The following is a 72,089-nucleotide window of genomic DNA, read 5'->3' on the forward strand; positions in this document are numbered from 1 at the left end:
ATGTTGTCACGGATGAAATTCGCAGTGTGATCACACCATGAACGCCTCTCAAAGCCAAATTAATCAGGGCACTTGGAAATAATTCGAACATCTCATAAGGGCATCTATAGTGGGAGGTTTATAATATACAATTTATAGTATAAACCTCTCAATATAAACCTCTCCCCCACTATATAGGTGGGGTTTATAGATTTTTTTATAAACCTGTATCAAAATCTTGGGACCAGGTTTATAAAAAAAAAATAGTGGAGAGAGAATAGAGAGAGGATTTTAAAAGAAGTGGAGTTTTTAAAAAAGAGAGGTTTTATGATAATAGAGAGTGATTTTTAAAAGAAATAAGGTTTTTAACTTTTGATTTGACAATGATGTGACAGAGCATAAACCTCTTTAAAAGGTTTACGATTACGGATGCCCTAAGGAAACTCTAACGGTACCCGCAAACTTAAAAAACAAATAAAAAAAAAATTCTGTCACGGATGAAGTCCGCAGTGTGCGATCACACCGTGAACGCCTCTCATAGCCAAATTAATCAGGGCACTTGGAAATAATTCGGACACCTAATAAGAAAATTCTAAGGGTACATTTAATTCAAGTTATCATGTATAATCTTGATTATGTGATTACTTGGTAATTACATAACTAAGATTATAGGGAATAAAATATAACCAAATGTTGTTTGGTTCAATTTAGATAATGCAACAAAAACTTATTTGTTTGAAGGTTTTAATGAATAATCTAGTGTAATATTTTACTATATTACCCTTAGTTACAAAACAACTATACATAATAATAATAATAATAATAATAATAATAATAATAATAAGTCCCCAGGGCGTAGCACAGATGGGGAGTGCATGGTTCTGTGGCTGAAAGGTCCAGGGGTCGATCCCCGGGGTGTCACTGCCTAGGGTTAACGTCTCCGCCATGCACTTTCCACCTGTGTACCTACATTTACTTCCCTCCATATTCGTGGGACCGGCTCTAGGGGGGCCGCTGATGTGGCGGTTCCACAATAATAATAATAATAATAATAATAATAATAATAATATATTATTATTATTATTATTATTATTATTTAAACTCTACATTTTTTTTACTTTTTTTTTCACGTTTTTCTTTATTTTTATATATTTATATATATATTTTAATTTCTTTGTTTTTTTATTTTTTTAAAATTTTTTAATTTTTATTTTTAAAGTTTTTTTTACATTTTATTATTATTTTAATTATTTTTTTACATTTTTAGAATTTTTTAATGTTTTTTAACATTTTTATATTTTTTATGTTTTTAAACATTTTTTATTATTTTTTATTTTTTTAATTTTTTTTAAAATTTTTCTATTTTTTTCTCATTTTTAAAATTTTTTTTATGTTTTTATATTTTTAATGTTTTTTTTTAATGTTTTTTTTATTTTTTTAAATTTTTTATGTTTTTTTTAAAATTTTTTATTTAGTTTTTTATTTTTTTCTTTATGTTTTCCTTTTTTGTCACATTTTTCTCTTATCCGAGGGTATTTTGGGTAAAAAAAATTCGTTAATCCTGGAATCAAGAAAAACCGAGAAAATTTTTAAAATAAGCATAAATAGTAAAGTTATTACAAAAATAGGTAAAAATAAAACTTTTTACAAATTTAGGTGAGATGAATTCATATCCGGGATTTAAATCTCGGTAATTATTATTTTTTATTTATTTCCTTATATTCCGGGATTTAAATCCCGGTACCTTCTAATTACCTGGATTTAAATCCCCGATTTGTTTTTAATTTTTTTACAAATTGATTCATTTTTAATTTGCTTAAGTTTATTATTTTTAAAAAAAAATCAAATTCTTAATAATTTTTTATAATTTCTTTTAGAAAGCTAAATTGTTTTATTAACATATGTTTAAATAATAATAATAAATTATATTTATTAAATATAATATAAATCATATTAGCAAATAATTTCAATAAACTGAAAATAAAAGAGATTATGAGATTTAGCAAATATATTTAAGGTTATCACATTTAATATAAGAAAAATTGACATTTATATTATTGGTAGAAAGATTGTCACGTCTAAATATAAAAACATTTATCAAATATGCTACAAATTGTTAGGACCTTCGGACGCGGCTAGAGAGGGGGGGTGTGAATAGCCGACCCCAAATTCTCGTTTCTTCCTACAATTTGAGTTAGCGCAGCGGAAATAAAAGATAGAAACGAAAATGGAGAAGATCAAACCTCAAACGCGACGATATAACGAGGTTCGGAGATGATACTCCTACTCCTCGGCGTGTCCGTAAGGTGGACGAATCCTATCAATCCGTCGGTGGATGAGACCCCGGAGAACCGGCTAATAAAAACTCCTTCTGGGTGGAGAAACCTCGCCACAATCTCTCTTGCAACAGCAAGATCAGCGTACAAGAAATACAACAAGAAGCCAAGAACAATATGAATGTAAAAACACTAGTTTGCTTGCCTTCTTGTCGACTGTTGATGAAGCAGCAACTTCACGGAGGCCAACCACAGCAGCAACTATGAGTTGGAGACCCAGCTGAGGGAAGCTCACACGAAGCTTCAGCAGTGGAGAGCTCAACAAAGCTCAGATCGCAAAGAAGAAGAAGTAGTCTACTCTTCCCTGTAGTGGCCCTCTTATATGAACCTGCGAAGAAGAAGACACAGACAGAAATCTAGCCGTTGTGACTCAACGACTAGACCTGGACCGATCAGGCTCCACCTTGATCGGTCCAGGATGGCTCTGATCGGTCAGGGGGCCGATCAGGCCCTAGGCTGATCGGTCCCTAGACCAATCCCAACTCTCACAGAGAGTTGGTTGCGTTCCCTGATCGGTCTGTGGACCGATCAGGCCCTAGGCTGATCGGTCCCCAGACCGATCCCAACTCTCACAGAGAGTTGGTTGCCAGAGCCCTGATTGGTCTGTGGACCGATCAGGCCATTCCTTCTCCCAATCTGTTTGGTTTCTGATCGGTCACCAGATCGATCAGATGACCCAGTGTATCACTGGATCGGTCAGCAGACCGATCCAGATACCCATAGTATCACTGGATCGGTCAGCAGACCGATCCAATTTCCCAGCCTTAAACCTAAAGTCTTCCTGATCTAGAGAACGAGCTACCGAGCCCTCTCTGACCTAGTCCGGAGAACGAGCTACCGAGCCCTCTCCGACTTCCACGTCCGGTCCAGAGAACAAGCTACCGAGCCCTCTCTGACCTAGTCCAGAGAACGAGCTACCGAGCCCTCTCCAACTTCGTCCAGTCCAGAGAACGAGCTACCGAGCCCTCTCTGACCTAGTCCGGAGAACGAGCTACCGAGCCCTCTCCGACTCCATCCAGTCCAGAGAACGAGCTACCGAACCCTCTCTGACCTAGTCCGGAGAACGAGCTACCGAGCCCTCTCTGACCTAGTCCGGAGAACAAGCTACCGAGCCCTCTCCGACTCCATCCAGTCTAGAGAACGAGCTACCGAGCCCTCTCCGACCTCCCATGCCAAGCTTCCATACTTGGACTTTTCCCCGTGCCCAGCTCCCTGCTTGGACTTTTCCCATGCCAAGCTCCCTGCTTGGACTTTTCCGTGCCAAGTCTCCATACTTGGACTTTTCCCGTGTCAGGTCAACACAAGTCGGGTCAACCAGGTCAACCTTGACCAAAGGTTGCACCCACAATCCCCCAAGTTCCTATTCTTGTCAAACATCAAAATACAACTTCTCTATTCTTGTCAAACATCAAAATATACCTCGAGTCAGGTCAACTCGAGTCGGGTCACCGAGGTCAACCTTGACCTAAGGTTGCACCAACACAAATTATATTCAATTGGTACCACATCTCGGGCGTCGACGATTTCGGTGTGGAAGGAATCATCTGAGAAAAGGAATTCTACCACATGTATTCCGCTCATGTGATTGTTGGACTATAACGTCGTTATATGCATCATTTCCAGCCTCTTCGTCATCCCCATGATTGCCCTCTTGTGGATCATCATCATTAGCTTCAGATAAATGGGAACGCATACTAGATATATCTACTGATGGAAGGTTAGACATTGTGGACATGTGTTCCATTTGAAATGGAGCAAAAATATTTGTAGAAGGAGTAAAATAATAAGGTCCCAAACTACCTTGAAAATGAGAGCCTAATTCAAACATTGAAAATTTTAAAGTGGTCGGGTGACCAAAATCTCTATCGGTTGGCAACGATGATGGACCCAGAAATGACTCTGAAGATGATTGGGGATCGGAGTAGTGGCCAAATCCACCTGATGTGGGATAACCACCAAAACTTGTTCGGGCTTGTGTGAATGAAGATGAGCCAGCTTGCATTGATAGATCTCTCCAGACTGGCGGTTCAAAAATAGTATCACAGCTCATGCGAGGAGGATCGACATACCTTTGCCTTGGTTGACGAGTTCTTGGACCTCTACCTGATGGTGCATTAGCGGTAAGAGTGAATCCATAATCAGGAATATGCATATCGTCCTGAATGATATATTCACTTAGGTAGTCCATGTATCTTCGCTGCTCTCCAAAAGCTCCAAGAATAGCCCCAACCATCCGGTTATGTTGTTGTCCGATCGGAGCATTATTTGAGCATGATGAGATCCATGCTCTCTCGTGAGTATCAATTTAGCAGAAGAACAAAAAAATAAATATAATGGTTGTTAAAGTGCAATTAAATATTAATTTGTGAAACAATTAGAGAATTTGGTGATATCTTACACTTCCTACATGAGTGACCCCCTCGATTGTCATAAATCTTCGCGTTACTTACCTGTACCAGTCTCCATATTGACTATGATAGTGTTGGGTTAATAAACTGATATTACTATGAACCACAAATTGTTGGCGGTTATTCCAGATGTTAATCTCTTTTGCCCATTCAACTCTCCAATCAACCTCGTACTTTCCCTTTTGACTGGTTGAATGATAACCGTAATGACAACAAGGCGGAACAAGGATAAACTGGACCCAGCCGAATTGCCGCCGTACCCTATCTGGATAATACCATTCGACGACATTGAAGCATATCAAGGGTACTCGAGTCGTCCAAATGTCCTGCCCGGATAGACAAATCGGATCTAACTGGTGAATAAATTGAGCATATGGCTCCCAAGAGATCTACATAAGGTCATAACAATTAGTCTTTACATTAATATAGCTAACATTGTAAACGACAAAAGTTAAAATAACAAAGATCTTACTTGGTGGTGTATTTGAACGTCGAATTTATATCTCCATCCCTGCAAAGTGAATCACGGTGATTGTCGCGCTTCTTTCTTACCTGCCCACCTGAAATCATAATTTTATCAAGTGAATGAGCATATAATACTTTAATCTGAAGTAGGAGCATATACACTATGCCTACCACTTTGCATAACAGGTTCATGCAAAAGACCCAAACTACGATCACAAAAACTTCGTCTACCACCCAGCTCTGCCTCCTGAGTACATACACTTATCCTACCCTTAACTCGATATTTTCTAGTTTCACATATAGCTGAGGATAACTTGTACTTTCAACAACAGCAATACTATCAACAAGGGCACGTATATCATCATCATTTTTGACCTCCATACAATAATAATGGATGGCTCCATTTGACATACAAGGCAATCTATATATTACATTAGATATAGCATCATTTGATCGGAGCTCCAATTTCTGGCTTATGGACTCAACAAAGTCAATATACTTAAAGCTCTCTTGCAAAAACACTACCGGATGCGACCCTCCTTCATAATCTGCACCGTGCTCACCCTCAACGATCCTACCTCCATAGCTAACAATGACTTTTATTCTTGAAGTCATTCTACAATAAATAAGTAATGGTACACCAAATTTTAAATAAACTATAATTTGTAAACATAAAAAAATTCTCAACAAACAAAATCTTAACACATTTTTTTAATTAAACTAATGAAATAAATTATTTTTTATTTTCACATCTCTTAAATTAATAGTTTTCATTAGTTTAAAATTTAAATTTATTGTCTAGATAAGGTTATTTTAAACACATCAAAATTTTATTTAATAATAAATTAAATGTACTAATTACATTATGCTTAATAATACTTAAAAAAAAAGCAAAAACCTATACAACTAAATTACTAACGAGTTATAATACAAATCTAATATAAAAACTACATAAGATACAAACACTATATATTTTCACATACCTCAAATATAATATTTAATATTACTAAATTAAAAAATCTCTCATGGAAAATCTCAAGTTTAAAATTACATACCAAAATTTTCTTAATTAATATTAAATACTAATAAATTCATTTAACTTACTAGCTGCATAATAATAAAATTAAAAAATTTACTTACTAATTATTTTTTTAAATTAATGTTAATTATACTTTCAAACGGCAAAAATAAGTTGAATATTTAGTTTGTAATCATGTATGAGAAATAATACAGATTGTTTTTTCTAATTACAATATGAAAATATTTTAATTTTTCTAATTACAATAAGAAAAAATTTTGATTTTATATATATACAGAGTAATCATGCCGAGAAAAAAATTTAATTCAAGCTATCACAAAATCAATAATTATAATTACTTATTTTAAAAAAAAATAAAACTAACTTGAAAGAAGCTTGATCATATCTATTTTAATTGTTTAATTCATTTATTCGAAATTTAAGCAATCGATACCGGAAGATAATAAATCTTTAATCTACTTATAGAAATGTTGTTGAGATAAAAAAAAATTACCTGTTTTATCACAATTTTGCTCTTCCTAGCTCGTTCGCAACCTCAATTGCTTTGAAAGCTTTCCCTTCACAATCTCGCTTCTCACAATTAATTCATTACACGTTTATATAGAGAATTGATGTCGCTGCGCATGTTAATTAATGACTGTTGCTCAATTAATGAATCCGACATGTCAACGGGATTCCTGCCCATTATATATCAACAGGATTCCCGTAACATATCTGCATGTAGCTGATTTCTGCTCGCTGCATGTCAGCAAAATTTCCGCTACAATTGATTAAGAATTTTATTTTGTTTTGCATGGAGCCGAGTCGAGAAAATTTTAACTTTGTAATAATAATTAATGGGACCATAGCACATGCGGCTCAATACAAAATCAATAATTATAATTATTTGTTTTAAAAAAATAAAACTTAAGTAAATGAAAAATGAAATAATTTGTAAAAAAATTAAAAAAAAAATCACATCCGGGATTTAAATCCTGGTAATTAGAAGGTACCGTGATTTAAATCCCGGAATATAAGGAAATAAATAAAAAATAATAATTACCGGGATTTAAATCCCGGATATGAATTCTTCTCACCTAAATTTGTAAAAAGTTTTATTTTTACCTATTTTTGTAATAACGTTACTATTTATGCCTATTTTAAAAATTACCCACAAAAACTTTAGGGTGTATTTGGTTTGCACGTTTTTCATTTTCATTTTATGGAAAAAGCGCGTTTTCTAGAAAACAAAAAAATGACTTTTTGTTATTCTCTATTTTTCTAGAAAACGCTATCTATTTTTTTAGAAAACAGACACGAAAAATGCAAACCAAACACGATTTTTCATAAACGCGTATTTTTCAGAAAATGAAAATGAAAAACTGACAAACTAAACACACTCTTAGTTTTCCGAGGTTTTCCGATTCCTGGTTGCATGCTCTTTTTGCTGACGTGTCGGACATGGAACATTACTCGAAAATCATCGATTACCTAAACCAAACAAGATTTAACCAAGATTATCAAGAATAATTCCTAACTAAACGTACCCTAATGGTATACCCGTAAACTTAAAAAACAAATAAAAAATGAAAAAAAAAGCTGTCACAGATGAAGTCCGCAGTGTGCGATCACACCGAGAACGTCTCTCATAGCGAAATTAATCAGAGCACTTGGAAATAATTCGGACACCTAAACTTATGAAGGTCGCCCATGCATGACGCCCTGGGGTGTGCATTCTCTCGCTCGCTGATATATATTACCGAAATGGCGTTTTCGAATTTTAATTTTACTAATAAAATTTGATTTTAGCCCTCATAGTTACATAATTTACTATTTATTTCAGTCGAACAATATTTTACCTTTAATTCCATTTTACATAATTTCATTCTTACATCACCATTTAATATTTTTTTTTTCAAATTTTCATAATCTTTTTATTTCACCTTTAAATAAATTTCGTCCTTCGCCTACCTTAAAATTCAAATACCATTATAATAATTATAATTTAGTCACGGAGGCATCTAGTTTTTTGCCTTTTAAATTTGTTATTTTAACTTACAAGTATATTTAAATGATCATTGATGCAACGATGAGGAGGAGCTCATCTGACATGGGTCAACGGTCATGATAGAAGTTAAAATCAAAATAGTCAGTGATAGGGATTGAAGGCTCAACCGCGTTGCCCGAGCGAGACGGGACTACATAGGTCGATCGGAGAAACCGCTGTCTAGTCGGCCGATTAGAGGAAACAACGTTTGGCGAGCCCGATCGACATAAGAACGGGCTGAGCGAGCCACTCATCCAGCTCGGAGTATGCCATTGACAGTGAAAAATGAACCGGTATAATAAAAGAGAAAAAACGAATACTTTATAAGAGAAAGAGAAAACAAAAGAGAACACTCCATTTATCATTGAATGCGGAGAAGCCAAGATAAAAATGTGTTCTATTTGCAATCAATGTCATTAAATAGGGGCATATTAAGGGTCACTAAAATAAGTATAAAAGAATATGATAGGTATGAAGAAAGGTAACTGGAATCTCTGTCCCTAGTACTTTCACTCTCTTCTTCTTCTATTTCTAACTTGAGCGTAGGAGGGCCAACGTCAGGGACTCTTTCCCTGGTTTTGGTTTTGTTTTGCAGAGAGGAGCGAGGTCTTCATCTAGTCAGCGAAACTGTCACCTCCCCGGCTTTCCAGCTTCGCGCCTTCGGACAGGATCATTTTGGTGTCATCTATGGAAAAGTAGCCTGCATCCGAACGAGAAGATGGAAGACGTTGTACAAATTACAATGGTGACACTGGCTCAAGAGGGACTCGACACGTTGATACAAGCCCGAGCAAAGAAGATAGTGGAACAACATCAACAACAGGTGTTGGTTGAGCGTCAACCGATATTATCAGAGCATCAAGCGCAAGAGCCTGCAAACTCCGCAGCAGGCCACCAGGCTGAGCGAGAGGACTGAGACATTCGGGAACAAAACAAGAGGTCAATCAACACCTATAGGGAAGCCCCTCATGCACCGGACCCATTCCACCAAACACCGTTATGTCCCCCAGCGAAAGAAAGGGGTCGAGCGGAAAGAGATCGGGGATCATCCTCAGATGAGGCACCCACTCGAGACGCAAGGAAAGGGAAGACACCCCGAGAGGATGATTCATTTGAACGAGTCAATCAACAGTTTTCGGAGGGGATGCCAAAGCATTACACTCCACTGACGATCGGGGAACATAATGGAGTGGCCAACCCCGACGACCACTTGGCCAATTTTGATAACGCAATCACACTTCACTAGTACACGGATGGGGTGAAATGCCGAGTCTTCCTCACCACGCTATCTGGATCGGTGCAACGTTGGTTCAAATGGTTGCTGAGCGGCTCAATCCACAACTTCAAGGACTTCTGAGCGGATTTCCTACACCACTTCGCTAGCAGTCGCTGCCACCAGAAGATGAGCGTGAATCTATTCTCATTGAAGTAGGTGCCCCGAGAGCCATTAAGGGCCTATATCCAATACTTCAATCAAATGGCGATGGCAATCCCAGAGATATCCTCAGATGTGTTAGTAAACGCCTTCACCCAAGGGCTCACCGAAGGAGAGTTCTTCCGTTCGCTCATACGGAGACCGCCAAAGGACTTTGGCCAATTACAAAAGAAGGCTAATGAATACATCAACGTGGAAGAAGCTCAGGCGGCAAGGAAGAAGGAGACACATGCCGAACCCATAGGAGTATCTGAACGGTGTCAGCCGAGCAACCATCAACCTCCCAAGGGGCCTCAATCAGGAGCCCGCCACATGAGCCCAGGACACATGTTGTACAGCATGTGGTGATCACTCGTCCAAAGACTGCAAAAGGTAAGGTATGAACGGCGATGTTCTACTCCTTCCACCAGTCAGCGACGCACAACACTCGAGACTGCTATGACCTGGTAGCCAGCAGTCCAGCCCTGCGGGGATATCACCGTCGATCACCATCACCTAATCGGTGACAAAGGCGCTGATCAACCGTTCTAAGGGAGGAAGAAAGGACAACGCCCGAACCACGCCGCCATCAACCTCAGCGTTGGAACGTTCGAAGTCCCGCTCAAGGCTTTGCCGAGCAGAACGAACCATCGACACGGGAAGAAGAGAATCAAAGTAATATTACCCGGGGGGAAATAGGTATGATCGCAGGAGGGCCGACTTGCGGAGATTCTAACCGAGTAAGGAAGTCGCATGCTTGGCGACTCGAGATGCACGCCGTTGGTTGTAGCAAGGAAAAAGTTGAAGGACTCGAAATCAGCTTCAGTCCCAAAGACTTGGAATGAATAGAGATCCCTCACGACGATGCACTGATCATTCGAGCGATAATTGCCAATTATTCAATCCATCGAACTTTTGTTGATCCAGGGAGCTCGGTGAACATCATATACAAAATGACATTCGATCAGTTGCAAATCGACCGGAGCGAACTGCTGCCGATGACAACCCTGCTCTACGATTTCACATGCAACAAAGTGGTTTCCGATCGATCAGACCAGGCTAGCCATTTCACTTGGTGAGGAGCCCCTGAAGAGGACAAAGACCACAAACTTCATTGTGGTAGACACCCCGTCAACATACAATGTTATATTAGGTTGACCGACCCTAAAAGAGTTTCAAGCGATGGTGTCCACCTACTGCTAGAAGATTAAGTTCCCAATGGACGACAAGGTAGGAGAAGTCAAAGGTGACCAATTGGTCGCTCGACGATGTTACATCAAGATTGTCAGATCAGAAGTAAGGGCCGCTCGAAAAAAACCCACACCTGGAGGTAAACGTCATCATTGAGAAGCCCCTTGCGATGGTTTATAAAGAAAAAGAAGAAGTCTAAATTCACCCGAACCGGTCGGATGAGACAACCTTCATTGTCGTCGATCTGGAGAGCAAGAAAAAGGTGGAGCTGTTCGCCTGCCTCAGGCGGAATCATGATGTGTTCGCCTGGTCGACCCACGAGCTTCCTAGAATTTCGTCGAGCGTCACCCAACACGAGCTTCATATTCGACCAAACATCTGACTAGTGAAGCAGAGGAAAAGGGACTTCAGCGCAGAGCAAAACCTGATCATCCGAGCAGAAATAGAAAAATTACTGGAGGTTGGCCATATCCGTGAAGTTCAGTTCCCGAGTTGGCTCGCTAATGTCGTGCTAATCTCCAAGCCAAGCAACAAATGGTGGGTGTGCATCGACTTTCATGACTTGAATAAGGCATGTCTGAAGGATTTCTATCCACTACCCCGGATAGACCAGGTGGTGGACTGTACGGCGGGATGCGAGATGATCTGCATGCACGATGCATATCAAGGCTACCACTAAGTGTCACTGCCCAAAGAAGATCAAGAAAAAGTGAGCTTTATCACGGTTGATGGAACGTTCTATTACAATGTCATATCGTTCGGACTGAAGAACACCGGCGCCACCTACCAAAGGCTCATGAACAAGGTGTTTCGAAAGCAGATCGGTCGCAACTCAGAGGTATACGTCGACGACATATTAATAAAGTATGTCTGAGCTACTAATATGTGTGCAGATATCGAATAGACATGCCGAACCTTAAGGACATGTGGGATGAAGCTAAACTCGAGCAAGTGTCTATTCAGCGCTAAGAGTGGACACTTCCTTGGATATATCATCACCGAACGGGGTATCGAGGCAAATCCGAGCAAGGTAAAGGCGTTGAAAGACATGCCTCCGCCACGTAGCTTAAAGGGAACCCAACGGTTGACCGGGCGGATTATAGCATTGTCTAGATTCATATCAAAGTCATCCGACCGAAGCCTACCGTTCTTCAAGGTACTGCATCGAGCGACAAAATTTCAGTGGAACGTGGAGTGCGACCGAGCGTTGGAAGAGTTCAAGGAGTATCTTAACTCCTTGCCTGTGTTAGCTAAGCCGAGCGCTGGGGAGCTGCTTTGGATCTATTTGTCTTCCATTGAGTATGCGGTCGGTTGGACATTAGTTAAGCAGAATGGCTATGAACAACAACCCGTGTATTTTTAAGCCATATATCGAAGGATGTCGAATCACACTACACTGGTCTAGAAAAATTAGCTTACACTTTGGTACTTGCCGCTTGGAGACTCCGCCCGTACTCCCTCGCTCATCTGATCATCGTCATGACCAACAGTACCTTGGAAAGAGTCCTCCTCAACCCAGAGGCGTCCGAGCGGCTAATCAAATGGACAACTAAACTAATCGAGTTTGATATCCAATATCAACCCTGAATGACAATTAAAGCTCAGGCATTGGCTGATTTTGTTATAGAGGTCCAGAACGCCGAGCCGGCAACAACTTGGAGAATATATGTCGATGGTTCATCCACTCGATAAGGCAGCGGGATCGACATTCTACTTATTTCGCCACGGGAAGACCAGATGCAACTTTCTGTTCGGGTGGATTATCGGGCCACCAACAACGAAGCTGAGTATGAAGCCTTGATAGCTGGCTTATAGACAATGTGGCATGTCGGAGCAACAAAAGTCCTCATTCAGTCGGACTCTCAGCTGGCTTCCCAATAGCTATCAGGGACGTTCGAAATTAGCAACTCCCTACTTAAGTTATATGTAGAAGCTTTCGAGAAACTGAAGGTAAATTTTCAAGAGGTTACTATACAGAAGATCCCTCGATCGAACAATCAAGTAGCGGATGAACTGGCTAAGTTAGCTAGTTCATTATCACCCATTGTGATCAACCAGCTAATTGAACAGGTCTCATTGGTGGTGCACATCGACCAGATGGAGGGAGTGGTCATTCCGATCGACTGGAGAACACTGCTGATTGAGTTCCTCCGATCGAGTAGCACGCCGGGCAACTATGAGGTAGCACAACTATTAAGAAAGAGGGTCGGACAGTTCACATTGATCAAAGATCAGTTGTATAAGAGAGCCTTCTCTAGGCCCCCTGCTCAAATGCATTGGATCAAAGGGCTCAGAGTACATCCTGCATAAAGTGCACCAAGGCTCTTGTGGAAACCATCCGAGCGGCCATTCGCTGGTTCAAAAGATTCTCTTGGCTAGATACTTTTGTCCAACTCTCCAAGAGGATGCCACTCGGATAGTAAACACATGCCTATCTGCCAAAGGTATCACAACATCCCGAACCGATCAACCGAGGAGATGAAGACATCCATAGTGTCTTGCCTGTTCGATCAATGGGACATGGATATCGTGGGACTATTTCCCATGGAGATCGGTCAACGGAGGTTCTTGCTCATCGCAGTGGATTACTTCTCAAAGTGGGTGGAGGTCGAGCCACTAGTAAGGATAAGTGAGAAAATGATCATCAAATTCATCTAGCAAAACATCTTGTGTCAGTTCAGCATCCTCCACCGGTTCATCTCGGATAACGTGAGGAAATTCACGGGTCGGAAGCTTAGGGAGTGGTGCGAAGGCTATGACATCCAGCAGACCTTCACCTCAGTAGTCTACCCCTAGAGCAATGGCTAGGCGAAAGTCGCAAACCGGGAGATCCACAAAGGTTTATGAGCTCGGCTCGACCACGCAGAAGGCAGCTGGGTCGACAAGCTCCCAAGTGTCTTATGGGCACTTCACACGACTCCAAAAGAAGTGACCGACGTAACACCATTCCAGCTGATGTATGGAGGGGAAGCAGTGACCCTCATGGAGGTTGGAGTAAAATCCGACCAGGTGCAACTCTACGACGATAGAAATATCGAGCGGAGGTTAATGGAGCTTGACTTGGTGGATGAATCGCGGGATAAAGCCGTCGTCCAGCTAATGACATACTGACAGTGGATGAGGCAGAACTACAACCGAAGGGTGATCCTGAGGTCTTTCCAGGTCGAAGATCTGGTGTGGAAGAAAATCAAGTCGGTCGGTGATGTCACCAAACTCGAGGCGCCATGGGGAGGACCTTACAAGGTCATACAGAAACTTGGAGGATGAAGACGGAAGGCGGCTCGAACGACCATGGAGCGCAAATCATCTCCAACCCTATAGGGTCGGATGAGAGGCGCATAAGTAAATATAGATGTATTTGTGCATATGCCTTCTAGATTTAGCACAGACATGAATAAAAAACAAATTTTCCAGACTCTTGAGCTGATTGGCCAAGTTAAAAGTCGAGCGGCGACTATAAATATTTGACTCCATCAACAGTCGAGCGACGACCTTAAACCCTTGTCTCCGTCGATGGTCGAGCGGCGACCTTAAACCCTTGTCTCCGTCAATGGTCGAGCGACGACCTTAAACCCCAGCCTTCACCAACGGTCAAGCAACAATCTTAAAACCTTGTCTTCGTTAACAGTCGAGCGTCGACCTTAAACCCCAGCCTTCACCAACGGTCGAGCAGCGACCTTAAACCCTTGTCTCTATCAATGGTCGAGTGGCGACCTTAAATCCTAGTCTTCATCAAATGGTCGAGCGACAACCTTAAACCCTTGTCGCCATCAATGGTCGAGCGGTGACCTTCAACTCGGAACTGATCGATCAGCTAAGCAATTAGATAGCCCGTGGCCGATTAGAAGATCAGTAAACCACACTTGGGGGCATAAGTGACTCAGTTTCGCTCTGGTTTGCATGGCAACACGTGAACAAAATGCAAGTCGAAATTGAGAATGCCGAGCAACAAGAACGGGACAAAAAATAAGGGTTCACCAGACGAACAAATCATTCATTAATATTTCAAAAAAATTTACAGGAGCAAAAATCGCACAAACAGGCTCATTCAAGATAATCCAGAATGTCGTCAGGCAGCGACTCGATCATCTTATCCCGACTGATGACCTTGCTTGTCAGAGCGGTTGGAATGTAGTCACCTTCCTTCAGTTTATCGAGCGTCCCGTTGATTGCAAGGTTGAAGAGACGGAGCGCCCGATCGGTGACCTTGTCATTGAAGGCATCCGAGCGGAGATAAGCCTTCTTCTGGGCCTCAAACTGCGTGGATTTGGCGTCTTGATAAACTTGTTGTGCCACTCGGGAGGCTTCTAGGTCTGCCTTCAACTGCACCAGCTCCTCATCCTTGGCGTCCAGCTGGGCCTTCGTTGTAGTCTGATCGGCCAACCTACCCTCTCGTTCGGAGTCCAGAGACGCCTCCATATCCTTCAGTTTCGGGTGACTGAGCTAACACCCGAAACTCCTTGTTCTTAATCTCCAAGTTCTCGATGGCCCGGAGCTTCTTGGTGTTGGCCAAGTTGAGCTTGGACTCGAAGGAGCTAACCTATTTGTCCAGCCGAGCCAACTGTGCAGCCTGCTCGAACCCTTTGCTCTTCTCCATCTCCAGCTGCTCGGAACTCTTATTTAGATCGGCTCGTAACTGAGTCATCTCAGCATTCATCTGCTCTAGTTGTGCTTGAGAAGCAGATGATTGGCCGCTCGGAGCATGGAGTTTTTGGACTTTATGCTCCAGGTAAGCAAGCCTGTGGCACATGGGCAAACTTTCCACCCAATATTGGAAAGAACACTAAGCATTATGCAAACCGAGCGGACGTGAGAAAAAGGGAAAGGTATACATACCCCAGTAGACATTTGTATGTGACTATTAGCAAGTTCCCCTGGAGCTACAATCGTCACACGGGCTCGGCCATCAGCCTATATCTGTGCCAGCGACCCTTGTATTCTTATTTGATGATCGGGGATGAGGGACACTAGGTCGTCCCAATGGCAGTACTCATCAGTCGTCAAGTGGATTATTGTCGTTATTGATCTCTGACCACTCGGGCCAAAAGGTGCAGAAGTTGCCCGGCCGGTGGGCTATGAAGAGATTAGTCGGATGTAGGACACCTGCACTGCTGGCAGAACAGGGGGCATGAAGACTATCGGCGGTGCACAGATTGTCCCTTGAGGCAGCCCGGACAATGAAGGTGTCCAGTTGAAGGATAGGGACGCAGGGAATTCCCCAAGGCCCTGCTCAAAAGATGGAAGAGAAGTATCACCCTGCTCGGATGGGGTCAAGAGCTGATCGCGGTAGGAGTCTGTAGGGCTGAAGTGGCAGTTCGGGAGGAACTTTCCGCTCGGCGCCTCTTGCGGTGTTGTAGGGGCACGTTGGAAGTGGCCGACTCTAAAGTGACATCGATCGGGACCATGGATGGTCGTTCAGGTAAAAGGTCCTCTGTGGCAGCCGTCGCATCACTCGCGGATGCCCGACTTCCTCCAGCATCGCTCCCCAGTACTTTAGTTCCCTCCTCCTCGCCGAGCAGATCCTCGTGGGAACCGATCGGCTGCAGACAGCGACTCTCTAGCTCAGCCACGACCATGGCGTTGATGTCCGTGTCCGCAAGCTTACACTTGCCGTCTAGACGTGCTCGCAACATGATTCGAGCTGCACAAAAGGAAAAAAAATCAGTTAGATTCAAAGGTTGGGGAAAAGAAAGAGCATACCTAGGTTGGACGGAAGCCTTGTACGGATCGAGCTCAGGCCAAACACATAGAGGACACCCTCCAACAACAACTTGTGGATATGATATATCTGACCGACCAAGCTGGAAGTTGCATGCAGGTAGTCTGATACTCTTATATTTCCTGAGCTCAGGAGGATTTGACACCTCTAACTGCCAGCCGGTCGAAAAATCCGACCGCTCGGGAAAGCGAACAAAGAAGTAGTAGTCCTTCAAATACTTATTGGAGGACGACATCTTATCAAAGAAAACTAGGGGCGCACGGGCTTGGAAGAGAAAAGTCCCCGGCTTGGACAATTTGGGATAATAAAAATTATGGAAGAGCCGAGGAGTAAGAAGAATGTCGTGCAGGCGGAACAGAACGACGACCCCGCATAGTAGCCGAAAGAAGTTCGACACTAGTTGATGAAGAGAAATATGAAAAATATTTACAAACGATAGAGAAAAAAAGGATGGATCGAAAATTGTAGACCGGCAGTAAATTAGTCCATACAGAAGCATAAAAACCCGGAGGCGGCTCATTCGGGCGGTCAAAAGCCAAAGGAAGACCAATTTGATAATTGGAGAGAATTTCAAAGGCAGCTCTCAAACTCTCAGCATCACCTCTGTAAAACCTGGACTCGATGGACGCGTACCAGAGTCTAGGGACGGAGACAGAAGGTTGAGAGGAGCTTGCCATCGGGAATAAATGCCAACAAGAAATAACGAAGAAGTTTGATTGAAAGAAAGGACTCTAAGAACAAAGAACATGGCCGGTTGAAGGGTACAGAAAGCTTACTAGAGAGATCGCTACGATCGCCGGAAAGGAAGAAGAACGTAGTGTCGCTGGAAAGTTCGAAGACGAAGAGATAGAGGGAGGAAGATGACGACATAAGCGAGGTTTATAAACCTCGCGGTCGATCAACCTTAGTTGTCCGATCTAAAGCTACAGAAACCTAGAAGCAAATCCCATCGTCGATTTTGAAACGGTGCACGCCTTGTTACAAGAGAATATCCGCCTGTCACATCGAGCATGCGGTGGTAGTAAGGGACACGCGTCCTTCTATCATCGGATAACATTTAATGAGCTTAATTAAAAAGGTATGGCCACGTGCTCGACCATAACTATCAGAGATTTGTACGGTCTTCAAGAAATTTGGATGATGTCAGCTGAGACCAAGCTCGCCCGAGGACACGTAAGTCAAAGGAAAACATGTGCCTTGTGTTGCTGTTCGTCATCCCGATCGACGCAAAGAACGGGCCACAGGGCTGAACCCAACAACAACAAAATGAAGCTAAGCGGCGTTGGCTTGTAGGTCGATCAGCGATTAAAAACCAAGCATAGTCTGATCGACCCCTAGAACATATGGGTCGAACGAACCTTAAAGTTACCGAAGACACTTCTTGTCCAGTCAATCGGACTTGCAGCCTCATTCAAATAGACTTGAAGGGGAGACTTGTGATACGGTGATGAGGAGGAGCCCACCTGGCACGGGTCAATGGTCATAGTGGAAGTCAAAGTCAAAACGATCAACGATAGGGCTTAGAAGCTCAACCGCATTGCCCGAGCGAGATGGGGCTACATAGGTCGATCGGAGGAACCGCTGTCTAGTCGACCGACTGGAGGAAACAACGTCTGGTCAACCCGATCGGCATAAGAGCGGGCCGAACAGGCCATCCATCCGGCTCGGAGTATGCCATTGACAATGAAAAATGAACCGATATAATAAAAGAGGAAAAAATAGATACTTCATAAGGGGAAGAGAAAACAAAAGAGAACACTTCATCTATCATTGAATGCAGAGAAGCCAAGACAAAAATATCTTCTGTCTACAATCAATATCATTAAACAGGGGTATATTAAGGGTCACTAAAATAGGCAAAAAGAATATGATAGTTATGAAGAAAAGTAATTGGAATCTCTCTCCCTAATATTTCATTATCTTCTTCTTTTATTTCTAACTTGAGCGTTGGAAAATTAACATCAAGGACCCCTTTCTTAATTTTAATTTTATTTTATAAAAAATAAATGAGATATTCATTCAATTAGTGGAACTATCACCTCTTCAACTTTGTAACTTCATGTCTGTCTGCAATCACTTTTTAATTTTATTACTGAATTTTACTTTAGGTCCCATCCTAGTATTCATCTAGAGGACCATAATTATTATTATATTAAGATATGACACCTAATTATCCGGAATCACGTCTTGTTTTTTTTTTTATAACCCAGACGACGCTCGATTATTCTGGAAGATATATTGTTTTTTAGAATCCAGTATCAATTAACCGATGGCTCGATCCTATATAAAATTTTTATGGGTCGTCAAATTAATGGATATTTATTTAGATAATCAATATTTTTAGATCTATTTTTATTAAAATGGAAATCCCCTACAATACATAGGATATTTGAGATTTAAATTTTAAATCCTTAATTATTCAGCGGAGAATCTAACTATCGCACTATTATCTTTTGTTTTTTTCTTGATTTCCTTACCGATTAAATCCGAAGCACAGTTAGATCTACAATCATATTCATCCTTTTATTATTCTTGTTACTACTTTGCAACTACATACTGCAATACACCTACGGAGGCTAGTTAATGTCTATTGTTTTTTAATAATTTAAATGTTTAAACTTAGCCGGACTAATTTTAAGGGTGGATGACTTTCTTTTTGATTCGTGAAACACAATTTAATTTATACCCATATAGAGACTGACCTTAGAATATTTATCTTTATTGAAATTCAAATTCTAATATTTTCATTTATTTCTTTAAATATTTTACCAATTATATCTACGAGGACAATTAATACTTAATCCATCCAACTTGAGATGAATATTTTGTCTCACGCATATATATATGTTTTTTCTCTCCTTTTTACATTTTATATATCTATGTGCCTACTCTCATGTCTCTTGTTTATTGATGCTCACTTACGCCATCGGATCACGATGTGATGGTAAGCAGCAAAGATGTTTCTCACGTAGCATACTCTATCTATATGGATAATATATATATACCCATGTTGGCCATTTCTGAATGTTTGAGGAATTTGAACAATATTGAATGATATATTAAGTTCCATCTATATTTTCTAAATTTAGTTCATTCTATAGGGTCGGGCTATCTATCTCCTGAATTAATTGGACCCAGATCTAAAAATATAATTAAAAAAATGCTCACTTCTATTTGATACCCATGGTAATTATTATCTAGTTACAATTATTGTTTAAAGGGTGTCATGATTAATTTCTTAATTGAATTTTCTCAAATATCTGAAAACTGAAAAGATGTTTAAGAAAAATGTGGAATTGCAATATTGGTGCCCCCAAGCCGCTCACTACTATTGGGAGGAGATAAAGTGAGGAAACTAAAATGACAAGTGCCTGAGCAGGGATCTACAGAGACAATGAAATCGTCTGTTAAGGTTTGACCTCCCCGACCACCCTATCCTTATCTCAAGCACTTACCACTAAACCATACTTGTGAGGGCAACGAAAATATGTTTTAAATCCCTAGAGATGAGTGAAAGAACTAATAATCTAATTGATTTCTCGTCCAATTAGGAATGAACATAAAAAAAAAAAATTATTTTTTGTGACAAATTTGACAAAGAATTTTATAAAAAAAATTGTTGCAAAAATATTTTACGACCAAATCTGTGACGAATATTTTTCATCACATATAGCTCATCCCTAAATATTTGCGACAAAAAATTAAAATTTATCGTAAATTTTACGATGAAAATAAAATTCGTTGCTAAATTCTTTACAAATTTTGTAAAATTTAGAAACACAAATTTGCAACGAATTTTTTTATCGTAGATTTTGCAACAAATTTTTATATTTGTTGTTGATTTTAGCGACGAAAATAAGAATTCATCACAAATTTTGCAATAAATTCTTGATCCCGTCCGGAAGCTGAGTCGGACGAAGGCTGGTCGCGGCGGCCCGGTTGTTGACTGAAAGTCGCGGGTGATTCGGCTCCCACGGACGGCTGACGATGCCGCAGGCCCCTTGCACACACTCAGATGATCCCCCCTCCTCTCGTTAGAGACCAGAACCTCAGGGAAAAAGTCCCCGGGTCAGGCCCTCCGACGCTCAAGTCAAGTACTTTTTCCCCGGAAAACGTAAAGAGAAAAAACTGACTGAAAGTGAAAAGTTGTCAAAAAGTGACGAGAGAGCGTCCCCGCGTACGAAGAATCCTCCACCTTTTATGCATCGCCCCCCCTCTAGAACCTGCCACCCTGTCAGAAAGCGTTAGACGCTAGGCTTTGTCGTGTAGTCCTCGACACCTGTCGTGCAGCTATTGGTTGTAAAAACATCTTCTTGTTTAGGAACCTCCGCCTTTACACATAGGTTTTGTCTTGTAATGAAGGACATCTGGCAGGCTGCTATTGGTTATGAGGACATCTTTTCGTTCAGAAACCTCCGCCTTCGCACATATCGCTAGTATGTAATGATTATTGATCCTTGACTGACAATTGTGATTCTCCGACTCCCGCATGGCTTAGCTTATCCGATCTATTGTGGCCTGCCTCTGCCTCGTTGTTCCTCCGATCAGACCCAACCTCTAAGCATCACCTACCAGTCGGGCTGTCTCTAAACAGCTCCGCCGATCCCGACTTGTGACTTGTACTTCCTGGCCTTCGAATCGCAGGCCTATAGATCGAGCTGTCTCTAAACAGCTTCGCCGATCCCGACCTGTGACTTGTACTTCCTGGCCTTCGAATCGCAGGCCTGTAGATCGAGCTGTCTCTAAACAGCTCCGCCAATCCCGACCTGTGACTTGTACTTCCTGGTCTTTGAATCGCAGGCCTGTAGATCGAGCTGTCTCTAAACAGCTCCGCCGATCCCGACCTGTGACTTATGCTTCCTGGCCTTCGAATCGCAGGCCTGTAGATCGAGCTGTCTCTAAACAGCTCCGCCGATCCCAACCTGTGACTTGTACTTCCTGGCCTTCGAATCGCAGGCCTGTAGATCGAGCTGTCTCTAAACAACTCCGCCGATTCCAACCTGTGATTTGTATTTCGCCTGTGCCCCCCCTCGTCTTTCTACTGCTTTGCCCCTTCGATCGACAAGTCTGTCTGGCCTCTGACTATCCCATATGCTTGACTCTGACTGCCTGTCTCTAAACAGCTTCGCCGATCCCGACCTGTGATTTGTATTTCGCCTGTGTCCCCCCTCGTCTTTCTACTGCTTTGCCCCTTCGATCGACAAGTCTGCCTGGCCTCTGACTATCCCATATGCTTGACTCTGACTGCCTCGTCAGCTTGACTATTGACTGCCAAGTCACCTTGACTATTGACTGCCAAGTGACCTTGACTATTGACTGCCGCATCATCTTGAATTTTGACCGCTATATGGCCTTGACCCTTCTCATCCTTCCCTTTTGGGCCCCAAACGTTGCCAGCCGTATCACAAGCCTCCCCCACAAGTCTAGTCGAAGGAGGACGACAGTCTGACTGACTAGACCTCAGCACATCTCCAAGATCTCAGCATATCCTTGGGACCTCAGCATATCTCTGTGTTCTACCGTACCCCTGCGCCCTCTGCTTTCTGCCTCTCGTACCAACCTTTGATCGTTGTGTCGTGTCGCTTGGGATACCATGCCTCCTTAATTACTTTACCAGTCGCTCGGGGCACAATGCTTACATAATTGCTTTGACTTGAAGGCCAGCTCCCCTTTTTAAAGAACCGTCCAGCCGCTTCTTTATCATGCCATTCTTCCTTCATGCTTTCCTACTTCCTTTTGATAACCCGCGTTCCACCAATTTCTACCCCGCGCGATGCATTCTCCTTCTTCTGACGAAGTTGATCAACCGTCCCCCCAATTGTGGATAAATCAACTCACCTCGTAACTTGCCGAGAAGGAACGCGAACTAGAGCGTCTGTCCGGGGAGCGAGCTCGTCAGCTGACCGCCTTGCGGGACATGGACGCCCTGTATCGTCTTGCGAAATCTCGCGTGCACGCGGAAAAGGCGATGAAGGACGAATACCAGTCTAGCCTGCAACACCAACTTAGCCTCCAAGAACGTTTGCAGCGAGAGCATGAGACGGAGTTATCTCTTCTCCGCACATGCCTTGACGTCAAGGAAGACATGATCGCCCAGCAACAAGCAGTCATTGAATCCTTACATGCAAAGCTGGCTCGGGCTTTGAACGCCCCAGAGGCTCCTGGGTCCCCAGACATTTCTTCACACGGCAATGCTCATGCTCCATAACCAATTCTTTCCCCGAGTTAAAGTTAGTCCGGGTTTCAGTTGTCTCCGTGGCTCCTGACCCACGGGACGTTCCTTCTTGTAGCCTTGGCTGTATCGCCCACCTGTCGAGCTGTGCTGCTATACTTGTATATTTGTCCTTTTCCTGCCTAGTCTTCCCTGTTTAATTTTCATCTAGCAAGCATTCTTAGAAACCGACCCGTATGTAAGAGACAAGAGTTGCATCATGCCACATTTTTATGAATTTTGGATAATTAAACCAGTATAATACTTGAAAATTAAAACTGTAATGAACGGGCAAAACCTGATTTCGCAGTTAATATTGATGCTTTGTGGGTGTGATGGATGACCTCCCGTATTCAGTACCTCGCATATTTGCTGCATATTCGCAATTTGCATAAAGGAGCTAAAATAAAACCAGATGTAGTTAACCTGATTATTTGAAAATGCTCTGCTCAGTGTGAGGCATATCAGTCTGAAAGCTCGTTAGGCATGGGTGACGGATTCATTTTTGATTCTCGCATGGGAGCTGATTTTTGATCCCCGCATGGGAGCCGACCTAAAAAATCGTTGGGCGTGAGCACAGAGCTCACTTTTGATTCTCGCATGGGAGCCGACCTGAAAGGTCGTTGGGCGTGAGAACACAGCTCACTTATAACTCACACTGAGGCGAGAGTCTGGGACAACCGACCTAAAAGGTCGTTGGGCGTGAGCACAAGGCTCACTTTTGATTCTCGCATGGGAGCCGACCTGAAAGGTCGTTGGGCGTGAGAACAGAGCTCACTTATAACTCGCACTGAGGCGAGAGTCTAGGACAACCGACCTAAAAGGTCGTTGGGCGTAAGCACAGGGCTCACTTTTGATTCTCGCATGGGAGCCGACCTGAAAGGTCGTTGGGCGTGAGAACAGAGCTCACTTATAACTCGCACTGAGGCGAGAGTCTGGGACAACCGACCTAAAAGGTCGTTGGGCATGAGCACAGGGCTCACTTTTGATTCTCGCATGGGAGCCGACCTGAAAGGTCGTTGAGCGTGAGAACAGAGCTCACTTATAACTCGCACTGAGGCGAGAGTCTGGGACAACCGACCTAAAAGGTCGTTGGGCGTGAGCACAGGGCTCACTTTTGATTCTCGCATGGGAGCCGACCCGAAAGGTCGTTGGGCGTGAGAACAGAGCTCACTTATAACTCGCACTAAGGCGAGAGTCTGGGACAACCGACCTGAAAGGTCGTTGGGCGTGAGCACAGGGCTCACTTTTGATTCTCGCATGGGAGCCGACCTGAAAGGTCGTTGGTCGTGAGAACAGTGCTCACTTATAACTCACACTGAGGCTAGAGTCTGGGACAACCAACCTAAAAGGTCGTTGGGTGTGAGCACAGGGCTCACTTTTGATTCTCGTATGGGAGCCGACCTGAAAGGTCGTTGGTCATGAGAACAGTGCTCACTTATAACTCGCACTGAGGCGAGAGTCTGGAACACTCCGGTCCGAGACCGGTGGCGATGGCGCTGGTCCAGGACCAGTAACGATACTACGGTCCGAGACCGGTGGCGATAGCGCTGGTCCAGGACCAGTAACCATACTCCGGTCCGAGACCGGTGGCGATGGCGCTGGTCCGAGATCAGTTGGGCCCCAAACGACAAAGACGTAGATGAATTGTTCTTTTCCGCTTTCATCCATCTTGCCTGTGCCGACCTACTTGCTTTTGTCGATCTAGTCGTTATTGCCAGCTCCGGGCTTACTCCTCCGCACCACTTTTCTCCGTGCAATCGCACTATGTATGGTATAGGATTAAGAATAAAGAAAGGGGCACATAAACCTTACTCGACCCTTGAGCCATAATGCCCTCGTAGTTTGTGAGGACCCCTCAGCTCTTGCGACGCGCTTGGTTAGATGATCTAATCAGGCGATACCTGCATGGAACTACTTACTCGGCTGATCCGAGCAAGCAACACCCCCGCAGGCCTGCCCGCTACTTCTCTGATCTGACCCCCACTCCTGCTGACCTGCCTTGTCTCATTCTCAGCCCTTTTGAATTGCTTGGGTTTTGCAGCTTTTGTGAAACTTCCCGCTTAGTCTCGGGCCTTTCATGAAAAGTGCATCTTTCTTAGGCCACGCCCCTTCATGATTGCCTTGCCATGTCAATCCTTAATGCACTTCTTCTCGGGATGACACTTGTCCGACGCCTTTATTGCTCACGCCCCCTGACGCCAGCCTCTGACCCTTTTTCGCACCCTTCAGCGCTTACTTCCTATTAGACGGCGCTGGGGTGTATTACCCAAAAAGATACTTGGCTCGACTCTCAATGTTTCATAGGAATGAATGGGCTTTATAAACCCTAAAGGCAATCCGCCGTCTTCACTCTGACGCTTCGCTATCCTCTTCCTTCCGCTCGTGGCAGCTTCTGGTAGTGCAACCTTTCGTCTTCCTGTTTGCGCCCGACCTGTGACCCCTCTTCTCTTCGACCTCCTTACTTGCTTACTCCTCGTAATCATGGATGGTAAGGAAATCTTCTGGTATTCATGCTACATTTCCGATTTAAACCATCATGACCTGTCTTCACTTCAATCCAACTTGGGACTAGGCGCCGCATATGAGTTTCGTCTCCCTTCGCCTGATGAACATCCTTCTTCTCCCCCCGAAGGGTTTATCACTGTCTTTAGGGATCAAGTCTTAGGCGGCCTTCGCTTTCCTTTACATCCTTTTCTCTCCGAGTTGAGTCAATATTGCGGTGTTGGTATCTCTCAGTTTGCCCCCAATGTGTTCCGAGCCGTCTGCGGAATCATCATCTTGTGCCGCATTTATCAAATTCCCTTGACCGCTCAACTATTCCATCATTTCTATTCCTTCAGGCGGGCTGAGCCGGGGGTGTTCAATGTACAAGCCAAGCCGGGCTATAAATTTTTTGATGACTTACCTTCTTCCAATAAAGACTGGAGATCTCGCTTTTTCTTTCTTAAGCCCCCCGTCCCCTTAGCCGGGCCTTCCCAATGGCGTTCCATCCTTCCTTCGGACTTCCCTTCACATGTTCATGAATCTGTCTGCTCCACAGCCTCGGACAAGCTGACCGGTGTTGTTGTTCACTTGTCCGTGCTGATGCTAGAAGGCATTCTGTACGCTTTTGGTCTTAGCCCTGTTTCAACAGAAATCGGAGCTCCTTTTAGTAAGTTGCTATTTTTCATATGCCGTTCTTCGCTAACTGAGGTGTTTTTTCCTCTTTTTGCAGTGGCTGCCATTCTCCGTTCTTTTACCAGCCAGGAAAAACCATCCGTGGTCGTTCTGCAAGCTCTGAACGAAGAACTAACACAAGGCCTATCTTCTGATCCTGCTGCTTCCGTCGGTCTGCCGCCTTCGGAACCCTAAACTTCTGATGCGGTGATCACCTCGACACTTATTGAACCACCTGCTCCCAGCCCTGCAGACTCAGCCCTACTTCGAGTCCCTGCTCATCCTGCGACTGAGCCGTCGCCAGCAGGACAAGTGCCCTCTCCTCTTCCTACTATGAAGCTGCGTCTTGCACGCAAGGGCAAGAGAGTAGCACCGGCCACCGCAACCTCTCCGCCACCCCCTCGCCGTCAACGTGTAGCTGGTATCTCTTCTCCTTCCAGGTCCCCAGATACAAGCTTGGCCCAGGAGAGGGCCTCTGACATGGAAATTGCAGACCTATCATTGGACCTGACTGCTCCGGTACCGGTCCAGAGCTTATTGCCTGCCCCGCCTTCGCCCTTCGGCGACCAGCCCCAGGGCTCGCTGACTCCCTCAGCCTCCCCTCTTCTTCTGCCTACAAGCTCAGTCTCACCGACCCATGAACTGCCTTCCACGGAGCTAGCTTTCGAGGCTTCCTGGAGACTTCCCTCCGAGACCGACCCGGCTTATGCACCTGCTGCCGCCCTATCTTCTATCCTTGGTAGGGTTGACTTTTATGGGGACTTGGCTACCTCCTGGCAACCAGCAAATCGTCAATTCTGGGAGAGCAGTTCCCCTTTGGAGGGGTTTGATCAGATCGCCCGTTCCTTGGTATCGGTAAGCTCCTTTTCTTCTCCTGGGCATTCATACGCTTCTGTAACCCCCTTTCCTTTCCTACGACCATTTGCAGACCTGTTCCGCGAGTTTGAGTGTCGTTCAACAAGCGGCCGAGCTTCAACGAGAGAATGCGGTGCTCAAGGCCCGCCTTCGGGAACTAGAGCCTCCTGTGGCTCCCTCAGCTCCCTTTGAGCCTTCACTGGGAAACTTGGATGCATATCTGCGTGCCGCTGGGGAATCTGCGGCCTCTGCCCGAGCCATCTCCCATGCCGCCTTTGATAAGCTGCAAAAGTTGGGGGCGGCCTTGAAAACGAGTGAGTCCTCATTGGCCTCTGAGGCGGAGGGCCATCGCACGGCGCTTTCTGAACTGAAAAATAAGGAGGCAGAGCTGCTTTCCAGATCAACTGAGTTGACACTGTTACGTCAAAGTCAGGAGCTCTTGCAAATGGGACGGGCCGATGCCCAGGCTCTGGCGCTTGCTACCGCTGATCGGGAGGCGACCATGCAAACTCAATGGGAAACGCGCCAAGCCACTCTTCAGTCTTTGCGGGCAGATCTCTTGAAGGTTCAGGAAGCAGCATCTCAGAGCCAGAGCGACCTGTCCGTGGCCCGCGCTGAGGTTGCCGAAAACAAGAACAGCTTGGAAGTGTACCGGGCTGGCGAACCAGAGCGGCTGGAGGCTTACAGACTGGCCTATATCCGCTCTTCCTTATTTCTTCGAAAGCTGGGGAGCTGGATGATCTTACTGCTATGTCACGGGGTCGCTGGCGGGGTCAGACAGGCATTCAAGCAAGGTTTTCTACGCTCGGCACCTCCTACCACTTTTCTGGACACAGCTCGCTTATCTAGAGAATTGCCAGAGGACACCTTTCCTTCCTTTGAAGCGGATGATGGGTTTTTCCTTCTAGAGGCTCCTCCCCTTGCGGCCGACCAGACTTCCATTGCTACTTCTGCCCAGGCTCTTCCTGCTACTGTTCCTGAAGCGTCTGCTGACCCTGCGTCTTCCTCCATAGTGCCAGCCGAACCCGTGCTCCTTCCGACAGTATCCAATGACCCTGCACCCTCTTCTCCGGATGTTGTGTAATTAGGAACATGCTGTAATGATAACATTTATGCGCTGATGCTGAATCTTTCATGACTGTACTTATCTGCGTGGTCGTGTTGAACCTTTGCTGACTATACTTATCCACCCTTATATCTGGATGGTTATACTACTTCCCTTCCATGCATCCTTAGCTTGTCTCTTTTCTTAGCAGGTCGTCCACGGCTTTTGTTAATCCGCTGATCTCTAGTAATGAGCTCGCCTTTGCTTATTGCGCTTTGCTACGTTGCCCTTCTCCCAATAATTGCTTTTATACCGAGCCCGGCGAAAGCTAGATTTTACCTTTTGTCTTTGATGCATGCCCATGAAGCCCGCTGGTCTGATCTACTTATCTTTCTGATGGCCCTTATGTACACCTTTGTCCTGTTCAGAGCGATCACCTTATGAGGTGCCTCGTATCCCGAGCCCCTGCCTTTCCTGTAATGCCCCCTAGTTATATTCTCGAGGATCATCACCAGGCGTTCCCTGTCTATCTCCGCCCCTGTATCAGCCGTCCGTTGTCAACTTACGATAATGTCCTTCCTCCACAATACCTATAAGTATCTTCCTACTCTCTTCCTTCTGTTATGATTCGCCATCACCACGGAGCACTCAAACGTCGCCGCCGCAGACTGACTTCCCCTGAGATTTTGCCGAGACCCTTCCTTTTCTCCAGGCCTCTTCTTTTCGTTTGTTCTTTCTCCTCCCAGAGGTAATCTCTTTTGTAATGACGTCTCCTTCTTGGATCTCCCTGTTTGCGGAGCACTTCCCGGGCGCTTCAACCTTTGCTGAGTTGGATTGGGATGACCTACGGTATACTTATGAAATCCCTACTAGCTTTCGCCCCATCATCCCTACTGGTGTGAACCTGTACTTCGATCCTCCGCCTGGTTCTTGTACTTTCTTCACTGAACAATTTGTATCTGGCCTTCGTCTACCCCCACATCCTTTTTTATCTGGAGTGTGCAGCTACTTTAAGATCCCCTAGGTCAATTGACTCCCAATTACATAAAGATTTTGTGTGGCTTCGTAATACTCTGCGAAGTTTGTGAGGTTTCCTGGTCAGCTCCCCTTTTTCACTGCTTCTTCGCTCTTGCTCGGCACGCTGACGGTCTTTTTCATTTCCAAGCTCGCAGTCACGCTGCTTTCTTCTCTCCTCTTCCTCCTCCGCCCGCTAACTGGAGGAAAAAGTTCTTTTTTCTCCGGTTTCCAGAGGAAACAAGCTGGCCTACGTATTGGCAATCTGAGCTGCCTCTACCTCCGGCACTGGAAGAATTTCATATGGACCTCCTCTTCACTATGGCTGCAACCCAGATGGAGAATTGTTGCTTGAATCTAACGAGACTGCTATCTGAAGACCTACTTTCTTATTTCAGGCTGAGCCCTCCTTCTCCTGAAACACCGCGTTCCTTAGGTAAGTTCGTGCTGAGCCCCCACTTTCGATCATTTTCTCTGTTAAAATGACCTTTCGTGTCGGTGCCTACAGCTGAAGTTTTGTATCGCGCATCAGAGGTTCTGCCTTTGCCCCTCAGTGATCTGGAAATACTGCGGCGTGGTCGGGTAATCTTGGAGAGGAGGCTACTCCCTCATCTTGGATCCACCTCATCCGGGGCAGCGACTCAGCCTACTTCCAACCCCGCCTCACACAACGCTTCTCCTTCACCTGACGCCCCGAGCCGAGGTAGGGGTCGTGATCAAGCCGGCCGTCTGGCCAGACGCGTCTTCCGAGGAGCCCCCCGGGCCTCTAGACGTGCTCGCGCAGCCCTTCATCGCACAGGTCGAGGCTCGTCCGGTCGGGATGCCACAGACAGGGGTGTTGCGGCCTTTTCACAGGGTCAGCCTTGCTCTAATAATTCTGACTCTGACAACCAGCCCCTGCTTCACAGACGGCGTCGAAGACCAGGTCTGACTTCACAAACGCTTGATCCTATTCCTTTTACTACCATATTTCTCCTCGCTGCCACCGTGGCTGGCTCTAACACCACTCCCCTCTTCATTCTTGTTTTATTTATCTGACAGCCTCTCCCAACCCTTACAGGGGAAGACCAGCGGCATTCCGCTCTGCCCCTACCCCTGCTGAGGAAACCAGCTCAAGCGAGCGTCATGACGCAGTGCCAACTGAGCACATTCCCGGGCCACCTCCTGCTCCTCCTGGTTCTGCCGCCGGCCCTTCTCGACCTTCCTCCTCCGACCACTGTCGTTACAGAACCACTATCCCCTCTGAAGCTGCTTTAGCTCGGCGACATGACGTCCCCACGAGCCTTCTGATGATGAAAGGCTGTCTCGGCAGTTTGTGGGCAGAGAGCATGAGTCGAATGGATAGCGCGCCGCCATTGGCCCAAATGGATAGATTCTCGAAGTCCTGGGCTAAAGTAAGTACTCCTTACCTTACACTTGTTATTAGTTTGCCTTGACTGAAGGTTATATCTTCCATCCAGACCCATGCAGAATCTTTAATTCTGAACCAATCTTTCCACAACCTCCATTATCAAAGCAAAGAACTCCGAGAGAGAGTCTCTGAATTAGAGCTGCAACTGAATGATCCAGCCCAAGCTAGTTACGCATTGCGAGCAGAAATCCAAGCCTTAACCAATCAGACCTGTTAGGATCGGTTGAGCTAGAGGGGGGGTGAATGGCTCACTTCTTTTTCTGATTAACTTTGTTTTGCACAGCGGAAATCTGAAGGCAATGCTAACACCGTTATTTACTTGGTATCCACCTCCTCAAGGAGGTGACTAATCCAAGGATCCACACCACTCACACTCTTTCACTATCGAAAACCCTCCTTCTCGGAATCACACCGAAGGTGGAGAAACCTTAACAGAAATACACCTCTCCCTTTTCTTCAAAATAAATATCACAAAAGCTACAAAGAAGAAGTAGAGAAGGATTACAAGATTTAACCAGCTTCTTCTTTGCAGGTGAGATTTCAGTACGTAGTAGAGAGGAGCTTGAACCCTTTTGCTTTGAATCTTTATCACTTGAGAGCTTTCAAAAGGCTTTGAGAGCAATGGAACAGTATAGTGTTTTCTTGTGTATGTTTTCCCGTTTCTTTCCGTGCTTTATACGTTGAGAAAACTAGCCGTTTCTCACGCCGCCGTCGCCGTGGATCGATTGAGATTATATCCCAATCGATTCACAAGTATCCGTTGGAAGCCATCGCGTCAAGATCAACGGTGCAGATACTTTTATTTGACTTGGATCGATTGGGGCAGCGTTTAAATCGATTCAGCCACTTACTCTTGAAATTGCAGCTTCGTGAATCGATCGGCCAATCGATTCAATACTTTGAATCGATCGGCTGATCGATTCAGAACGATTCTGTGCTTCGCACAGAATGTTCACGGATCGATCGGCCGATCGATTCAATCCCTTGAATCGATCGGCTGATCGATTCAGAACGATTCTGTGCTTCGCACAGAATGTTCACGGATCGATCGGCCGATCGATCCAGACGCATTCTGTGCTGCGCAGAACTTTACCAATCGATCAGCCAATCGATTGCCTTACCTTCAATCGATCGGCTGATCGATTCAGAGGCAATTTGCCGCACAGCCATGTCTGAATCGATTTTCCAGTCGATCTCTGACAGTGAGCCTATCACACACATAATCTTGTGACTTGCAGGAGCTTCTCTTGCCAAGAATCCGGTCCCCGACCTTCTTGGACTTCTCTTGCCTTGCATCTGGTCTTCTGACCTGCAAGAACTCTCTTTGCCAAGAATCCAGTCCTCGACCTTCTTGGTCTTCTCTTGCATCTGGTCTTCTGACCTGCAAGAAACTCCTCCTGCAAACTCACAATGCATGTTAGTTCCACCGTATTAACCTAAACTTAAATAAATGTCAACACATTGAAACTTCCAGGGCATGATTGCACCAACAATCTCCCCCTTTTTGATGTTTGACAATCTATTTAAGTTTAGGCTAATTTCCAATACAATGATAAATAATGATTGTAGCTTGCTGAAATAATAATTGCATAATTGCAGTAAGCTTGATTTTAATTTACTACGATAGGCATAAGCAATAAGCATGAACTTCAACATAGATCTCCCCCTTTGTCAAAAATCAAAAGCGAATAACTCCCCCTCAATAAGTGCACAAGGCAAATATGATACATCCAAGGAATGCTCCCCCTAAAACACATATATCAACAGAACATAACAACACTGAAATGTAGAATCAAAAGGAGAGTGTAACAAAAAAATATCATACATTCAAAATAAAATAGAGTTCACAAAAAGGACTCCAGAATAACCATCCATACAACAAATAAAAACATATCATATAGGAACATAAAACTCGATAAGCTCATCGCCAGGAGGAGGAGGATCAGGATCAGCAGCTGGAGCAGACGTAGTAGCCGGAGCAGGAACCGCCGCAGAGTCAGGATCAGGGGCATCCTCAGCAGGAGGAACAGGGGCGGGGGATGGACCAGACTGAGACGGGTGAACCGTCACCCACGAGCCCACTAAGTCCACCAGTGTATCCAGAGTCCGCTGCATCGAAGTCATAGTCGCCTGCATCGAAGTCTGCTGCTGGACCACAGTATCCAACGTGGTACGCAGGCTGGCTACCTCCAAGGTCAGCTCCTCAAGGTGAGTGGAAACCGTCTCCTCAAGAGTCGGAGAAGCTGGCCCGTGGAACTCCTCCTCAGCCTCATCCTCCGCAGGAGCCAAGGCCTGTGCATCCCCCCTTTGGCGAGCCCGGGGTCCCTCCCCAAAAGCACGGCCATCGATCCATCGAACTCCAGCTGGACCACCAATCAGACCCGACTTCTTGAAAGAGCGGGAAGAAATCCGCGAATAAGCCACTGTCATGTGCTCCAGCCGTCCCCGGGAGACATCAACCTTCTGGGACGCCAGCCAATCTGTGATAAGATGCCCGAAAGGCATATGTATCGTCTGCTGCACGGGCTGGGTGAAATGGATGATGCAATGAAAGATATTCAGAGTGATGTTGATGTCAAGGGAATGACGAATGGCGTAAAGAGCAAACATATGAGGCGGTCGTAGAATGGCTAGGGCACGAGAGGCAATGGGGAAAAGACAGTTGATGATCACTTTAAACAAAGCGGCATTTTCAGCCGATAACTCAAGAGAAGAAAACTTAGTGATATGAGCATCTGGCCCATCCGGACGAGGACGACCAAAGAAGAACTGATGCATGGAGTCAACGCTAATATGCTCAAAAGGTGGAGGTAGCTCATCGGGAAGATTCGGATAAAAGACAAAGTCATTGTTTGAGGGAAGACATTCGAGATAAGATTGAAGAATCTCATAAGAGAAGTCCAGGCTCCGTTTGGCAACACGAGTGCGATAATTTACACCATCTGAAGTGTGTAAATTATTATAGAATTCGGAGACAAGACCTATATTGATGTCCCTCTCACAAGTCAACAAAGAGTCAAGTTTATAATGCTTGAACCTATTATAGGTATCAAAACAAGAAGATCTATAATATTGCAAATTCACTGATCTAGGGGGAATAAGTTTGAAGGTGTTTTTGGTGAAAGATTGTTGCATTGCAGCATTTGGAAACCTAGGGTCAGTGGGAGGTTGAGGGCGTGAGGAAGGAACAGACGACCCTTCGCCCGATTCACGGACCTTTTGTTTCTTTCTGTGGGATAGAAAACAAATGCACGAGATGCCCAGGGTTGACAGTGAACGGGAAGGAATACAAAGTGCGTGAGAAAAGGACGGTGAATGGTTTGACAGTAATGCAAAGATTTAAGGGTAATGCAATAAGTGCAATGAGGGATAATGCAATGCACAAAGACATACAAAAATACTGATTAGGTCAAGAATAGGAGCAAAAAGGAACAACAAGGAGTAGAGCAACGAGTTTTACCTAGGTTTAGGGTTTTGAGTCCGCATTTTGTGTGAGGACGCGGAGAAGAGGAAAGGAGCTGCCCAGTGTGTCGAGAGAGAACTGGAAGAGAAGTGGGATAGCTCCTCTTCGCCGGAGAAGCACGCCGGAGTGACGATCGAGACAGGCAGAGCCGTCGCCTGGAAAATCGCCTAGGGCAAAAGCCGCGTCGAGAGAGAGAAAGAGAAAAGGAAAAAGTAAGGGATCGATTCGGATCCACGGGTTTAAGACGGGTTTTAGGGCTTCGATCGATCGACCGATCGATTGAGAGTAATTGAATCGATCGGTCGATCGATTCACAAGGCTTCTGTGAAAATCGAACGAACGTCTGAATCGATCCATAGATCGATTCAGACGCCTTCTGTGGAAAACCGAAAAGGCGTCTCAATCGATCCATTGATCGATTGAGGTTCTCTGAATCGATCCATTGATCGATTCAGATGCCTTCTGTGAAAACCGACGAGCGTCTCAATCGATCCATTGATCGATCGAGGTACTCTGAATCGATCCATTGATCGATTCAGGTGCCTTCTGTGGCCAAGTGCGAGCCTCCCAATCGATTGACCAATCGATTGGGAAGCCTGATAGTTGTGCATGTCTGAAAAACTTTCAGAACCAAGATTTGGAAAAGCACAACTAATTGTACACTACTCCAACAATCACGAAATTTTGCATAGACACTATATATGTCCCATATTATCAAGGAAAAATAAAGTTTAATAAAAATAAACTCGTCTTAGTGAAAACTTACACAAAACCACAAATTATTGAAAACTTCAAAGATATGAGGAAGTTTGTATCTATCTTTTTCATAATAATCCCCATCCAATAACACACTTCAACCAATGTTTCAGAAGTGAGTTGTGACATGATCAATTGGAAATTTCCAATCATAATCGTAGGGCAACGGGCACATGAGTTGTACACTTGCTTTCCCTATGATTGGACAAATGAATGTTTCATGTGAAAATCATTTTTCTTGGCCAACTTAATGCATCATAACAAGTATTATGACCAAGATAAATATTCCTAACCTCTCACCCCCATCTAAATCACACAAAGAAGATAACCCTATGTGTTTGTGAGAGGCAAAAAAAAAAAATTAAGGTGAAGAACCCAAAGGCTCTATCTATAAAGTGACCATGGAGGATTTGATTTAATCAATACAACACATTCCCAATTCTCTTCTAAGAAAGCTAAATTCAACTTCGGGAAGAGGTTTGGTGAAGATATCGGCTAAGTTAGATTTTGATCCAACATAATTTAAACTGATATCACCTCGAGTTACATGATCACGGATAAAATGATGCTTAACCTCTATGTGTTTCGTTCTTGAATGATGAACGGGATTTTTTGTTAAATTGATTGTACTCACATTATCACAAAGTACTTGAACATTGTTATAGGTAAGTTTATAGTCTTCTAGAGTATGAGTCATCCACAATAATTGCGATACACACTCTCCAATGGCAATATATTCCGCTTCGGTTGTGGAGAGAGCTACACAATGTTGTTTTCTACTTGACCAACTTACTAAAGAGGACCCTAGAAATTGACAACTACCACTAGTGCTTTTGCGATCCAACTTGCATCCGGCATAGTCGGAATCGGTATAGCCCACTAGGTCAAAAGTTTCGGTTCTAGGATACCAAAGACCAACATTTTGAGTCCCCTTGAGATAACGAAGAATTCGCTTAACGGCACTCAAATGTGACTCCTTGGCACAAGATTGATACCTAGCACATATACCTACGGTGAAAAGTATATCCGGTCTACTAGCCGTGAGATAGAGAAGACTTCCTATAGCACTACGATACACTTTGGAGTCAACTTCTTTCCCCTCAATGTCTTTATCCAACTTAGTATTTGTGGCCATGGGGGTAGATATTTCCTTTGCATTTTCCATTCCAAATTTCTTAAATAGCTCTTTGACATATTTGGATTGATGAATGTAAATGCCCTCTTTTGTTTGCTTAATTTGTAATCCTAGGAAAAATGTCAACTCACCAACCAAACTCATTTCGAATTCACTCTCCATGTGATTAATGAATTCATTTAAAAAATCTTTATTTGTGGAACCACAAATAATGTCATCTACATATACTTGGGCCACAAACAAATCATTGCCATTATTTTTCAAGAATAAAGTAGGATCAATTTTGCCTCTATGAAACCCTTTTGATACTAGAAATGTTGACAATCGTTCATACCAAGCCCGAGGAGCTTGTTTTAGTCCATATAAGGCCTTTTTAAGTTTATATACATGGGTTGGACACTCCAAATTTTCAAATCCCGGTGGTTGCTTAACATATACTTCTTCCTTTATCACATCATTTAAAAATGCTGATTTTACATCCATTTGGTACAATTTGAAGCCCTTGTGGGCGGCAAAGGCCAACATCATTCTAATTGACTCCAATCTTGCTACGGGTGCATAAGTTTCATCATAGTCCAACCCTTCTACTTGATTGAAACCCCTAGCGACCAATCTAGCTTTGTTTCTCACCACTATTCCTTTATCATCAAGTTTGTTCCTAAAAACCCATTTTGTATCAATAATTGATTTGTTGTTAGGCCTAGGAACTAAATCACAAACTTGACTTCTCTCAAATTGAGATAATTCATCTTGCATTGCTAAAATCCAATCCGGATCAAACAAGGCATCATCAATGGTTTTTGGTTCTATTTGAGATATTAGGGCAACTTGACTTCCTTCATTTCTAAAGTAAGATCGAGTTCTCACTCCTTGAGTAATGTCTCCTACTACTTGATCTAAGGGATGATTTACATGAGTCCTAATAGGTCTTGAGTCTTGATTTGTTGTAATTTCGGGTTCAAGTGGCAAAGGTTCATTTTTCTCACCATCACTTTCTTGATTTTCTTCTCCTTGATGATTTACCTCATTTAGTGTTAGTTTCTCTAACTCGAATTGTAATCCTTCATTGTTTGTTCTTATAGCGTTTAAAGAGGGATTTTCTTCAAATACAACATTTAGTGATTCTTCAACTAGTTTTGATCTTTTGTTGTAAATTCGGTATGTCTTGCTATGACTTGAGTATCCTACAAGAATCCCCTCATCCGCCTTAGCGGAAAACTTTCCCAAGTGATCCTTGGTGTTTAGAATATAGACCTTACACCCAAATACTCTAAGATGCTTAATTGTAGGTTGTTTACCAAACCACAATTCATGAGGTGTTTTTCCTAGAAACCTATGTATTAAAGTTCGATTTTGGACATAACAAGCCGTATTGATTGCTTCGGCCCATAGGAAACTATGTAGTGAATATTCATTTAACATGCTCCTAGCGGCCTCTTGTAACACCCTATTTTTCCTCTCAACAACTCCATTTTGTTGAGGTGTTCTAGGGGTTGAAAACTCATGTTTGTAGCCTTTTTCCATACAAAAACTTGTGAATCTATCATTTTCAAACTCACCTCCATGATCACTTCTTATTTTGTTTATCTTATGAGCCTTTTCATTTTCTACTCTATTACAAAAAGCAATCAAGGTATCTAGAGTTTGATCCTTATGTTTCAAGAAAAACACCCATGTATATCTAGTGTAATCATCCACAATCACAAAGCAATATCTACTACCGTTTAAAGAAATATATTTGCTACTATCAAATAAATCCATGTGAATGAGCTCTAAAGCATTTGAAGTACTTACAACATTTTTACCTTTATGAGTAGCTTTGGTTTGCTTACCCATTTGACATGCATCACATATTTTGTCCTTTTGAAACTTCAACTTTGGCAATCCGTGCACCAACTCCTTCCTTGAGAGATTTTTGATATTCTTCATGTTGGTGTGAGCGAGTCTCCGGTGCCAAAGCCACGTCTCCTCTTCTTTGGACATGAGACACTTAGCAAACACATTAGTAGCACCAAATAGTTCAACTTGATAAATATTTTCTTTTCTATGGCCTATGAGAACATTGGTGTTTAGTTCACTATGTTTGACTAGGCATTGAGATGAGTTGAACTCAACTCTATACCCCGAGTCACATAGTTGACTAACACTCAAGAGATTAAAAGCCATGCCTTTTACTAGTAACACATTTTTATTACAAATTTCTCGGAAATTCTAATATCTCCAATTCCTATAACTTTTAGCTCACCACTATTACCAAAAGAAACGGTACCTTTACTTTTGTGTCTAAATGATGAAAATTTTGATGAGTCTCTCATCATATGCTTAGAGCATCCACTATCTACGAACCATGTTGTTGGATGCTCCCCTTTGCATGCCTGTTTAAACACGATGAACCAAATGTTTTGGTACCCACACTTTGGGTCCGGTAGCATCAATAACAAATTGCTTGGGTACCCAAGCTTGAACAACCTTAACCCTTGAAGCATGGTTTCTACTAATTAGGGACATGAATTTAACTTCCTTATCTTGAGATTTGAAACCTAGTCCCGCTTTATTGTACACGCCTCTTTGAGCTCCTAGAATCATATCTAAGTATTTTGAGCTTGAAGTAAATTTTACTAGAACACATCTAAGATCATCAACTTGTGATTTCAATGATACATTTTCTTTTTCAAGATCATCAACATCATTTTTGTCATTTTCATGAAGCATGCAACTTTCACATGGCACAATTTCATTTTTGAGTGATTTCAATTCACTTTGCAATCTTTTGACCTTCCCTTTTGATTTAGCTAGTGCATTGGTTAAGCATGCAATGGTGGCATACATCTTATCAAGCTTGGGAGAAATTACCTCATCATCACTAGAAGATGACTCACTTGAAGACTCCACATCTTCTTCATGACTATCTTCATCTTCACTATCTTCTACATGACTTAAGGCCATGAGAGCCATGTGCTTTGAGCTCTTCCTTTCATCTTCTTCCGATGAGCTTGATGATGAGTCATCCCATGTGGCTTTCAACGCCTTCTTCTTTTTCTTGATCTTTTCCTCTTGCTTCTTCAACTTTGGACACTCCGTTTTGTAGTGCCCCTTTTTCTTACATTCATAGCAAATTACATCAGTTTTATTCTTAGAATCCACAAGAGATTTACCTTTTCTTTTCTCATCATTGAAGATTTTCTTAACATCCTTTTTGTCAAACTTCCTTGAATGTCTCATCATTCTTCGAACGAAGTTTGCCATTTCACTTGATGATAGCTCTTCATCACTTGATCCCGACCTGTGACTTGTACTTCCTGGCCTTCGAATCGCAGGCCTGTAGATCGAGCTGTCTCTAAACAGCTCCGCCAATCCCGACCTGTGACTTGTACTTCCTGGTCTTCGAATCGCAGGCCTGTAGATCGAGCTGTCTCTAAACAGCTCCGCCGATCCCGACCTGTGACTTATGCTTCCTGGCCTTCGAATCGCAGGCCTGTAGATCGAGCTGTCTCTAAACAGCTCCGCCGATCCCGACCTATGATTTGTATTTCGCCTGTGTCCCCCCTCGTCTTTCTACTGCTTTGCTCCTTCGATCGACAAGTCTGCTTGGCCTCTGACTATCCCATATGCTTGACTCTGACTGCCTGTCTCTAAACAGCTCCGCCGATCCCGACCTGTGATTTGTATTTCGCCTGTGTCCCCCCTCGTCTTTCTACTGCTTTGCCCCTTTGATCGACAAGTCTGCCTGACCTCTGACTATCCCATATGCTTGACTCTGACTGTCCCGTCAGCTTGACTATTGACTGCCAAGTCACCTTGACTATTGACTGCCAAGTCATTTGACTATTGACTGTCGCATCATCTTGACTTTTAACCGCTATATGACCTTGACCCTTCTCATTCTTCCCTTTTGAGCCTCAAATGTTGCCAGCCGTATCAATTCTTATTTTCGTTTCAAAGTTATTCGGAAGATTATAAAATTTAGAAACTCGGATCTACCATGAATTTTAATTTTTTGACAAATTTTTAAATTTATCGTGGAATTTGTCGCAGAATCTGGCGGTGACAGCAGCAATTCAATTAATGACTTGATGCATGCATGCGGCGTTTGGTGGGTTGGTGGCATGTGGACAGCTCCCGCACCAGCTCGACAAATCCTCATGTGTTGTCAGCAACCTTCGTCTTCTTCCACTTCCACTTCCATAGTACTGCAACCTCTTCCTCTTGTCTTCTCATCGCTAAATCCAACAAAATCCAATCATTTGCCCTTATTTTATGCCATTTACTTACTCGATCCACCACAAAAACTTTGAAAATTCAATCAAACTTGTGGGCGCATCTAGAACAGGGATTATCTTCTCGAGGAGCGTGCCAGAGCAGCCAGCGAGAATGCATGCAGGCGTCGCATTAATGCACAGCGTCAGTGAAGGAGCAGAGAACTTTGAGTTCGAGATGTTACTTCTTTTTCTCTCTTCATACGGTTGATCTAGAGGATATCAAATATGATATGTTCCAGTACTACTACATACATAAATACGTTTCTTTCTTGGCTTGTGCCTTATTTTGGATAGATTAAAATGGTCCAGTACTACTACTACATATCGTTGGATGGACTAGGCTGAACTAGCCGAATTGGTTGAACAGGCAAAGTAGGCCAAAGCTGACTTAATTGGGCAAATAGTCTAGATCAGGTCCATCATTCTAGTTAAGTTAGTTGGGTTAAGCGTTCTAGTCGATCGACCTGATTGAGTTGCACACTTTGCCTGAAGTTAGCCAGGTGAATTTTTTTTTAGCACTTAGGAAGTTTAATAAAAAAGTTTTCAAGATCTATGGGTAAAAAAGACAATTCAATTTACCATATTTTCTATTCACTACTCAAGTGTCTCCCATAGCTTTATATATTGTAAGATAAGCCTCAGCACAACTCACCATTTCATTCTATCTACATCTCAGTCAGGATTTACCTCTCACGTGCATGTCCACTTAAAAATAATAAATTTAATGAAAAATAGATTCGTTATCTTAACGGTCCCTTATTATCGATCCCACAAATATGAAAAGAGATAAATATAGATACACAAACATTACGTACATAGTAGGTTAAACCCTAGGTTGTCAGTTCCTGAAAATTAATTCTTAACCATTACGTCAGAGACGTTATGCACCCACCGTCTCCGCTATGCCCTAGGGGCAAAAAAAGATTTTAACATCGGAATTATTCGTCGCTAATCGACCGCTATTTTCAATTGACGACTGATTATTGTCGTTGTTGTATAATTGGTTGTTGATGTCAATTAGCGACGACATTAAATTAATCATCTCTAATTAACGATACAATTTTTCGTCTCTAATTTTTAGCGACATGATTAAATAATCAGTCACTAAATTAGAGACAACCGTTTATTAATCACGTCTCTAATTGTAGAGACGGATATTAAATTCCGTCTCTAATTAGCGATGATTAATTTAATTCCGTCGCTAAATTCATTAACATTGTCGTTATACCATAGCCAAGATTTGCGACGAAATAATTAAAACCCATCGCTAAATAGAGACGGATAAATAAATACTGTCGCTAATTAATGTAACATTTAAAATTTTATATACAAACGTTAGCGATGGAAATCAATATTTCGTTACTAAGTAGAGACAAAATTTTAATATCCTTCACTATATAGAGATGAAATATAAATATATCATCACTAATTATTGGAATTTTTTGAAAATCATATATACACATAGCGACGTCAATTAAATGTTCTGTCACTTTATATATCAATCGAAACCATCATATACAATAGTTTTCAAATACATTTTCACAAACAACATAACATATTTACAAATACATGCATTACACATTCACAAGAATAATATTGATATCCACAAACAAACACATTATAACATTCACAAAACTAAAATTCAAAAATGATACATTTACAAAATTGAAAAGTATCAAACCCAATCTAAGCAAGTATCAAATTAACCTCACAAAAAAATAAAAATAAATATATATTCAGCATCTCAAATAAAGTATCTGAATCTAATAACACGAAATACAACACCTCCTGGCGAAGACAATCTAATCCAAAACTAACGAGTAATATTCAATTATGTAGAAAATATAATACGATAAGTTATTAATAAAACAACAAACTAACTAGTACACATGATTAGAATTATGACTAACATATTGAATTTAATAATATAAAAATTATTTTACATACCTGAATGCTAGTTTGGATATCTAATGATGGTGATGTATACGATATATCTACAATGTTCCTAAAAAGATATAATACAATTAGATATGTATCTAATATAAAAATTAATAGATATATTTTATATGTTTCATAAGTGATAAATAAAAAAAAAAGTAAAAGGTCATCACACCTCTGAGAATTTATTGATCAATATGATCTTGAGGGTCCTAAGTCTTCTAAGAGTCAAAATAATATAGTGTTTGACTCATCTGAGTCAAGAATTCCCACATTTCCCATCCAATTTCCTCAAGATTCATTCGGGACTGCCGCTCCTTTTAATATTCTCTCTCCAAGGTCGAGAGTTGATTCTTCAAATCTTGCTTTTGTTGCTCTATGGCTTCTGCTCTAGTAGATGATCTGGATATGCTAAATGATCCGTTAGGACAACCCCTGACCCTATGAGCCATCACATGATCATATACGACTCTCGCTTGTGACCTAAGACCGTAGAGGGTGGAGGTCTTTGTCCTTCCACTGACCACATTATAATAAATTTCATTTATATGGTCAGTAGATAGAGTCTGCGCCTCACCTCCCTCTGTACTAGAGTGAGATGTCCCTGCAACACTAGTAGTCATTTCTTCCTATTAATATTAAAAAATATTCTTATTAGCTATTTATTAAAAAAAGTAATCATTGTTAACAGTTAAAGATATTTAAGTTTGTATTCTTATGTCTAATGTCAACTATCAATGATCAATAAACGTGTCATCTTTTGACTTATGTGGCTTGGTAAATACCTCCCAATAAGTAAAAGGTCGTTGTAGCTAATGTTCCTGAATATTAAAGAATGTAATTAAATCAAAATATTAGAATTCATTGATAATCACATGATTCATATATAAATTTATTAATTGTAAACCTACCAAGTTTAAGGCATACTCGACGATCAATTGGGATCCAGCTGTATGCTTTGCGGATCCGATACTAAGGACAGTCAGCTCACTATTTCTATTGGCTCGAGCTGTCATTGCATTTTCCTGCCATCTATTTGCAGCCCAGATGACTCATCATGCATTCCAAATATCCTCTGGTACATATGATGACTTTATTCCCTTTTGTCTTGCTTTATATAACATATCTTTATACAAGTTGGCACAAGTTATGTTCTAGATGGCATAAAATGTCGCCTTGTGTCCTGCCTCCCTTGTATATCTTTTCTTCAATAATAAATTCACAAATTAGTATAAAAAAGATTAAATATCCTGATAATTAAAATTACTCATCAAAAATTTATCGTAATAAAACTGCTTCATCTCCTAGTCTACATGTTTTCATGTAGTACCAACAGGGTTGAATCGTTCTTTAAATTTTGACATGATATATGCAACTACTTGATGACCATCTGGGGTAAAACTATATCAAACAAATAGAAATATTAGAAATATGTTACAGAAAAAAATAGATGCAATGGAAATTACTAATAATACTAATACTTACCAACCCTTAACAATCAGTAAAATAGTCTGCCCACCAGGTGCAACTATCACATCCGACATGTCTATATTTGCACAATTACATACTTGCAATAATTAAATTAGAACAATAATGACTTATATAATAGAACTAGTAAGATTTAGATCTAAACAAAATTTTACCTTAACATTAATGACTTATAGTATAACTAGTGAGATTTAAGAATTTGAATCATTAACATTAACATTTTACAGATCCTTCTTACTAGACTCTGTTAGTTTAATAAGCTCTTCACTGCTGAACATCTCTCTATTATTGACCCAGCGGGACCGGCTAGAGGAGGTGAATTGCCTATAAAATGAAAATGTCTTTCTCATTCTTTCAACTCAGATTAGTAGTAACAGTATAATTAAAAAAATTAAATTAAACAACTACAAAATGAAAGAAGAGGCACAAGATTTACTTGGTTACAACCTAGATGATTGTTAATCCATGACAAATGAAAAGCTCTAAAAGTCTCCTTCGATCAAGGTGGAGAATCTTCTTACACTCGTTGAATGCTCAAACAGTTGTAGGAAGTGAATACAAGAGTTTATGCATAATTCCTAGGTCCATAGATCTTTTTATAGTCCCTGAAAAATCTTATCCATGGCTGGAAGGGGGCTCCAACAAGCTGGAAGGCGCCTCCAACAAGGCAAGAAAGGGTAAAATTTTATCATTTGCCAATGGCACTTTTGCCTAGTCGAAGGCGCCTTCCATAAAGGGTTGAAGGAGCCTTCAATAGCTTAAAGGCGCCTTCCAGTAGAAAGGTGCGAGGGCACCTTCAATCCACTTGAAGGCACCTTCAACAGCTACTACCGAACTCCAAGTCTTCTCCTTTGGCTCTTCTTCTACTCCGCTCGCTTGGGTGATTTCGGCCAACCAGAATAGGGCTCACCCGAACCCATTTTTTGGCCTTCTCCTCGAGCAATCTTCCTCCCCGGCTTCTCGTCCCTCAGGCTGCCACACGCGTCCTTCTCGTCTGCCGGTGTACTCTTGCGCAGCACCTCGTTCCTCAAATGCACCGAACCCATTGACTCTCTTCCCGTGTCATCCTTCTCGCTAGTTGCGTCTTCCGCCTGACTTCTTGTGTTCCTAAGCTCCTGCACACTTAGACACAAGGATCAAATACACAAAACTTAACTTGGTTGATCATATCAAAACTACCATGGGATACCAACAATCTCTCCCTTTTTTATGTGAATCAACCCAAGTTCAAGTTAAGGTTTTTAAAAAAACATAGCATAATAATATGATGAATGTATAAGTATAAAGTTACAATAAAGTTAAGGTTGCAATAAATTTAAACAAATTAGTTGCAAAATTTTTTTAAAAAAATCCTAACTCCCCCTTAATCTCCCTGAACTTTTACTTATCTCCCCCTTTGATCACATAAAAAAATGGGAAAAAATACAATAAAGTGTTACAAAAATTTGGGGTAAAAAATTGGCTAAACATTCATTAAGAATTTGAAAAACTATTTTAAATTAATTTTAGACAATTAAACATTCATTTAAGTAATTGGCTTCTAAGCTGTAGCGAGGCACTAGGCCTTTTTGGATATTGGAACAACAACCACTTCTAAACAAAGTCTCTTAAAAAAATATTTAGTTTTATTTTTGAGTATGCTAAATGGATTATAACAATGTAATCTAAGTATGATCTTGAAACTCAGTATAGGTTCCTTCCTACTAGATTTATTAAAAATTTGGGGGATACATAATTTCTAGGAATTTTTTGAATTTAACCCCTATGGTTCCTAATATACCAACTTAGCTGTCTATAATTTAAATTTCGAAATCCTTTTGAGTTGAGCATGCATAGTCATTTTTTAGTTTTTCTAATTGAATATTTAATTTTTCATTTTTTTTATTTTTAAGCAATCATATATTTCTAGGGGATATGACTTTGCTAAGTTTAATTTTAACTTAACATTTTCTTTTTTTAGATTTACTAGATCCTTAGAAAGTATTTTAATAAATTGAAATAATTTTTTAGGAGGTAAGGCACATACCTCACTTACCTTGTGTTCTGATGCTCCCTCTTCATCGTTGCGTTCTTCAGAGGATCCTCCCCCTTCGTCGATGCTCATCTCTGAGGAACTTTTAATATCCTTTTGGTGATCTGCCATCAAAGCTATTCCGGCGTAGGCCTTGATCTTGGGCTCAGAGGATGACGACTCATCCCAAGTTGCCTTCAGATTCTTGTGCTTCGATCTTGTCGGTCTTTTACCCTTATCTTTCTCTCTCTTCTTTAGTTTAAGGTAGTCGTCCTTGATGTGCCTTTCTCCTTGACAGTTGTAACATCATACCTTCCTTTTACTTCTAAAGTCCTTTTTTGTCTGCGACTTGAATCTATTAGATTTAATAAATCTATTGAATTTCCTTATCGATAATGCTACTTCATCTACGTCAATTGAATTCTCTGAGTCTTGATCTGGTTCACCCTTTTGATTGGCTTTTAGTGCTATGTTATGGGTTGTCTTTTCTCCTTTGTGTCGCAAGACTGCACATCTTTATTCGTGAAGTTCAAAAGTGGAAAAATGATTTTCTAATGAACTAACTTCAAGATCTTTAGATATGTAAAATGAGTCGACTATAGATGTCCACTCGGGTGTCCTAGGAAATGTATTTAAAGCATATCTTAATGAATCTTGGTTCGTTGCCTTTTCTCAAAGATTCATGAATCCGGTGATGAGTTCTTTGATCCTCGAATGCATATGTGCAACTGTTTTGTTTTCTTCCATCCAGAGGTTTGATCAATTGGTTCCGGAGGTTTGATCATAGAAAACTCATTATCGAGCATCCGGTCAATCTTGACTTGCTGGGACTTCTTCACCAAATGTCCGGTCAATCCTTTGACCCACTTGGACTTTTCTCCTCGTGCCAAGTGTCCGGTCAACCTTGACCCACTTGGACTTACCATCTCATGTCAAGTGTCTGGTCCTCCATGACCCACTTGGACTTCCTTTCACCAGATGTTCGATCACCCTTGACCCATCTGGATTTCCTTGTGCCAAGTATCCGGTCACTCCTTTGACCTACTTGGACTTCCCAACATCAGGTGTCCGATCAACCTTGACCCACCTGGATTTCCACATGTCTAGCTTCACTCACCAGGCTTTTTCATCTATCTAGCTTCACTCACTAGGACTTTTTATCTGTCTAGCTTCACTCACTAGGACTTTCCATCTGCCCGGCTTCACTTACCAGGAGTTTCACCTAGCTTCACTCACCAGGATTTTTCCACTGCTCGGCTTCACTCACTGGGGTTTTCACCACTAAGTGTCCGGTCAATACTGACCCACTTGGATTTTCCTTTCTACCAACGTTCCTGTTGGACTTACCTTTACCTAACCTCCAGTTAAGACTTTCTCAATCAAGTATTTGGTCAACTTTGACCTACTTGACTCTTCTTCACATCAAACTAGTCAAACCTTGACCAGAGGGGAATTGCACCAACAATCTCCCCAATCAGACGATTACACCTGCAATCTCTACATATTGTCAAACATCGAAATCCAAACATCAAGACTCAATTTTGAGCCAACTCAAGCTTAGTCAACTTAGTCAACCTTGACCTAGGGATATTACACAAACAAGGAGGAGGACTCTCCCGTTGGGAGACTCATCTTGGTGTCGATCCATGGCCATCTCGATCTCCGTTCAATGATCCGAAGCCGATCTCATCATCCCGTCGACTCCGGAAGTAAAGTATTGGATCCAAAGATTACTCGACATAATAGGATAAGCTTTCTTCTCCCTTCTTCCTCTAGTTGGGTTTCTTTCCTTCCGCTATGAAGTAGATCTATTGTTCTAAGATTAAGGGAGTAGTTGTGATTGTGTATTAATGTAATAACTCATGGTTATGCCTATTTCTTATCTATATGGCATTTTCATGCCTTGCATCTATTCAATCTTATGTGTATGTGATTCGTCTATGCTTAATTATCATGTTTGATTGAATGTTTATGTAGGATTGTTAATCCCGTAGAGGGGATGCCCTAGATTGTATGACTGAGGGGCCTTAGTGACAGGGGTAATCCGTTCACGAACATTTAGGACGTTCCCTTGAAATGAGAAATGATCCCTCACAAGGAAGTAAGGAATCGTACACATTTACTATCTCTATCTCTATAGCTATTAAGTAGGAATGTATTCTTGTGATCTATGACCGAGGTGCCCTAGTGACAGGGGTTAACCGTTTTCAGATTTCATAGGAATCATCTATATTTGATATATAGGGATATTGACCCAATTATCATTACCGGTATGACATTGCAAGGGAAAGCTGACAATGAATCTAACTTCCTATAAGAGCATATTAATTGAAGATAAGCAATAGGGGGACCATGATACTGTTGGAACCCCAGAGTTATTTTGATGTGATCAACCAAGTTAAGTTAGGTCCTGTGGTGTTTTAACCTTGTGTCTAAGTGTGCAGGAGCACAAGAAGTCAAGCAAAAGACGTAGTTAGCGAGAAGGACGTCACAGGAGAGAGCCGACAGGCTCAGTGCGTCCAAGGGACGAGGTGTTGCGGAAGAATACGCGAGTGAACGAGAAGGAAGCGTGTGACGTTTCCAAGGGACGAGAAGCAGGAGCGGAAGGTTGCTCGAGAAGGTCGAAATTAGGTTCGAGTGAGTCTTATTTCGATTGGCTGAAATCACCTAAGCGAGTGGAGTCGGACCAAAAGACCCGGACCGAGGCGAGCAGCACCGGAGCAGAGGGCCCGGACCAAAAGTCAACTAAGTTGACTTTAGTGGTTCGGGCACCCGGACCCATTCCGAGTGCCCAGACTAGTCCGAGCGCCTGGAGTGATTCCGAGCGCTCGGAACCCAATTTTGACTGGATCGTGTTTGATCATGATCCGTTGCGAAGGAGATAAAACTTTATCCCTCTTTCAGGCGCTTGGAACCCTCCAGGTGCCCCGACCAAGGCTATAAATACAGCCTTGGTCCAGAAGCTAGAACAGAACAAGTAATTGCATATTCTACACTTGTGCGCTTCTCTTGTTTAGTTTAGCTTCTCATTTTTTGTACATCATTGCTGTAAGAGGTTTCTCCGCCTGAACGAGATTTTTAGTGTGTGATTCATTCCTTGGATTAACAACCTCCCCGATTGTAACCAAGTCAAATCCGTGAGCCTCTTCATTCTAGTTTATTGCTTTTAATTATTTATGTAAGTATTATTTTAAAAGTCCGAGAAGGGTTTTGTTTTTATATTTATGCAGGGCTATTCAACCCCTCTGACAACCAGCCACCAACGGTCTTCAATAAGTGGTATCAGAGCCAGGATGCTTCAGGAGGACTAGCCGTCGATCGAAGCAAAGACGATGGCTGGACCGAGCATCTACCCACCGAAGTTCGAGGGGGAATTTCCTAACTGGAAAAGCGAATGTAGGTATTTTTCAAAATAGATTTCGATTTACTTTTGATAATGGAGTTTGATTTTATAGCACCGGAAGGGAAAAAAAATACCAATGGATGAAAAAGGAGCAGGTCGACTACGTGGCAACAGTAAAGCAAAGTTTCATCTGCTGAGCGTCCTTTCACCACAAGCAGTCAACCGGATCAGCAACTACGATTCAACAAAGGAGCTTTGGGAGAAGTTCCTTGAGCTACACGAAGGAACGTCCGAAGCCAAGCTCGTGAGACGAGACTTACTCCGCAACCAGCTGACCAACCTACGGCTTGAAGAAGACAAGACAATTATGCATCTTCACTCGAGAATTAAGGAGTTCATCACCGGACTATCGAATCTCAGAGAAAAGGTAAGTAACCGAGATTCTCTAAGGTATGCGTTAAATGTATTCCCTAGAAATACGAAATGGGCTTCACTTGTAGATGCTTTTTATATCTCTAAGGACTTAGAAACTATTACCTTGGAAGAATTATTCTCTATGTTTGAAGTGCATGAATCGAGATGTGCAGGTATAAAGGAGCCGAAGCACAACATCGCCCTCAAGGCAACGAGAGACGAAAATAAGTCAAAATCTTCTCTTGATGACGAGGAAATGGTAATGATGATAAGGCATTTTAAAAAGTTGTTTAATTCAAATAAAACTAACAATCCGCAGGGTAGAAAGAAAATGACGATCAGATGCTACCACTGTAATGAAGAAGGGCACGTCAAAGACAACTAACCTAAGCTAAGGAACAAAGAAAAGGACAAAGGAAAGAAGTCTGTCCAAACAAAGAAGTTCAAGACACTAAAAGCGAAGTGGGACGATACGTCGTCTGAATCGAAGTCGAGGCCTTCTCCGGACTTGCATTAATGGTAAGTCATCAAGACGAGGACTACGATTCAAGCTCGTCCGAAATGAGCATCGATGAAGGGGAGCTATGTCGGAAGAAAGCAGCAGTTCAGGGGGAGCCACGGATAACAAGATCGACAAGGTAAGTCAAGTACGATCTCTTCTTCTCGATAAATTATTTAAGTTTGTTAAAATATTAACTAAAGATTGCTGCAAATTAGAAAAAGAAATTAAAATTTTAAAATTAATTCTAACTAAATCTTGCATGTTAGAAGACTTTGACAAAGTAAAATTAGAAAATGATAATTTACAAAAACAAATAAGTAATTTGAAAAATCATGCATGCTCACATAATACAACTTTTAGAAAATTCAATCTAAATTGATATTTTAGATATCACAAGAGACAAATTTGAAATATTTCAAAGAAATATGTCCCTAAAAAATGCCTAATTAACCCAGTTGGCTGGAACCTATATTGGGTTCCGAAGTCGTGTTTAACTTAAACCTTAATTTAGATTTAGGACTTTCAGAGAGTTCTTTAAATGTTTAATTTATTTATGAGGCTTTGTCTAGAAGTGGTTAATGATCCAATAACCAAGAAGGCCTAGTACCTCGCCACAGCCTAAAAATAAAAATATTGAAATAAAATGTTTAATTGACTAACTGATAAGCATTAAATTAGGATCAGTTAATACTTTAGAAATTTTTTAAAATATTTTCTACTTGGAAATGTCTAACTTAGATTTTTTTTTGCAAAAACTTAGCAAAATTATTTTTTAATAGTTAGTCAAAAAATATTTTGTTGCTAGAAATTTTTTTTATATAGAAAAATTTCTCATTTTTTTTTTTTTTGTAAAATTGTCTAACTTAGAAATTTTTTTTTAAAAAAATTCTTTTAGAATTATTGCAAATTTTTTGTGAAACCAAAATAATTTTTAAATTTTTTTTTTACCCTTAGATTTTTCTTAGTTCCCCATTTTTATGTGATCAAAGGGGGAGAAGGAAAAGATTAAGTCTAGGGGGAGGTAGATTCAATTTTTTTTTATTTTTTGCACTTTATTGTAGAATTTATTGTTATAATTTTATGTCTTTTTACCCTTGCTTAACTTGGGTTGCTCACATCAAAAAAGGAGAGATTGCTGGAACCCCAAGATTATTTTGATATGATCAACCAAGTTAGGTTAGGTCCTGTGGTGTTTTAACCTTGTGTCTAAGTGTATAGGAGCTTAGGAGCACAAGAAGTTGAGCAAAAGACGCAGCTAGCGAGAAGAACGACACGGGAGAGAGCCGACGGACTCGGTGTGTCCGGGGGACGAGATGCTACGGAAGAGTAAGCGGGCGGACGAGAAGGAAGCGCGCGGCGTTTCCGAGGGACAAGAAGCTGGAGCGGAAGGTTGCTCGAGAAGGTTGAAATTGGATTCGGGTGAGTCTTATTTCGGTTGGCTAAAATCACCCAAACGAGCGGAGCCAGAGCGAAAGACCCGGACCGAGGAGAGCAACATCGGAGTAGAGGGTTCGGACCAAAATTCAATTAAGTTGACTTTAGTGGTTTGGGCGCCCGGACCCATTCCGGGTGCCTGGACCAGTCCGGGCCCCTGGAGTGATTCCAAGCGCCCGGAACCCGATTTTGACCGAATCATGTTTGACCGCGAGCCGTTACGAAGGGGATAAAACTTTATCCTCTTCCTGGTGCTTGGAACCCTCCAGCCGCCCCAACCAAGGCTATAAATACAGCCTTGGTCCAAAAGCTAGAATAAAACAAACAATTGCATATTCTACACTTATGCGCTTCTCTTGTCTAGTTTAGCTTCTCATTTTTTTTACGTCATTGCTGTAAGAGGCTTCTCCGCCTGAAGGAAATTTTTAGTGTGTGACTCATTCCTTGGATTAACAACCTCCCCGGTTGTAACCAAGTCAAATCCGTGAGCCTCTTCATTCTAGTTTATTGCTTTTAATTATTTATGCAAGTGTTATTTTAAAAGTCCGAGAAGAGTTTTGTTTTTATATTTGTGCAGGGCTATTCAACCCCTCCGACATCCGGCCACCAACGATCTCCAATAGATACATTAGTAAACATCACAATGAAACCGAACTCCTAGATCATCTTCCCAAACCAAGACCTTCCACTTTCTCTCTTACTCTTTCTTTTCTCTTTCAAGTCTAGTTCTTCTTTCTTAGCACTCAACTTGCAACAATTGATTGTTTAGCTAATTCAACGTGAGAGATCGCTATTGCTTGTAATCAGTCTTTATGGGTTCGATATCTTTTGTATTACTGACGACGTAACCGTACACTTACAGGACGTAACACTCCCAAAAAATTAGATTTGTTAAAAATAATAATCAAAATAATTTTAAATTTTAAATAACATTTTTTATAAAAAAATCATAAACATATATAATTATTGAAAAATCTCAAAAAGTTTTATTTTAGTAGAGAACATGATTTATTATTACAGAAAAATTAAGGTTTTCAAAAAATAATTTTTGAAACATTTTTAATGGTTAAAATTCATTTTTCAAAAGAAGAATGTCAAAAAATAATATAATAAACAAAATTTTTTAAAAATATTTATATGAATAGATAAAATCTTTATTTTGTAAAAAAATAATTTCAATACAAAATATGAATTGTAGACATACAAAATAATTAATTTGATAATGTTAAAAACTAAAGTAAATTTGAAGTATGCATAATAGGGAAATTAGGTGGCGTTTGGTTTAAGAGTTTCAGAATGAGGGAATAGATTCATTCCCAAACCTTGTGTTTAGTTGATGGGAATGAAATCAAGATTTTGGAATGAACCCCAAAACTCGGGTATTGATGAAATTCACCTCTTCCCCTGGGTTTTGATAGGAATAGGAATGAAAATTAAGTTTTGTACAAAAATACCCTTAATATATTTGTTCAATTTTCCTTTCATTTCACTTTCTCTCTCCTTATTCTCTCTCATCATACTTTTTCTCTCCTCATTCTCTCATCATACTTTCTCTTAATATACTTTCTCTCTCATCACACATTATTTACCATTTTTTCCTTGTATTCTCTCCCATCACACTCTCCTTTCCTCATTTTTTTCTCTCTCCATTCTCTTCCATCACACTTTCTATTTCATCACACTTTTTCTCCCATTACACACTCTCTCCTTCTTTTTTTCATCATATTTTCTTTCTCATCATATTTTCTCTCTCCTCAATCTCTCCTACCATAATCTCTCTCCTCATTTTCTTTCATCACACTTTCTCTCTCTTCATTTTTCCCAGCACACTTTCTCTCTTAACACACTTTCTCTCGCATCATACTTTCTCTCTCCTCAATCTTTCCTCATTTTCTCTCATCACACTTTCCTTCTCTTTATTTTTTCCCATCACACTTTCTCTCTCAGCACACTTTCTCTCTCATTATACTTTTCTCTCCTCAATCTCTCCTATCATGCTCTCTCTTCTTATTTTCTCTCATAACACTTTTCCTGTCTTCATTTTTTCCCATAATACATTCTCTCACATCATACTCTCTCATCATATTTTCCTCTTACATTCAACTTTCTCTCACATATATTTTTTTCTTATTTTCCTCTAAGAGTAAAAAAGAAAATTTAGGTTCATTCCGATTGAAAATATTCAACTAACCAAACATTATTTTTAAGAATAATACCCAAGCTCATACCTATTCTCATTCCATAATACTATGATACTCATTCTCATTCCGATTCTTAGGAGTGAACCAAACGTCACCTTAATCTAATCAGATTAAACATGATTTCAGAACCCAAAATAAATCTTTACCTACTGGATTTACTAAAAATTTTTATGAAATAAATTTTCTATCTACTTTTTTAATTCGGCCCCTATGTTTATAATATAATAATTAAGCCCTTTATAATTTCTTAAATTTGGAATAGAAGAATTTTTAAAAATTCCTATTTATTCTTTCAATTTTGTATTTTTATTTTTAATTTTATCAAATTCGTCTAATGGATATGCTTTAGGTAAGACCATTTTCAAATACATATTATCTCTTTTCAATTTAATATTCTTAGATCTAAGTTTATATAAAAATTTAGACATGAGTTTAATACCTTCGTATAATTGGTGAGGATGTAAAAGATATACCTCACTTACCATGTATAATCTAAGGTTGGATTCTCCTTCTTCATTGTTGATGTCTCCTGATGAAGCTCCCCCTTCATCAATGCTTGCTTTCGAAGTGGCTTCGTCGTCATCTTCCTGGTAGCTAGCCATTAGTGCTAGTCAAACATACTCTTAAAGCTCGGACCCTTTCGATGACGTCTCATCCAACGTCGCTTTTAGATTCTTGTGTTTGGATTTGGTAACTCCTTTGTCTTTTGCCTTGCTCTTCAATTTTAGGTGGTTCTCTTTGATGTACCACTCTTCTTGACAGTTGTAGCATCGAACCTTCCTTTTTCTTAAAAGTAGTTTCGTTGTTTGTTTCTTATCAAAGTATTAGTCTTAAAGAATTTACTAAACTTCCTTACCATAAAGACTATTTCATCTTCGTCAAGTGATGTGTCAGAATTTGATTTCAGTTCATTCTTCTTGACATTTATGATAAGTTCTGACTCGGCTCTTTTTCTTTTCTTATACCCATACATCTAGACTCATGTAATTCTAATATAGAAAATAAAGCTTCTAAAGTGCTTACGTCAAGATCTTTAGAGATGTAGTAGGCATCTACTATTGTTGTCCACTCTGGAGTTCTCGGAAAGACATTAAGTGCATAAGAAACTGATTCTAGATTTATTACCGATTCATCAAGGTTGATAAGTCCAGTGATTAGCTCCTTGATCTTCGTGTGTAATTGGACCACCGACTCTCCTTTTTCCATTCGGAGGTTTGTTAACTTACTGTTGGAATCAGAGTGCAAAGAAATACATATATTAACATCAGATTTTTTTTTCCCTTAAATCATGGATCTCTTCATGATACATATAGTTTTAATAAAATAATGCTAAATAAAACATACCTCGCAGTCCTCGATAGAGTAAATGATATCACAAACAAATGAGAGTCCCACGTGTAACTCCTCTAGCTGTATCCACCCGCACTAGATCATGAACTTGACATAATTCATTAGGTGCTAGCCTCTTGGATTAACAAAATCTTTTGGAAGCGTACTTGATCTCTTTAGATGGAAGAAAGGGAAGAAGTCTTCTAGGGAGAAGAGGAGAGAGTTCATCAAAAGATCTTTCCAAGAATGACTACTTATAGCCTCCAAGAAAGATGAAGAGGTATGACTCTTCAAATTCTCCATTAATCATCATGATGGTGACTATTCAAATTCTTCATTAATCATCATGATTGTGGCTATTCGAATTCTTCATTAATCATCATAATTGTGGCTATTCAAATTCTCCATTATCTCTTCTTTGGATCAAATAAATCTATATTTGATCTTAATTTATTCTAGATTATGATATTTTAGAATTGCTTAATAATCCAATTGATTCTAATTCATAAATAATAAAATTGATTAATTTTAGTATCCGTTAAAATAATCAATTATAAATAATGGTCATGTCTACGTGCTATGCGTGCGACCCTCTATGTTCTATACATGAAGGTAGTGTAAATCCATACATAGACTAAGATAACCGTCTAGTAACAGTTTTTAGTCACCCAACGTGATAAAATTAATATTAATCATAAACTATAAGCCACCATGAACCAATTATTGTATATTCAATATCTTCATCTAAGCCTATATCCCAATTAATTTAGTACATTATGTATCATCATCAAATTAATTATTTTTCTTAATTTTTAAGATATAATAAACTCCTCTTGAATGATAAATCATTCTTTCCATGACTATAGATTTCGAGTCACTAATATCTCTATCAAGCAGCCAGGATATTAACTCCTAATCCAAGAGAGCGATGAATCCTCTATTAACTCAACATTATTCTCTATATACTTTGTCATACACCCAACTACCGTATTTAATCACAATCCGATTAAAGATTACTTTTAATGGTATCAAAGTACATAAGTCCACACATAAAATAAATGAAGGTTTAACTAGATCAATTACACTCGTTCATAAAAGAAATGACCAATGATGCTTAATATGTGGTCTCTTCTTAAGTGGATCGTGTCCAGTGTACTTTTACACTCAAGGCACCCCAAGTATAACTTGGATATCTATCCCTCGATCTATCTCGACCTAGTCAAACTCAGCGTTAATCTAAATATTCATATCCCCTTTACCCTTTAGATATCTATCCGATCAAACACTATTTTTATATTAATATACTTATTAATCCATAGAACTTTATCATTAATCATATATGTACAGAAAAAATGATTAATGATAAATACTTTCCTTTATTAAATAATTATCCATAAAATATATAAGGAGTGTCTTGACACATAAGTGCACGCACTAACACTTACTTCATAGGATATCCTGTTTTGCTAGGTTTGCTTCCGATATGCCTTCATTAAGCTCCAGGAATTTCTCCTATAGTTCTTTTGCTGAGTTGTAACTTCCAATGCGATTGACTTCTTGATGTGATAGTATGGTCAGCAGATGGAATTCTACTTTTTTGTTGACCATGAAGCTAGCCTACTCTTTTTTGCTCCAAAGGTGTTCTTCTTTCTCGTCGTCGTACTGATCTCTAGGTACTATAAAATCATATTTTATTGTTAGTAAAATTTTAAAATTTGTTAAAAAAATATCTCCATCTTCTTTTTTCATATCACGAAATCTCCCTTGAACTTAGCTAAATGAATATTCGCTCCGACCATCTCGTTGCTTCATTTGGCAATTAATCCTTCTGAGACAGTTAGACTCTGATATCGATTGTTGGTCCTGTGTAGGCTAACAAGAGGGGGGGGTGAATTAGAGATGCAAATGAGTCAAGCCATTTGTTAGCCGCTCGTGAACGACTAGGTCAAAATTTGAATCGAGTTCGAAGTTGACCGAGCTCGAGTCGAGCTTGAGCCACCTTGATTAGAAATCAAGCCGAGGTTGAGCCTAATTATTACTGGCTCTATGGCTCGTCGAGCCAAATGAGCTAGTAATAATATATTTTTTTATAATATATAATTTATTTATTTATTAAAAAAAATAATAAAATAAAAAATTTGAGCTCGAGCTTAAGTCCATAATTAAATATTGAGCTCGTAGGCTGGCTCGAGCTCGGCTCATTTATAGCCCTAGGGTGATTAGCTTGCAATAAAAGGTTTAACAATTCTCTTCCTTCTAAACTTAGCAATGACAAACACACATTAGTTAATTAAAATAAACATAAAGAAAATAAAGTAGAAGTTACTTGGTTACAACTGAGGTGGTTGTTAATCTAAGACAAGTGCAAGCTCACTAAAAGATCTCCTTTTGACGAAGGTGGAGTGGCCTCTTATAAACATTGAAAGCACAGAAAATGAAATACAAAATATCAAAGTTAAAAGTGAGTGTGTTGTATGAACTAAGAGGACCAGGACTCAATTTATAACTCATTGATCGAAAATAGTTGTTTACTGATGTGCCAGATTCTAGGCGTCTAGACCTGGTCCGAACGCCTCTACTGGTCGCCTTAATCCACTTCGTAACGACTTCGTGATAAGTTCCTTATCGATACTCGGATGCTTAGACCTAGTCCAGGCGATTGGAGGCTGCTAGACCCCAAAATTTGATCCTTGCTGCAACGGCTCAACGAGACGCATGCCTTTGGCCCAAGCTTGTCTGAGCGGCCAGACCTGGTACAGGTGCCTAGACAAGTCAACTTCATGTTAACTTGTTCGGCTGCTTCTTCGGTCGTGTAACGCCCAAAAATTCTCAAAGTAATTTTAGAAATATTCTATGATTTTTCTGGAATTTTAGAATATTTTTATGGAATTTTTGGAGTAGCAGAGATAGCAAAATTAAATAAAAATGTAAAATAGCCTAAGTGGGAATTGAACCCGAGACCTAGCGAACCCTACGACTTATAGATGACTTTAGTAACCAAGGGGCCCCAGCAAGGGTGTGCTGAAAGAAGAGGAGAACAATTATATTTAAGGTTTAGTCGGGGTGTAATTATCACTTAATATAAATAGGGAATTTAAGGGGGAGATTTTATTTTTAACGGCAATTTCTCTTCCAGCAAACCCTCACCCGGCGCCTCCTTCTCTCCTGCACCCTCTCGGCACAACAAGTCCAAGAACACCTAGGGTTCTGCCCCTAGGATCGTAGGAGCACTTTCCGACGATAATTTCGGCACAAGGACGTTCCTCTCCGCAAGAAGAACACGTAGGCGTAAGAAGATCGTCGAAGAGATCTTCTTCTCCGAAAATCTAGCAATCATATTGTAAGAATATTTAGCGCAGGATGTAAGTAACCCCTCACCTGCAGTATAAGTAGTTCCTCATATGTTTCTATGTCCTTAGTTAGCATTTATGTGCATAGTGCAGTCACACGTAGAGATAGAGCACACCAGGTGCTCGATAAAATGACTAGTATAGTTATCTGCCGCCATAGGCATTTTAATAGCTCAGTTAAATGCCCTAGATGCATTTTAAATAGCATATATAGTCTTGCTCAATTGATATGGGACTACGGTCTAATGGGTGGGCTCCCATAGTCGCCTCTAGGTTCAGATAACCTAGTAAAAAATAAGATATGATAAATCAGTTATAAACAGTATTTTACTTTATCAGTGACACTGTACTGGACTTCAGATGTCCTTGGGTTGGGCTCCCATAGTCGTCCCTAGGTTTAGATAACCTAGTAACCCTACTAGATTCGGGATTTGCTACCTCGGGTCTAGTTAGGGATGCGCGCACAGCAAGTACAGTTGTCGGGCTCATCAGCAGCATGTTTAGTATTTTTACCTATTTATGAAAATAGTTTTCAACTTTACAAAACAGATAAGTAAATTCAGCTTAGCTTCAGTTCAGTTTTCTATTCACATAGCAGATAGCTTTATGTTTAGTTCTTAATTGCCATGATTTATATGCTCATGTGCCATGTTCTAGCATTTCTAGTATGATTCTCAGCTTGCATATCAGCATAACATTTTTTTAAAAAGCATGATTTCTGCAAATGCATGTTTTTGTGAGGTAAATGATTTCTTACTAAGCTCCCAAGCTTATAGTTGCATTTTCCTTATACTGCAAATAAAGGTAAAGGAAAGATAGAATAACGGAGGCTGGAGGCAATGCTATGAAGATGTGTGTGAGCAGGAACTTGGAATGAAGATCTTTAGAGAGACTAGCAACCTTAAAACTTAGTATTTCCTTATGTTGTTACTTCTCTGCACTTTTAGGATGCTAAGTATCATAAATTGTGAAACTAGATGTTATGCCATGCTTAGACTGCTTATTATCTTGATATTAGCTAGCAAATTGTAAGTGATCACCTATCTAGTGGTATTGTTTATGTTTTAGTTGAGTTCTGACAATTCTGTATGAGTTCGTGGCTGATTTCAGTGAAATCAGAAACTCAATTGATCAACTGATCGATTGAGAAGTCCTCAATTGATCAGCCGATCGATTGGGAGGTGATTCCCCGCGAACAGTGAGCAGCTGAGTCGATCAGCTGATCGATTGGGAAGTCCTCGATCGATCAGCCGATCGACTGGGAAGCGGACTTCCGCGTACAGAAAGTTGATGAATCGATCAGCTGATCGATCGGCCATGGATCGATCAACCGATCGATCGGGAATTTAAATCCCACAAACAGAGAGCCTCTGAATCAATCTCGGGATCGATTGGCCAGACTGGATCGATCCAGACGGAACTTCTGTGCACAGTATCACGTTGAATCGATCAGTGGATCGATCAAACAACTCCAATCGATCAGCCGATCGATTGGAATGTCCGATTTCAGCCAAAAGTGTCTAACTTCAGTTTTGATCAAACAGAAAGTTAAGCTCCCTTCCATAGCTTATGTATAACTCCATAAGTGTGATCGGAATATGAATTTCAGATCTTATAGTAAATAGCATAGAGTTTTAAATTAGTTCAGCTCTTTTCCGCACAAGAATAGTTAGCATAATATAACCCCGACCTTACAGCCTAGTCAGTAGAAGGTGGGTCGTTACAGGTCGCTTGGATGATTCTCCAGCCATCCATAGTTGAGCTCAGTCGAACCCAACTCTAGCCTTCTCCTCGAGCAGTCTTCCTCTCAATTTCTTGTTCCTCAGAAGTGTCGCGCGTGTCCTTCTCATCTGTCGGTGTACTCTTTTGTAGCACCTTCTCCCTCGGATGTACTCAGCCCATCGACTCGCTTCCCCTACCATCCTTCTCGTTAGCTGCTTCTTTTGCTCGATTTCTTGTGTTCCTAAGTACTTGCACACTTAGACACAAGATATTAAATACGCAGAATCTAACTTAACTCATTTGATCACATTAAATACACTGTTCGATTTTTTCGTGGATGATTCATCCCAAGTCACCTTGAGGGCTTTCTTCTTTTGAGATTTGGACAATCGTTCTTGTAGTGTCCCTTCTTGTTCCATCCAAAGCACGTGACATTTGCCTTATTGTTGGGAGTGGGCATAATCTTCTACAGATCCTTTTTAGTGAAGTCTTTCTTTCTCATAGTGAATATTTTTCTTACCAGATTCACTTGGTGTTCTTCATCATCTGAGTCTATGTTAGACACATCTTCTAGTTCTAGTTTAGTTGTGGATTTTTATTTCGACAGCCCTGCAACAAGAGTAATACCTTTCTCGATGGGTTTGGCATCAGTTTGTTCGTGTAACTCTAATTCATAGAATAATTCATCTAATTTTAATTTAGATAAATTATATAAAATTTTATAGGCATCCACGATGGATGCTCACAGTGCATTTCGAGGAAATGTTTTTACAACATACCTTATTAGATCTTGGTTCTCCATTTGGTGGTCGATTGTGTGGAGCCCATTGAGAACGCCCTTGATCCTTGCGTGCAACTGACTTGCAGCCTCTCCTTCCTATATTTTGATGTTAAATAACCTATTTAAAAATAAATCTCTTTTAGTTACCTTTACATTGCTGGTCTCTTCGTGTAGTTCTATCAACTTGTCTTATATCTCCTTTGCATTCTCGTGTGGTCTGACGCGGTTCAGCTCCTCCTTCATCAGACTACATTGAATTGTGTTAAAGGCCTTAAAGTCGATTTGGGCCTTCTTCTTCATTCCTGGATTTCAATTTTTCGGGTCCATTGGTATTCCGGTGTTGTGGTTGACTGGTGCCTTGTATCCTTTGGTGACGTTGAAACACTAGTCGAAGTCGGTCTTCAGGTATATTTCCATTCATCTCTTCCAGTAGAGGAAGTCGTCTCCATTGAATAGCGGGGGATGAACTGTGCTGTATTCCTCGGTTTGAGCCATGAATTTATTGAAAAAGAAAACTTAAAACAAATACAAAGATTGGGTCTTGGAGGTAAGTAGTGTTGGTGCAGCGGGGTCGGTAAGAGGGGGGTGAATTGCGTGCAATCAAAGAGTATACCCTCCTCAAAGAACTTTAACTCAAACTAAAAGCAACAAGAGTATTTAAATTAAGTAACAGAAACAAAGAAAGAGACGACTCAGCTATTTGACTTGGTTACAACCGAGACAATTATTAATCCAAGGCGGTTGGAAAGCGCACTAGAAACGTCTCCTTCTCTGAAGGCGGAGAAGCTTTTTACATTTTAAGAGCACAGAAGTTGCTAAGAATGAAAGTACAGAGTTGATCTCGAGTAGTTGTTCGAGACCCCTTTATATAGGGGTTCCAACACTCATTCAGATCACCTGATCTTTGGGATCAAGCTTTGACTCGAGAGGAATCAGTCGACCGATCCCTAGGTTCGGTCGACCGGACCTGATGAACTTTCCCAACTTTCCATCTAGATGTAGGCTATGTGGATCGAGCTTAGGTTCGGTCGACCGATCCTTATGTTCGGTTGACCGATCAGCCAACGGTCTCTACTCGATCTGACCCGATCAAATCGCTTGACCAAGTCTCTGATTATCTTTGGTTCGGTCGACCAATCAGAAGGTTTGGTCGACCGATCACTTTACCAACAGCTGGTTGCTTGTCGTGGCTTCTGACGTGTCACCAACAGTTGGCTTTCTGATGATAGGGGTTCGGTCGACCGATAAGGGCGTTCGGTCGACCGAACACTTGCTAAGTCAATGTCCCAGTTGACTTGCTCTGGTTATGCTCACTTGGGTAATTTCAGCCATCCGGAATAGGGCTCACCCGAACCCAGTTCCCAGCCTTGTCCTCGAGCAGTCTTCCGTCCCGGCTTTACATCCCTCGAATGTCGTGCACGTTCTTCTCGCCCACCGGTGTACTCTTTCGTAGCTCTCTCGTCCTTCGGACGCACCGAGCCTGTCGGCTCGCTTCCCGTGTCATCCTTCTCGCTAGCTGCGTCTTTCGCTCAACTTCCTACGCTCTTAAACTCCTGCATACTTAGACACAGAGATCAGACAAATAAGACCTAACCTAAACTTGGTTGATCACATCAAAACAACCACGGGATCCAACAATCTCCCCCTTTTTGATGTGCATCAACCCAAGTTTAAGTTAGGGTAAAAACAAACAAATAGTAATTTTAAGAAAATTACTAAACTAACATTTTAAGCTCAAAAATTAAAAAATATATATTTAAAAAAATTTAATTTTCCTAACTTTCCCTAAACTTGTTACTTAACTCTCCCCTTTTGATCACAGCAAAAAGAGGGGGGGAGGGGATTTTTCTAAGTCAAAAAATGATTTTCCAAAAAAAAATTCTTGTTCCGAGATTTTTTAACAAAATTCTTAAGTTAGAATTTTATGAAAAATATTTTTGAAGAATTTTCAAGGAAATGTTTAAAAACTTTTCAAAGTATTATATAATTTTAATTTTAATGTTTTTATCAGAAAGTTAATTAAACATTTTATTTCGATATTTCGGCTTTCAAGTCGTAGCGAGGCACTAGGCCTGCTTGGTTATTGGAGTAACAACCACTTCCTTAGACAAAGCTTCATAAAGAAATTTTAAACATTTAATCTCTTTTCTGACAGCCTTAATTCAATAATAATTTTAATTTAGCACAGATTTTGGAGCCTAATAGAGGTTCCTTACTACAGGATTAATCAAAAATCTGAGGGGTACATAAGTTTTAGGAATTTTTCTAAGTTGACCTTGATGCTTTCTAATATACCAGTTCAATTTATCAAAAATTCTTAATTTACATTTTTGAAAAACATTTGAACATGCAGCAGATTTTAACTTTTCATTTTGCATTTTCAAATGACCATTTTCTGATTTTAAATTATCTAGCAATTTACTTAAATCAGCGTTCTCATTTTCTAATTTAAGTAAATCTTTAGAAAGAGATTTAATAAACTTAAAGGACTTCTTGGGAGTTAGATTATGTACCTCACTTACCTGTATATCCGTAGCTCCCCCTTTATCGCAGCTTTCTTCTTCTGATATTCCTCTTCCTTCATCTATGCTCATTTTTGAGCTTGACTCTTCTTCCAACTGATGGTTGGCCATTAACGCTAACCCCGAGAATTCTTCGACGTCTGATTCGAAGGATGAGTCTGACCATGTGGCCTTCAGGTTCTTCTGTTTGGAGGAAGATTGTCGTTTTTCCTTTCCTTTTTCCTTTTTCTTCAATTTTAGGCAGTCATCTTTGATGTGTCTTTCTTCGTTGCAGTTGTAGCAATGAATCGTCCTTTTATTTCGCTGAAGCCTCTCTGTCTGCAATCTAAATTTATTAGTATTAAAAAATTTATTGAAACGTCTTACCAATAGCGCCGCTTCGGATTCGTCGATCGAGGCTTCGGAGTCAGAACCGTTTATTCTTGCCTTTAAGGCAATGTTCTGACTAGTCTTTTCTACTCTATTGGGCTCTACAACTCGAGATTCGTAAAGTTCAAAAGTAGAAAACAAATTTTCTAAAGTACTTACCTCAAAGTCCTTAGAGATGTAGTATGCATCTACTAAGAACGTCCATTCTGGAGTTCTGGGGAAGGCATTGAGTGCGTACCAGATCGAGTCCCGGTTCGTTATTTCATCTCCAAGGTTGCTTAGTTGAGTGATTAGCTCCTTAATCCTTGCTTGGAGTTGTGCTACCTTCTCACCATTGTTCATCTGGAGGTTCGTAAGCTGAGTCCGGAGGATGTCGCGTCTCGCAAGCTTCGCTTCGGGGTTACCTTCGTGAAGCTCTAGGAATTTTTCCTAGAGGTCTTTCACAGAGTCATAGCTTCCGATCCGACTTATCTCTTGAGGTGGTAGAACGCTGAGCAGGTGGAACTCAGCCTTTCTGTTGGCGATGAAATCTGCTTGTTCTTTCTTCGTCCAGTTGTACTCTTCTTTGTCTTTTGGTGCTTCATATCCATATTTCATTATTAAAAGTATATCAAATTCAGTTTTAAAAAATACCTCCATTTTTCGCTTCTATATAGCGAAGTCTCCGTCGAACTTTGGGGGATGAATGTTCGCGTCGCCCATTGTCCTTATCTTTGTGCTTCAGACGGCGGTTAGTCCTTCTGAGGCTGTTGGGCTCTGATACCACTTGTTGGTGCAGTGAGACCGGTAAGAGGGGGTTGAATTGCCTGCAACCAAAGAGTACACCCTCCTCAAAGAACTTTAACTCAAAATAAAAACAACAAGAATATTTAAATTAAGTAACAGAAACAAAAAGAGAGACGACTCAGCTATTTGACTTGGTTACAACCGAGACGGTTGTTAATCCAAGGCGGTTGGAAAGCGCACTAGAAACGTCTCCTTTTCTGAAGGTGGAGAAACCTTTTACACTTTGACAGCACAGAAGTTGCTAAGAATGAAAGTACAGAGTTGATCTCGAGTAGCTATTCGAGACCCCTTTATATAGGGGTTCCAACACTCATCCAGATCACCTGATCTTCGGGATCAAGCTTTGACTCGAGAGGAATCGGTCGACCGGACCTGATGAACTTTTCCAGCTTTCCATCTGGATGCAGGCTCTATGGATCGAGCTTAGGATCGGTCGACTGATCCTTGTGTCGGTCGACCGATCAGCCAACGGTCTCTACTCGATCTGACCCGATCAAATCGCTCGACTAAGTCTCTAATTATCTTCAGTTCGGTTGACCGATCAGAAGGTTCAGTCGACCGATCACTTTACCAATGGCTGGCTGCTTGTCGTGGCTTCTGATGTGTCACCAACAGCTGGCTTTCTGATGGTAGGGGTTCGGTCGACCGATAAGGGCGTTCGGTCGACCGAACACTTGCCAAGTCAACGTCCCGGTTGACTTGCTCTGGTTCTGCTCACTTGGGTGATTTCGGCCATCCGGAATAGGGCTCACCCGAACCCAGTTCCCGGCCTTATCCTCGAGCAGTCTTCCATCCCGGCTTTATGTCCCTCGAACACCGCGTACATTCTTCTCGCCCATCAATGTACTCTTCCGTAGCTCTCTCATCCTTCGGACGCACCGAGCCCGTTGGTTCCCTTCCCGTGTCGTCCTTCTCGCTAGCTGTGTCTTCCACTCGACTTCCTGCACTCCTTAGCTCCTGCACACTTAGACACAGGGATTAGACAAACAGGACCTAACCTAAACTTGGTTGATCGCATCAAAATAACCACAGGGTCCAACAAGTAGTGTGGGAAAAAGATACAGTTATAATTAAGCGACAAAAATCGAAAAAGCAATGATCCACCTGTTCAATCGGCGATTGCACTAATTCAGAGCTAACTAGGCTCTGAAACTAGTTGCTGGATCATGAGTATGTGAGAAGGGGTGAATCATGTGATTTTGAAAATAGAGTTATTTTACAAATTTAAAGTAAAAACGCAAAAGAAAGTTTACCTATCAATGGGTAATCCACTAAATACCTTTTCTGGAACCACTGGAAGAGGTAATTGAATACAAGGATAGGGACAGTGTAACAGCCTACACTTACCTTTTAAAGTAATAGTATGAAAATTACAATAACATTAAAAGTTACCAACAAGTTAGGGCACACTCAACACATTAAGTCCTATAAAGAAATAATAAAGAAATGACATGATCGACACATTCTATAATGGGAGTTCAAAGAAGGATTTAGTACTGCTAATCAATTCAAGATTAAAACTTTTCCCCAGAAAGTTAAAATCATGATGGGCGGAACCCTTTCAAGTTCAAAAAGTATATCCGTACGGAGTAGTGGGCATATGGAATAAGGAGTTCAGATTTTGCAAGGTAAATGAGCAACATTTGAAGAGCTATTTCCTAGGAATGCCAAGAGAGGGAGATGAAAAGTTATATTTTTTTCGAACCCCGTCCCTCAGACTGGAAAAAAAGGGTTGAGCTTGTGACCTTAAATCAGCACTACTTAGAGGCATCCCAAGGATTTCTTAATTTTGTTTTCCTTTTTGTTCTAGTTTTTAGTTTTTTTTTAGTCTAATTTATGTTTAGTTTCATTTCCAAGTTTTTGAAGAATAAAGATCTCTAGAGAGCAAGTACCTGAGCTAGGGTCATGTGGTTTCACACAGTTGTGTCTCTGTGACCAAAGCTAGCATGAAAGAGACGTGTAGTTTTACATAGTCGTGTCTCTTTGACCGAAGCTAGCACGGAAGGGGCATGTAGTTTCACACGGTCATGTCTTTTTGACATCCAAATCAAGCCAAATTTGATCTAATTGGATCCTAGTCCTGTTGGTTAGTCCTAGGAAAATCGTACCGGCTCCACTGTACAAAAATTTTGTACAAGTGTCGAACCTTTCCTTAAATAACCTATTGTGTTCTTTAGAAGTTAAATTAGGAATCGCAGACGCAACTTAACATCATTGATTCCAAATTTAATTTATCTGTTCTTAATGGTTTAGATTTGAATCGCAAGCGGAACTTAACACTATTGATTCAAATCCACCTATGTTATTAATTCTATTAAATATTAATTTCCAAAATTAGCTTCCAGGACTGCATGGCGAGGCACATGGCCTTCTTGGATATGGGAACAACCACCACCGCCTAGATAAAGCCTTTTAAGGAAAGCTAATATTTAATTTCCTTAAATAATTCTAGGTTAACCAAAAAGAACAATCAAATCACAAATTCGAAAATAAAGAAAACACAAATTCAAAACAAATCTAAAAACTCTAGAATCATATGCCTCTTGTGTTTGGTATTTCCAAAAATAACTATACAAAGAAAACTAGTATGATGCGGAAAATAATTACTAGTTATACCTTTCTTTATAAGCAAATAATCTCTTGATCTTCTACCGTATTCCTCTTCTTATCCTGGACGTTGTATGGGCAACGATCTACCGAGATGAGAACCACCCAAACCCTTCTTCTCCAAGCAAGTTTCGGCCACCACATAAACTCCAAGAGATGTGAGGTTCGGCCACCACCAAGCTCCAAGGGATGTTAGAAATATTGTCTCCTTTTCTCTCCTTCTTTTTCAAGCAAGATCCGGCCACCACAAGGACTCCAAGGATGAGATGAGGTTCGGCCACAAGATGGAGAAGAGAGAAAGAGGAGGGGCCGACCACTCCCAAGGAGAAAAAGAGAGGAGAAAAATAATAGAGTCGTTAGCCATGAAGACACCTCTACCCCCTCTTTTATAATCCTTGGTCTTGGCAAATAAGAAAATTTAAATAAAAAACTTTCTTAATTCTTTTGCCATGAAAAGGAAAATTTATTTAATTAAAAATAATTTTCTCTTCTCTCATTACATGGTCGGCCACATTAAAACTATAAACAATGAGAGTTTTAATTAATTAAAACTTCCTAATTTGTCTCCGGAAATTTATAAAAAATTTCTCCAATAATTTTTCCCTTCATGGTGGTTTATAAAAAGGAATTTTTATAAATTAAAATATTTTTTTAAACATGTGGATAAAAAGAAAGTTATCTCTAAAAATTAAAATCTCTTTCAATCTATAAATAAGGAAAGATATCAAATCTTTTCTTAATCTTTTGTAGAAACTTATAAAATAGAATATTTAATTTTTAAACTCTCTTTTAAATCATGAACATGGTTAAAAAGGAAAGTTTTCTTAAAATTTAAAATCCACCTTTTAATTTACAAATAAGGAAAGATTTCAAATCTTTTCTTAAACTTTTGTAAAAAACTATAAAAGGAAAGATTTAAATTTTAAACTCTCTTTTAAAACCATGATATCCACATAAGAAATAATTTTAACAAAAATCCTTTTTTATTTTCTAGTGGCCAACCACCTAAGCTAGGGACCCAAGCTTTGGCCGGCCACCTATAATTGGCTCCACCAATAGCTTTGGTCGGCCTTAGCTTGGGCTCTAAACTAACTTGACCGACCACCTTAAGGTGGATAGAAAGGTGGGTATAGGTGGGTATAAATCTCTATATACAAGAGGCTACGATAGGGACCGAGAGGAGGAATTGGTTTTGGTTTCCCAATGAAATTAAGCTTCCCGTGTTCGCCCCGAACACACAACTTAATTTCATCAATAATAATTCATACCACTAAAGAATTATTATTGAACTACCGCACCAATCCCAAATTACATTTTGGGCTCCTTCTTATTATGAGTGTGTTAGTCTCCCTGTGTTTAAGATGTCGAATGTCCACTAATTAAATGAGTTACTGACAACTCACTTAATTAATATCTTAATCCAAGAGTAGTACCACTCAACCTCTTCATCATGTCAGACTAAGTCCACCTACAGGGTTTAACATGGCAATCCTTATGAGCTCCTCTTGGAGTCATTCTCAACCTAGATTACTAGGACACAATTTCCTTCTATAATCAACAATACACACTATAAGTAATATCATTTCCCAACTTATCGGGCTTATTGATTTATTGAGCTAAATCTCACCCATTGATAAGTCAAAGAAATAAATACTAAATATATGTGTTTGTTATTATATTACGATTAAGAGCACACACTTCCATAATAACTAAGGTCTAGTTCTTTTATCAAGTCAGTATAAAAAGAACTTACCTAAAATGGTCCTACTCAATACACTTAGAGTGTACTAGTGTAATTTATTAGTCAAGATAAACTAATACCTAATTACACTACGACTATTCCAATGGTTTGTTCATTTCCACCTTAATCGTGAGCAACTGTTTATAATTTATAAAAAACTGATAACATGATCTTCTGTGTGTGACACCACACACCATGTTATCTACAATATAAATTAATTGAACAAATACACTTAACAAATAAATGTAGGTATTTGACCATTGTGATTCTTTATTTCTAAATAAATGTTTATATAAAAGCTAGGCTTTTAGTATACACTCTAACAAGTCCAAGGCTCTTCTTTAATTCCCTACAAAAATCATAAAATAATGCCAAAATTTAGGAAAATTTATGATTAAGTCCAAAATAAATTCCTACTCTTAAATATGATATTAATACAGAGTTAAGCATACAAGAAGATAAAAATACCGAATATAAGAGCCAAAATAATACCTTAAAATGCTCATTATCATAATGTTGGTTGTCAAAAACTATAGAATCATGATTTCAGTTCTGGTGAATGAAGCTAGGCAGATAGAAAAATCCTAGTAAGTGAAGCTAGGTGAAAAGCCCAAGTGAGTGAAGCTATGTAGAAGAAAAATCATGATGAGTGAAGACAGGTGAAAAGCCCTAGTGATTGAAGCTAGATAGAAGAAAAAAATTCTGGTGAGTAAAGCTAGGTGAAAAGCCCTAGTGAGTGAAGCTAGGCGGAAGAAAAATCATGGTGAGTGAAGGCAGGTGAAAAGCCCTAGTGAGTGAAGTTAGGCAGAAGAAAAATCCTGGTGAGTGAAGCCAGGTGAAAGTCTTAGTGAGTGAAGCTAGACAGTGAGAAATGTTGGTGCATTTTGCACTAAAGTCTAACTCAGGTTTTGATAAATGACAAGTGAGTTAAGTTAGGTGTTTTGTGATCTAATTTCGTTACTAAGTGTGCAAGAATTGACAAGTCCGAAGGACCGGACACCAAGCTAAAATCCAGCTAGATTCACGAGATCGTATAGCTGGTGTGAAGTCTAGATAGATCAACGGGTTGACCAGATATTTGGCAGGAAGTTCAATTGGGTCCGCGGGATTGCACAACCGGCAGAAATCTAATTGGGTCTGCGGACTGGACAACTAGCATGAAGACCTGGTGGGTCAAGAGGCTAGTCAACTAACAACAAATTGGTAAGTTAAAGTAAGACACTCGAAGAGAGTGACTAAGTGAGGGTGCATCCCGATTGAGGGACAGTAGGTATCAGTCCAGGTTAGGTCCATTTTGGATCCCTAATCTGAGACCTTGATTAGTTTTTGGTCCTGGAAGGACAGTAGCTAATTACTACTTCTTATTTTCACTGTGCTAATCTTGTTTTATAGGTTAGATGTTTAAGTTTTGGACTAACACAACTTACAGGACAAAAGAAGCAAAAAGTCTTCAGATGAACATACCCAAAGGCGCCTTCAAGCAGTGGAAGGCGTCTTCACACTATTCATGAAAGACGCCTTCCAAGGGATAAAATTTGGACATCGTCGCAGATAAGATGCAGTGACTTTGGGATCAGATTTAACCCATTGGAGGCGCCTTCAATGCCTATGGAATACACCTTCCATTACCTTTATAAGCCAGTCTCGACCAAGCTTCATACAACAACTAATATACGAGTTACTACGTGTCTATTTAAGGTTCCGGCTGCTCCGGCATCCTGCTGCAACTCTACTGCAAAGGTATTGCGCCTGGCTACTACTTCGAGGACTTTCAATTGTGGTTGGCACATCGACACTGACACTCAAGTGCTCTCACTTCGATTCATACGTGTTAGTAACAAAAGTTTTTTTTGTAATTAATTATTGCAAAAAGAACAAGTACAGGGTGTTGCACTTGTTCTAACTTTCTTTATACTTGATTCTCTCTTTCGGAGGTATCGAAAGAGACATTTTAGTGAATTATCCATCGATAGGTCTACGAGACCTGGGTCTTGGAGTAGGAGTCACCGAAGGCTCCGAACCAAGTAAACTGACTATGTTTTCTTGTGTTCTTTTTTTTTTTTCTTAATTTTCCACTGCGTACTTATCTTTTAAATTTCAAAAAGAAACAAATTTTTAAAACCACGTGATTCACCCCCTCTCACATGTGACTCGATCCAACAAAAAAGTCCTAGTGAGTGAAGCCAGGCATGCATGTGGAAATCCAGGTGGGTCAAGATTGATTAGACACTTGGTGATTAGAAGTCCAAATAGATCAAAGAATTGACTGGGTACTTGGCACAAGAAGAAAAGTCCAAGTGGGTCAAAAGATTGATCGAACACTTGGTAAAGAAGTTCTAGCAGGTCAAGGTTGACCAGAAGCTAGGCAATGAGGAGTCCCAACAGGTCAAGGTTGACCGGATGTTTGGTAAAGAACCCTATACTTCGGTTAGGGAAGTTAGGGTTTGGTAATCAACTAGGTTAGTCGATTACCATAGCTTAATCGATCAGGGTGATCGATTAAGGTTGTTTCCGTGAAATTCACAAAGAGTGCGGTAAGCGATTAAGCAGGAAGGTATAATTTCTTACAAGATTTATCACACAAACAGAAAGCTTTCTAATTGATTACGGTAATTGATTAGGAAGGCATAATCGATTAAGCTCGAAAAACTAGTCGTTGTCAGCCCAATAAAAGGCGTTTGCGTGGATTGTCTTTGTATATATCTTTTCCTCTTCTCATGATTCTCTCAGATGATCAACGCCAGTTCTTGAGACTTCTTTGAGATAAATGTTGTTGCACTTCCAAGGTCAAGAGGTGCTTCAAACAAGAAGAATGAGTGAGCTAGGATTTCATTAATTGCAATCTTGTAAGATTTCATTTTGCATTAGCTTATATCTTCCTCCTCTTGTATTTCTTTATAAGAGAACTTGTACGAGGTTTCTCCACCTTCGATTGTTTTCGAAAAGGAGTTTATTTGATAGTGGATGTGTGAGAAAGGGCTAGATCTTTGGATTGGTTACCTCGTGTGAGCTGGATACCAAGTAAATCATTAGTGTTAGTATTGGAAGCTTGCTTCGAGTCTATTCCGCTGCAAATCATCATTATTGAAGCGTGACAAGCTATTCACCCCTAGCTCCGAAGTATCCCAATAAGTGGTATCAGAGCGAGGCCGCTCTTCACCGGACTCATCGCTGGAAGGGCACCAAGTTAGAGGAAGAAGTAGAAGACCCAATTTCAACAAGTCAAAGATTTCAAAAGCTCAACTTCAAGATAGATTTTCGAGATGGACTCAGATATGATACAAGGATGCATCCACCATTCACATCAATGAGCTTCAATTCTTCGAAATCAAGAATCAAAAACTTCTTTATGATGGAGATAGAGCAATGATTTGCTCTAATGGAAGGTTTTCAAGCTCCAACAAATGATAAAGGCAAGCTCATCAAGAAGAGCAAACGGAGTCAAGAGCAAATCCAAAGATGTGAGATCAATGATAAAGTGACCAAGCTATTGGTCAATTTATTGCCTAGCAACATCTTGAGCAAGATAGGAAAATTTGAGGATGTCAAGGAGCTTTAGAGTAAATTACCAAAGATTCATGAAGAACCCTCCACTACACCAAATCAAGACAAATCCAAAGAGAGCAATTCATTGGATCAAGAAGAAAAGGAGTCCGAAGTTGAGAG

Source organism: Zingiber officinale, chromosome 2A (genome assembly GCF_018446385.1).
Source record: "Zingiber officinale cultivar Zhangliang chromosome 2A, Zo_v1.1, whole genome shotgun sequence".
NCBI lineage: Eukaryota > Viridiplantae > Streptophyta > Magnoliopsida > Zingiberales > Zingiberaceae > Zingiber > Zingiber officinale.